Source organism: Danio aesculapii, chromosome 4, assembly GCF_903798145.1.
Source record: "Danio aesculapii chromosome 4, fDanAes4.1, whole genome shotgun sequence".
Lineage (NCBI taxonomy): Eukaryota > Metazoa > Chordata > Actinopteri > Cypriniformes > Danionidae > Danio > Danio aesculapii.
This window is the reverse complement of record NC_079438.1, coordinates 11,520,560-11,592,648: the sequence shown is the minus strand read 5'-3', so window position 1 is coordinate 11,592,648 and position 72,089 is coordinate 11,520,560. Positions and strand designations below refer to the sequence as shown.

General features: G+C 42.9%; 1 protein-coding gene and 3 non-coding genes across 4 annotated transcripts; 1 reads left to right on the top strand and 3 right to left on the bottom strand.

The window, feature by feature from the left end:
• Positions 1-27,771: 27,771 nt before the first annotated feature.
• Positions 27,772-29,158, bottom strand: LOC130222172 (uncharacterized). Its single transcript, XM_056454801.1, has 4 exons — positions 28,482-29,158; positions 28,210-28,302; positions 27,983-28,054; positions 27,772-27,868 (listed from the first exon to the last, which is right to left on the bottom strand). Exons 1-4 carry the CDS (start codon positions 29,101-29,103, stop codon positions 27,774-27,776), a joined length of 882 nt encoding a protein of 293 aa, XP_056310776.1. The 5' UTR covers positions 29,104-29,158; the 3' UTR covers positions 27,772-27,773.
• A 34,921-nt stretch (positions 29,159-64,079) lies between these two features.
• Positions 64,080-64,151, bottom strand: trnag-ucc (transfer RNA glycine (anticodon UCC)). Its single transcript has one exon. It is a non-coding gene; the product is annotated as a tRNA-Gly (tRNA).
• Positions 64,152-64,989: 838 nt separating this feature from the next.
• Positions 64,990-65,061, top strand: trnad-guc (transfer RNA aspartic acid (anticodon GUC)). Its single transcript has one exon. It is a non-coding gene; the product is annotated as a tRNA-Asp (tRNA).
• A 100-nt stretch (positions 65,062-65,161) lies between these two features.
• On the bottom strand, positions 65,162-65,233 carry trnag-ucc (transfer RNA glycine (anticodon UCC)). Its single transcript has one exon. It is a non-coding gene; the product is annotated as a tRNA-Gly (tRNA).
• Between the last annotated feature and the right edge of the window lie 6,856 nt (positions 65,234-72,089).

Here is a 72,089-nt window from a genome sequence, read left to right as displayed (position 1 = left end):
TCTCCTGCCTTCCGGCAGGCGCTTCAGGCTCCCCCGGACAAAAATCAGCAGACTGAGGAACAGCTTTTTCCCCAGAGCTGTCTTCCTTTTGAACTCTGCCCCTCACTGACTCTTTTGCCCCGCCAATACACCCCCCACACTCCTCTAACTTATACTCCTCACAATCACTGCACTATTTAACATTTGCACATTTAAAGTTTGCACATATTCATTGCACTGATTCACTTATTTGAATTGGACATACCCACTGCACATGGACATTTGTAATTATGTTTATCTGTCTGCACACTTCTGCTATTAATAGTATCCTGTACATATATTCATTTATTGTAAATCTGTTCATAGCTAATACAAGCTGTATATAATGTTCATAGTTCATCCATCTGTAAATATCACCATAGTTTTTCTATAACTGCACTTTATAACTTATACCTGTATCCTGCACTTGCTGCTATTGCACTGCTGGTTAGACCTGAACTGCATTTCGTTGCCTTGTACTTGTACATGTGTAATGACAATAAAGTTGAATCTAATCTAATCTAATCTAAAACTGGAAAAATCAAACTGTAATCACAGGACAAGAAAGCAGTGAAAACTCTGAGTAGTTTAAGCCCAAGAAATGTGGGGAAACTCTGGGTTTTCAATTTCAGAAACCCCAGAAAGCAGGATAAGTCAAGCTTTTTCACGGTTTGTCTGACAAGTGTGAGTGCTCTGAATCGTGCCCAGGTGTGGTTAGGTTGGCCGGCCCTGGCCCGGTTGGAAGAGGTGTGCCAGAGCGCGGATTGTTTGGGCTTTGGCACAGAACATTTGAAGTGTAAGTGCAAAGCATGCCTGAGCCCGAAACTGAAGAGGCGATGTCACTTTTAAATGTCACCTTTTTTTTTGTATAACCAGTAATGTGCTGAGTATGGAGAACTAGCTTATAACATGACCAGTGTTTGGGGAAAGCTATTTACAGTTTTAAGTTACTGTAAGTTACTAGTTGCATTACTCAGTTACTTGTATGCTAAGTAATGCGTTTGGTTGTATGGTTGTTAGTTCCCCATCGGGAGGAGAACTTCAATGCTATGTGGAAAACTACCACTATGGGGAATTCGTCAGATTCCAATCACCTGAAAGATTATAAAACGGGCCAATGAACTGCCAATGAGTTTGCGGCGTCAGTGTGCACAGCTGGCATCACTTACAATTAATCTTGTATAAAAACGCAGCTCGTGCCAAGGCATCCTTTTCTCTTTCAGAGCCTTTCACGAAGCTTCTGAGAGAGTCATATGAGGTTTTCTTCAACTGTGATCGACACAGAGAGAGAGAGAACGAGAGAGCAGTGGTTCTGTGATGGTATGTCTGTGGTATGGTATGTCTGTGTGGTGCCGGATCCAGAAGCGGACATGCTGGCCGTGCTTTCCCGGGCTGCTTTGACCGTGGGTTTGGAGTTGATTTTTCTGCCCGTTCTACGTGCGCCTCCCCTCTCACCACCCTTGATGGAGCAGCCAGGGGGTAATTGATTATGCACAGGGACAGGGTGCTCCGGCACCTCCACCTATTGGGGTTGAAACTGGATTTGGTCACCATGTCAGCGCGCCTCTCTGGAGAAGGTGCCTAGCTGATGCTGAACAGTCTGAGAGAGTTCGACAGGAAAATAGTGGTCCCCCTGAAATCTTTTCAGAGACTCCTGGGGCATATTGCATCTGCAGCCGCTGTCACGCCGCTTGATTGCTTCATATGAGACCACTTCAGCACTGGCTTCACGATTGAGTGCCCAGATGTTCATGGCGCGCGGGCACACACCGAATGACTGTCACTGCCCTGTGTCGCCACGCCCTCAGCCCTTAAAAGGGCCCCGTATTCCTACAGGCCGGAATGCCTCTGGGACAGGCATCCAGGTATATTGTCATCTTGACAGATGCTTCCAGCACGAGCTAGCTCACCATCTGCTCCTCTGGAGTCATACGTGGCTGAAATCGCTGCGTGCCGTTCATATTCCAGGCGAGCTCAACCGTGCGGCCAATGCGCTTTCATGGCAGCCTCTACGTCCAAGAGAATGTAGACTCCACCTTGAGTTTGTCCAGCTGCTATGAGCACGCTTCAGGGAAACCCAGGTCGACCTGTTTTGCTTCCTATGAAAATACCCAATGCCAGTGGTTCTTTTGCCTGTCTGTGGGCTCCCTCGGCACGGATGCACTGTCCCACAGCTGGCCTCGGAGCATGCTCAAATATGTGTTTCCCCCAGTGAGCCTGTTTGCACAGTTTATGTGCAAGGTCAGGGAGGACGAGGGGCAGGTCTTGTTAGTTGCGCCTCTCTGGCCAAACCGGACCTGGATATCAGAACTCTCCCTACTCGCGACGGCCCCTCCCAGGCAGATCCCTTCTCTCTCTCAGGGACAGGGCACCATGTGGCACTCTCGACCAGATCTCTAGAACCTCCACATGTGGTCCCTAGATACAGCGAGGAAGACTTAGGTAACTTACCGATGGCAGTGGTTAATGCCATCACTCAGGCTAAAGCACCCTCTACAAGGCATGTTTCCACCCTGAAGTGGAGTCTATTCACTGAGAGGTGTGCTTCGTGGCCAAGAAGACCCCCCGAACTTGCCAGATCAGTGTTGTGCTTTCTTTCCTTTGGGATTGGTTGGAGCACAGGCTGTCGCCCTCCACACTGAAAGTTTACGTGGCTGTCATCTCTCCTCATAATGACACGGTGGGTGGCAGTACCGTGGGAAGGCATAACCTCATCATCTGGTTCCTCGGAGGTACGAAGCAATTAAATCCACCCCCCACCCCCTCATACCCTCTTAGGATCTTGCTGTAGTGCTTACGAGCCTGCGCAGAGACCCATTCGATTCACTTGACTCAGTATCCTTAAGATTTCTGTCCTTGAAGACAGCTCTGCTGGTCGCGTTGGCATCGATTAAGAGGGTCGGGACCTGGAGGCATTTTCGGTCAGTGAATCGTGCCTGGAATTTGGGCCAGCCTACTCTCACGTTGTCCTGTGACCCTGGCCTGGGTATGTGCCCAAAGTTCCTACCGCACCATTTAAGGACCAGGTAGTGAGCCTGCAAGTGCTGCCCGCGGAGGAGGCAGACCCAGCCCTTTCATCGCTGTGTCCTGTTCGTGCTTTGCAAATTTATGTGGACCGCACTCAGAGTTTTAGATCCTCCAGGCAGCTTGTGTCTTCCCTTCCCGCTAACCATCTTTTCATTTGAGTACTCCCCCTTTTCAGTGCTAGACCATATGTCTTCTTACCACCAGGTCTCCCCGTTGGTGCAGCAGGTGGCCTCCGCTATCGGGACAGCACGCTTTCCCAATGTACTGTCGTATTAAAAATTCCTAGAGTTAACAATGTGCATTTTTACGACTCCCGAAAAATATGAATCTGAATCAGCAAAACTTCCTAATAAGTAGGATAAATAAAGGCCAGGGAACACATTGGAACACTGTGCCTCTGGTGATGCAGGTGTGCTCACGCTGGGAGCTTGGCATAACCTCTCACCAGAGACATGGTAAGGTTCAATCATTGTGGCGTTTTCCATAGATTTCCCCATTGTGGAAGTTTTCCACATAGCATTGAAGTTCCCCTCCAGATAGGGAATGCCACGGTTACTAAAGTAACCCTTGTTCCCCAAGGGGGGGAATGGAAATGCTATGTTCCTTTGCCACAAAGATTGCCCCTTAGCCCCTTGCCCCTTTCAGCTAGACAGCTAGCATTTTTATACAATAAAACAATAATTGTAATTGACACCAGCTGTGCATGCTGACGCCACCAACTCATTGGCATTTCATTGGCCCATTTTTATACTCCTTCAGATGAAATGAATTCTGATGAAATCCCCATAGTGGAAGTTTTCCACATAGTATTTTCATTCCCCCCTCAGTTTTTTTTTTGTTATAGTGTTTTATATATATAAAACACTATAACACTATTTTTATACGAATTTCAGCAAACAAACACCCTTAATGTGTTTATTCCTTTATTAAGATGTCCATGGTAATGTTTATATTCACTGTTTCATTTAGGGAAACTCCTGCAGTAAATAAGTGAAATATCTGAACTTTGATAATAAATCTAAATAAAATGCTGTGCTTCCCACCTCCAGTCGCAATGACTTCTGGGACTTCTAGAGCGAGTTCGGTGTTCAAGTGTGCATCGGTGCGTCCTTGATACTAAGAACATATTTGGGAAGTTTCACGCGTCCTCCGTTCTTGCGGTCTTGAGTATTGGAACTGAACTTTGGCGGTTGATGATGCCGTTACACGAGGACGCAAGACCTCTAAAGAACGCTTATTGAGAAACAGCCATATATAAAGGACACCAGGAAAAGCGGAGGAAGAGCGAATTTTTCCTTTGATCTCGTTTTTGTGTGTTTTTGCTGATGTGATTTCAATTTTCATTGTTTTTGTTTTTGTAACTAAATTAAGGAGGGTAGTGATTTATTAAGCAACAAGGAGCGGAGCTAGAAAAAGCAGTGTCCGCCAGAAAATAATTTTTAATAAGATATAACACATGATGTTTGACTCTGATGTCACTCTGATATGCAGTCAAAATGATATGATGCATTCACTGAGTGATTCTGTCACTGTGTTTAATCCTGTGCATGAATGTTTGGTATAGTTAATGCCACATGCACTTGTTACAACCTCTTTGATGTTTGTCTAAGATAAAAGGAACAACATTTAAAAGTGTGGTAATTTCACAATGTGATGGTGTAAGCAAAAGGCACTGACAACGGAACTGCCAACAAAAGTGATTAATGTACAAAAGTCTAAACCAGAATAATGCCCAAATATATATATATATATATATATCAGAATCAGAATCAGAATCAGAATCGGTTTTATTGCCAAGTGTGCTTCACACACACAAGGAATTTGTTTTGGCTACAGAAGCTTCCAGTGTACATAAAGTGACAAGTGACAACACAAAATAATCTGAAAAAATAAAATAATAATAATAAAAAATGATGAACATTAAACAGATGCGGTTAGTGAAGAAACCTGGATGTTGAGTTGTGTGTACAGATTGTTATAAATATACAGGTTATAAGATGCTGTGTACAAGTGCGAATGTAGAAAGTATTGCATTGTATATTGATATAAGGTGCTGTGTACAAGTGCGTATGAGAAAGTATTGCACATATTTATTGCACAGTAGGGGAATATTTAACTGTTCATAAGGTAGACAGCCTGAGGAAAGAAACTTTTCCTGTGTCTGGCTGTTTTTGTGCTCGGTGCTCTGAAGCGCCGACCAGACGGTAACAGTTCGAACAGGTAGTGTGCTGGGTGTGAGGCGTCCAGAGTGATTTTGCGAGCCCTTTTACTCACTCTGGAAGAGTACAGTTCTTGAAGTGTAGGAAGGGTAGTGCCAGTGATTCGTTCAGCAGTCCGGACTATTCGCTGTAGTCTACGGAGGTCAGTTTTGGCAGCTGAGCCGAACCAGATGGTGATTGAAGTGCAGAGGATGGATTGGATGACAGCTGAGTAGAACTGTACGAGCAGCTCCTGTGGCAGGTTGAACTTCCTCAGCTGACGAAGGAAGTACAGTCTCTGCTGGGCTTTCTTCACAATAGAGTCTATATGAGTGTCCCACTTCAGATCCTGAGAGATGGTGGTGCCCAGGAACCTGAATGACTCTACTGCAGCCACAGTGCTGTTCATGATGGTGAGTGGGGGGAGTGCAGGGGGGTTTCTCCTGAAGTCCACTATCATCTCCACTGTTTTGAGCGTGTTCAGCTCCAGGTTGTTGTATCTGCACCATAACGCCAGCCGCTCCACCTCCTGTCTGTATGCAGACTCGTCACCGTTCTGGATGAGGCCGATAACAGTAGTGTCGTCTGCAAACTTAATGAGTTTGATGGAGGGGTCTTTTGCAGTGCAGTCGTTGGTGTACAGGGAGAAGAGCAGTGGAGAAAGAACACATCCCTGGGGGGCACCAGTGCTGATGGTGCGGCTGTCGGATGTGATTTTGCCCATTCTGACTAGCTGCTGTCTATCTGTCAGAAAGCTGGTGATCCATTGACAGACAGAGCTAGGAACAGAGAGCTGGGCCAGTTTGTACTCAAGCAGTGATGGGACGATGGTGTTAAAGGCAGAACTGAAGTCCACAAACAGAATCCTTGCGTAGTTCCCTGGTTTGTCCAGATGTTGTAGGGTATAATGCAGTCCCATGTTGACTGCATCATCCACAGACCGGTTTGCTCTATAGGCGAACTGCAGGGGGTCCAGCAGGGGTCCAGTGATGTCCTTCAGATATGCTAGCACCAGTCTTTCGAATGACTTCATGGCCACAGATGTTAAGGCCACAGGTCTGTAGTCATTGAGTCCTGTGATCTTTGGCTTCTTCGGGATTGGGATGATGGTGGAGCGCTTAAAGCAGGATGGAACTTTGCGCTGTTCCAGTGATCTATTGAAGATATGGGAGAAAATGGGAGCCAGCTGGTCAGCGCAGGTTCTCAGACAGGCTGGTGAGACACCATCTGGCCCTGGTGCTTTCCTTCTCTTCTGTTTACTGAAGATCTGACGCACATTTTCCTCACTGATCTGAAGAGCAGGGGGGGAGAGGAAGATGGCTGGAGGTGTTGATGGCTGTGTAGGGCGATGGTCCGGGCTGTGTTGATGTGTTATTGATGGCTGTGTAGGGAGATGGTCCGGGCTGTGTTGATGTGGTATTGATGGCCGTGTAGGGCGATGGTCCGGGCTGTGTTGATGTGGTGTTGATGGCTGTGTAGGGAGATGGTCCGGGCGGGTGTGAGGTGTCTGGTCATAGGTGTCAAACCTACAGTAGAACATATTCAGCTCGTTTGCAATATGTTTATTGCTGTCGATACTGGGGGACGGTGTCTTGTAATTAGTGAAATCTTTTAAGCCTCTCCACACTGATGCAGGGTCGTTAGCTGAAAACTGGTTTTGCAGCTTTTTGGCATAGCTTTTCTTAGCCACACCAATCTCCTTTGTCAATGTGTTCCTGGCCCGATTGTACAGGATCCTGTCACCACTCCTGTAAGCATCCTCTTTGGCCTGACGAAGCTGTCTGAGTTTTGGTGTGAACCATGGTTTATCATTGTTAAATGACAAGTAGGTCCTGGTAGGGATGCATAACTCCTCACAGAAACTGATGTATGATGTTACAGTCTCTGTGAGCTCGTCCAGATCTGTGGCTGCAGCTTCAAAAACATCCCAGTCAGTGCATTCAAAACAGGCTTGTAAGACCTGCTCTGTGTCGTTGGTCCATCTCTTGACAGTCCTTAATACTGGCTTAGTAGTTTTAAGTTTTTGCCTGTAAGTTGGTATAAGATGAACCAGGCAGTGATCGGAGAGTCCTAGAGCTGCTCTGGCGACGGAGCGATATGCATCCTTTATTGTGGTGTAGCAATGGTCCAAAATTTTATTGCCTCTGGTGGGGCATGTAATGTGCTGTTTGAATTTAGGCAGCTCCTGTGTGAGTTTTGCCTGATTAAAGTCCCCAAGTATGATAAAAGCAGAGTCCGGGTGTTGTTGTTCTGTCTCTGTGATCAGATCAGCCAGCATATATATATATATATATATTTATATAAATACAAAAAGAAATATTTACAATAATAAAAAGAAGGCAATAAAGTAGCAAGTTCAAATCAAACAAAATAAAAATGTACAAAATTCTCAAAATGGGCAAAAGTAATGCAAAATAATTGTACCCAAACAAAAGTTAGAGAATTCCCTAATCAAAAAGCTTAACACCCAATTAACATATCCCAGACCCAGGATTTTCCACTTTTCTCTTCGCAGAAAAAGTAAAAACAAAACACGTTAGCAGAAACGGCCTCGGCCTCAATAGAGCAAACAGACCCAGTTCTGAATGAAATACGATCACTAAGTACCCACTTAGGGAATATAGATGGACGTTTCGACACTTTTGAAAGTTGTCTCGATGCTATGTCGAATTCATTATTTGTAGTTCACGAGACTTTATCTAATTTGTCACAAAGAGTGTCTTCGATTGACTCTCGTGTAACAGAAACCGAAAACATGATCTCTACCACAGAAGACACGCTGCAGGCCCGCGAGAATGAACTATCTACTTTGACAAAAACAGTGACTAGGCTTCAAGCTAAAGTGAACGACTTAGAAAAAAAAAGAAAGACATAAGAATCTGCGAATCGTCGGTTTACCCGAGAAAGCGGAGGGCTCGACCCTGTTTTCTCAATTCCTAATGGAAATGATACCAAAATGGCTCGACCTTTCTTTTGATCTCAGGCTTGAGATTAAGAGAGTGCACCGATCGCTTGGACCTGTTCCAGAGGCAGTGACCCACCGCAGAGTGTACTTGTCAGATTTCTACGCTACGCGGACAAAGAGCGCATTATACAAGCAGCACTGAAAAAAGTATATTTCTCACGAAGGCAAACAGGTACGCTTCTTTCAAGATCTGTCTGTTTCTATTCTGAATGACAGATGTGACTGTTAATTCATATAACAGACTAATCATTTTTCCTGTCATTTATGTTTAGGGGGATTTAGATGGCACTGTCATTTGGGGACAGAGCCTGGGGTGGGAGAGGGAGTTGTTTTTTCGTTTTTCATTGTTCTCTAAGGTTACAAACTTGCCCATCATCTACCGTTGTCGTATTATTTTCATGAAGAAAGCTACAGTCTATTTTTTGACATGGAATGTCAAAGGATTAGGACATGTAATTAAAAGGAAAAAAGTTTTCACATTCTTAAAAAAGGAAAAAGTTAAAGTTGCTATGCTTCAGGAAACTCACCTATCGGATAGTGAACATTTGAAATTGAAACGTGATTGGGTGGGTCAAGTGTATTATTCTTCATGCATAAATAACCCTAGAAAAAGAGGTGCAACTATTTTAATTAATAAACACTTGCCATTTATTTTGAAAAACCAAATTAGAGATCCTGAAGGTAGATTCATTTTGGTCACTGGCCTTATGCATGGGCAGCACATCACAATGATGAATGACTACGCACCCAATGAAGATTCTCCCAAATTCATTTTGTTATTCAATGAACACTGCACAGGATTGGGAATCTGTGCTGGAGTAATTGTGTGATAGATGAAAGAATAGTCAGATCTTCATCAGGAACTGTAGTTAATCCAAAATCCTCTTTGGTACTTTAAAAATTATGTAAAGAAATTGGCCTAATTGATAGTTGGAGAGAATTAAACAATACCACTAGAGTCTATACATTTTACTCTAACCCCATTGTTCATACTCAAGAATTGATTATATTTTTATTCCAAACACCTATTTTAATCTTGCATCTTTTAGTCAAATCCGTACAATTGCCATTTCAGATCATTCTCAAGTTCAATTAGATATTAAATTTGTTACTGGACCCCAAATTTTGTAATATTGTACGGGAATCAATACAGAATTATTGGTTAGATAATAAAAATTCACCTGTCTCTCCCACAATAATGTGGGATGCAGGCAAGGGTACAATTTGGGGATATATTATTTCTTATACATAAGAAAGCTCTCATAGCTAAACGACAAGATATGAAAAGGAGGTCAAAAGACTAGAACATCTACATAGTAGTGACCCCACTCAACTCAACTGGTCTACTTTATGTCATGCTAGGGCTAAACTTAACCTTGATCACACTAATCATATAAAAAAAAATTCTTTCCAAACAGAATTATTATGAGAATGCAAACAAACCTGCTCAATTGTTGGCATATCAGATTAAAAAGGAACAATCAGAATGAATAATTAAGTCCCTAAAGATGTCAAATGGTGCTTCTACATATGACTCTGCCATTATAAATAATACATTCTGATCCTACTATGAATCGCTCTATAGTTCACAAGGCAGTGCTTCACAACTACAAATTCAAACTTTTTTCAATAATATTTCTATTCCAATTATTTCAGATGAAGACAGAGATTATCTTAATTCGCCTATAACTCCAGAAGAGGTCCTAGCTGCGATATAATCAATGTCATCCAACAAATCGCCAGGACCTGACAGTTTCCCCTGAGAACTTTCTAACATTTTGGTTCTAGCTTTACAAGAAATCTTAGGTCAATGCACGATTCCTGAAACTTGGAAAACAGCAAATATCTGTGTAATTGTCACCAGCTCGGCCCCAATCATTCCCCTCACTGGCCAGCAGAGGTCTCTCTCACCTGACTTTTAGCACTACATCCCCCAGAAGCCCCGTAACTGTCACTGATTGAGCTACACCTGACTCTCATCACACACACACACACACACACACATATAAGCAGCACACACGCTCACTTCATTGTGAAGTCTTGTTTGCCCAGTCAACATTACCGAGCGGTTTCTACATATCTACTGCCTGATCTCCTGTTGCTGACCCAGACTGCTCTCGACCTTGTTTCCCTTGCTGCCTGCCTTGAACCTCTGCTTTCCTCTCTGTTTCTGAATTACGTCGCCAGCCCTGATTTATGCCTGTTCCAACAACCAACGAGTGTTATCCATCTACCCATCGAAGCCTTATGCGTGATCTTCATGTGAGTGTCTCTAACAGCACTTGGTGTATGTTACTGATTCAATTGTATTTAATAAACATACTGCAGATGGATCCCTCTGTGTCAGCCTCCGCGTTACAGAGGACTTCGCCAAACATGGATCCAGCAGCCATGCAAGCTTTAACCACTAAGCTCACAGCACAAGCCTGAGTGCTCGCTACACACCAACAACAAATCTCTCACCTCACTCACCTTACCGAAGAACTTGTAAAGGCTCTCCAAGGATTCAACCTTACACCAGCCGCACTAAACCCCGTCATGCCTCTCCCGACTGATCCTCTACCAGGTACTGCATTCAATGTTGCTAGTCCACGCCTGGCATTCCCGGAAAAGTTTAACGGTGATCCAACTAAATGCAAAGGCTTCCTGCTGCAATGCAAACTATTCATCACTCAATGAGCACAGTAAGATCGCTTTCATGTGCTCTTTACTTTGTGGAAAAGCCCTCGATTGGGCCGCTGTCATCTGGCCAGATTCCGTTCCCAATTTCACCACTTTAAAAGTTTTTCTTAAAGGATTTTGTGTGGTATTTGATCAACCAGAGGGAGGGAAAAACGCTGGAGAGGAACTGTTGGTTATACGACAAGGAGATCAACCCGCATCTGAGTTTGTTTTACATTTTTGCACTTTGGCTGCACAAGCTGGGTGGGTAGATGATCCGTTAAAGACCCTCTACAGAAAGGCTCTTAACTCTGAACTACAAACCGAACTGGCTTGCCGTGATGATAAAGTCTCTAGACCAACTAATTAACCTCTCTATTCGTCTGGGCAATCTACTCCGCACACGGAAACCTCTACAGGCATGTTTACACGCTCCTACACATAGCGAATCATCCCCAGTCCATGTCATGAATGAGTCCATGCAAATCGGCCGCACTCAACTGTCCACTGAAGAGCGGGAGAGACGCTTCGCACACAATCTGTGCATATACTGCGGCAAACCTGGTCATGTAAAGGCCCAATGCCCCATACGACCATCTCAAATCCTTATCGGTGAGTTCTACCATTTTTTCGATTAATAATAAAAATTTAGAAATACCCATAACCCTGCATATTGACAAGATCCCCATTTACACTTCTGCGATGGTGGATTCGGGTGCAGCTGGGAATTTCATGGATCACCAATTTGCTCTAGAAAATGCCATACCACTAATCTCATGTAATTCTCCCTTGGCAGTCACGGCGGTAGACGGACGCCCTTTAAGAGAGGGTTCTATACGTTACCTCACCACCAGACTCTCCCTCATAACAGGCTCCCTTCACAAGGAAACACTTAACTTTCACATCATCAATTCTCCCCAGCATTCAGTAATACTCGGACTACCCTGGTTACAGGATCACAACCCCCACATTTCATGGAAAAATGGTGAGAGAGTGATGGAGTGATAAATGCTTTAACAAAGTGCTTGTCTCATGTTGTCCCAATCCAGCTTAATGCCATTTCAAGTTCAGTCACTCCCCTAGCAGTCCAAGATCTCCCTTCAAGTTATTCCGATCTGTCAGAAGCATTCAACAAACAAAAAGCAACTGAACTACCTCCTCACCGTGAGTATGACTGTTCCATTGTATTATTACCTGGCACACCACCCCCTCGTGGGAGAATCTCCTCTGTCTCAAACGGAAACTGAAACTATGAAGACGTACATTCAGGAAGAATTAAGAAAAGGGTATATGTAATCGGAACCGAAGGCGTGGCTATGGATGAGAGCAAGGTGAATGCAGTAATCAATTGGCCAAAGACACTGAAAGAGTAACAGAGATTCCTGGGATTTGCCAATTTCTATAGACGCTTCATCAGAAACTTTAGTACTGTAGCAGCACCGCTTACTACCCTCGTCAAAGGAGGGCAAATAAAACTTAAGTGAAATGATGCAGCAGATTACGCTTTCACCAAACTCAAGACTCGTTTCTCCACAGCGCCCATTCTCTGTCATCCTAATCCCAATTTACCATTCATTGTAGAGATCGACGCATCCAATACAGGCATCGAGGCAATACTATCTCAGAGACCAGGAGATCCAGCGAAACTTCACCCATGTGCGTTTTTTTTTTTTTTTTTTTTTTTTTTTTTTTTTTTTTGTCACGCAAACTTAATTCGGCCGAACGCAACTACGATGTGGGGAATCGAGAGCTACTGGCTATAAAGGCCGCGATGGAGGAGTGGAGACGCTGGCAGGAGGGAGTTAAGCACAAATTCAATGTTATCACGGATCATAAAAATCTTGAGTATATTCGCTCAGCTTAGAGACTCAATCCCCGACAAGCTAGATGGGCATTATTCTTCACACGCTTTGACTTCTCCGTCACATACGTTCCGGGTTCCAGAAACATTAAAGCAGATGCGCTATTACGTTTATGTGAAGAGAATTTAATGGAGGAAATGGATCAGCCTATTCTAAAGGAATCCCTTATCCTGGCATAATATGGGATGTAGAAACTGAGATATCTCAGGCAGTAGTTAATCAACAAATTCCTCTGGATTGCCCAGTAGGGAAGACTTTTGTTCCTCCGGCAATGCGAGGAAAAACTAATCCAACAAGTACACGCCAACCCCAGTTCCAGTCATCCAGGCATCACAGGCACCCTTGATCTCATCCAGAATCGTTACTGGTGGCCCACTATGCAGACCGACACCATAACATTTATAAATAAATGCACTCTTTGTAATATGCACAAGCACTCACGCCATCAGCCAGCAGGATTATTACAACCATTACCCATTCCACACAGACCCTGGTCTCACATAGCAATCGACTTCATTACGGATCTTCCTCCCTCAAGGTAAAACCACCATTCTAACTGTAATCGACAGATTCTCAAAAGCCTGCAGACTCATACCCATCACCAAACTACCCACTGCTCTGGGGACAGCGGAGCTACTATGTAACCATGTATTTCGTTTCTATGGGATGCCAGAAGATATTGTTTCTGATCAGGGACCACAATTCACATCCAGGGTATGGTCAGCTTTTTTTCAAAAGTCTTAATATTAATGTCAGCCTAACCTCCGGTTATCACCCACAGTCCAATGGCCAAACGGAACATTTGAACCAGGAAATATCTCGCTTTCTTCGCACATTGTCATCAGAATCAGGAGGAGTGAAGCAGATTTCTTATGTGGGCAGAATATGCTCAACTCACTAAGAAAAGCAGCTACATGTAAAACACAATTTCAATGTATATTAGGATTTCAACCACCACTATTTCCCTGGTCAGGAGAACCCACCGAACTCCCAGCAGTTAATGACTAGCTTTAGCGCAGTAAAATCACATGGAATTCTGCCCATACTCATTTATCACGAGCCATACGATGCTTCAAGGAACAAGCTGATCGCCTTCGTCGTCGCAACCCAGAATACTCACCAGGGCAGTGGGTCTGGTTATCCACCCGTGATCTTCGCCTCAGACTCCCGTACAGAAAACTCAGTCCCAGGTACGTGGGTCCATTCAGAATTGAAAGTCAAATAACCCCTGTATCTTAGCGTCTGAACCTGCCTAACCATTATCGTATTTCTCCCACTTTCCATGTATCCATGTTAAAACTGGCTGCTGGTCCAACTGAGGTGGAGAGGGAGTTGGCAGCCCAGCACCAATAATCATTAATGGCGAGGAGGCGTATCAAGTCCACGACATACTGAATTCCAGACGCCGGGGTGGAAATCTACAATATCTGGTCGACTGGGAGGGGTACAGTCCGGAGAAATGATCCTGGATCAACAGAACAGACATCCTTGATCCCAACTTACTAAGAGAATTTCATCAACGACACCCGGAAATGCCGGCCCCTCGCCCACGTGGAAGACCCTGGCGCCGGTTGCCTCCTCGCGTCAGGAGCCGCTTGCAGGAAAGGGGCTCTGTCACCAGCTTGGTCCCAGTCATTCCCCTCACTGGCCAGTAGAGGTCTCTCTCACTGGACTTTTAGCACTACATCCCCCAGAAGCCCTGTATCTGTCACTGATTGAGCTACACCTGACTCTTATCATATATATATATATATATATATATATATATATATATATATATATATATATATATATATATATATATATATATATATATATGCAGCACAAACGCTCACTTCATTGCGAAGTCTTGTTTGCCCAGTCAACATTACAGAGCGTTTTCTTCATATCTACTGCCTGATCTCCTGTTGCTGACCCGGACTGCTCTCGACCTTCTTTCCCTTTCTGCCTGCCTTGAACCTCTGCTTTCCTCTCCGTTTCTGAGTTACGTCGCCAGCCCTGATTTATGCCTGTTCCAACGACCAACGAGTGTTATCCATCTACCTATCGAAGCCTTGTGCTTGATCTTCATGTGAGTGTCTCTAACAGCACTTGGTGTATGTTACTGATTCAATTGTATTTAATAAACATACTGCAGATGGATCCCTCTGTGTCAGCCTCTGCGTTACAGTAATACTCAAGAAAGATAAAGATCCCCAAGACTGTGCATCATACAGACCAATAAGTCTACTTAATACAGATTCTAAAATACTGGCAAAGATTTTGGCATGTAGATTAGAGAGTATGCTCCCCAAGTTAATTAAGCCAGACCAAACAGGCTTCATAAACTCATGTTATGGAACAGACAATATACGCAGACTTTTAAATGTTATTAATTTTGTCCAAAGTGAAGGACACCCAGCACTTGTTCTCTCCCTTGACGCCGAAAAAGCTTTTGCCAGAGTGGAGTGGGACTTCTACGTAGACCTGGAAGGGACGTGGTGGTGGGGAAAAAAAATGGTCGAAGGAAAAAAAAACTGGGTGATAGGAAAACATATTTTTAAGGTTTTTGCGTTCCCTCGCAAAGATGTTTTGCGTTCTCGCAAAACTGTTTCTCCACAAACACTTCCTGTTCACTTAATTCATGTAAACCCTCCAGTTTTTGACAATTCTCCCGTATTTTAGCATTCTATCCCACTTTCTTTACATTAAAGCTGTGCGTCGATCGTCACCTTTTATATGCAACCTCTGAACCAGTGAATGCATGTATAGCGCTGACTGACAGACGCGCTCTGTAAAATAAACTGATCCCAGATCAGCTTCTGTACACGCCATTTAATGTGACACATCTGTTATCAAACAGATGAGCAGCAAATTAATCTCTCGTTTTGTTTAGTTTGACAACAGGTGTCTCTGTAAAAATGCACAGATCTATAATGAAAGCCTTCCATTACTTTAGAAACTGTTTGTGATATAAGAGAAAATTTGCTGTTTAAAATAAAACATGCAGGACGGAGATATTTACATATTATTCAGTGTATTTGTCTGTTTAAACATACACCCTAATCCAAAAGTGTCCCGCACTTTTGAGAAGCAGTTTTAACATAAAGTGACATAACATCTGACGCACAGATGCCACTGGCATGTGTAGTGACCTGTGTCACTCAGAGTGTTGCGCTGCATGTCACTGCTGTGACATTGACACCCGCCAAAGCTTAATAACACTAATCAACACGCACAATACCATGTTTCATCATTACGCAACTTTTAACATGATTTAAAATAAATGGCACTAATGTCAATACATGCCACTAATATCAGTAGGCCTAAATGCCACTAATGTCAGTGAGTGACACATGCCACTAATGTCAGTAGGCCTACCTGCCACTAATGTCAGTGAGTGACACATGCCACTATTGTCAGTAGGGCTAAATGCCACTAATGTCAGTACATGCCACTAATATCAGTAGGCTTAAATGCCACCCAGGTCAGTGATCTTGAGACACGTGCCAGTAGGTGTCAGTATAAGCATGTTATAAGCACATTAATGTTATAAGTTTCTCTTTGCTTTAATATTTTAAAATGATTAGACAAATGACACCTATTATCTGCATATATGTTAAGTATTTACAACATGCACTTTATGAACTTTATAAAGCAAAGTATTTAAAATACCTTAAAATGAAAATAAATAAATTAAATAATAAAAAAAATTAATGAATTAACAAACAGAGAGAAGTCCATAATGTAGCCAACAAAGGAACCGCCACGATGCAATAATATACGGCACAACAGATAAGCATGTCACAATAAGTTTGATATTCACTGACTAAATATTACGTATAGTAGCAATAAATACCGGAAGTATAACTATGAATACGTAAAATAAATGCTTTTAATTGCATGATTTATTGCGACGCAATAAATCATGTTGAAAGTTGCGTAATGATGAAATATGGTTTTGCGCGTGTTGATTAGTGTCATTAAGCTTCGCCGGGTGTCGATGTCACAGCAGTGACATGCAGTGCGACAGTCTGAGTGACACAGGTCACTACACATGCCACTATCGAGTAACACATGACAGTGAATACCGGACATGCCACCTGAAGTGTCACTACACTCAGTGGCATGTGCCAATGGCATCTGTACGTCAGATGTCATGTCACTTCATGTTAAAACTGCTGCTGGCACTTTTGCTCCTCTGTAAATGGCGTGTACTGAAGCTGATCTGGGATCAGTTTATTGTAAGGAGCGCATCTGTCAGTGAGCGCTATACATGCATTCAATGGTTAAGAGGTTGCATATGAAAGGCGACGATCGACGCACAGCTTTAGTGTAAAGAATGTGGGATAGAATGGTAAAATACGGAAGAAATTTGGCAAAACGGGAGGGTTTACATGAATTAAGTAAACAGGAAGTGTTTGTGGAGATAACGCAAAACATCTTTGCAAGATAACGCAAAAAATCTTTGTGAGGGAACGTAAAACATCTTTGCGAGATAACAAAAATCTTTGCAAGGGAAAGCAAAAACCTTAAAAATATGTTCAGTTTTTTTTTTCTCCCACCAATTTTTTTCCCCACCACCACATTTCTTCAGGGTCTCCGTAGACTTCTTATTTGCGACTCTTGAGAAATTTAATCTAGGAAATAATTTCATTAGGTGGATCCAGTTGCTTTATTTGGATCCTAAGGCAACAGTAATTATAAATGGTCTCACTTCGACTCCATTTCGCATAGGAAGAGGAACAAGGCAGGGCTGTCCTCTCTCACCTTTGCTTTTCGCTTTAGTTATCGAACCCCTAGCAGAAAGCAGAACAGAAATTTCCACTGTATTTTAATGGTAGGGGAAGATTGTCATACCTCACTTTATGCAGATGATGTACTTATTTTTATGTCCAAACCAGAGAGATCTATCTCAACATTACTGGAATGCTGTAACACGTGGATGACAGACAACGTTAGGATACAAGTGCAGGTTTATTCGGTAGTCAGGCAAGCAAGGGTCAACACAGGTGCAAACAGATGAATAAAGGCAAATCCAGAATCGTAGTCACTATAACAGGCGAGAGGTCGGAAGGCAGGCAGCGAACATGGACAAACAGACAAACTTGGCAATGGTCAAAACTAGGGATGGCTGACGTGAAACTGACGTTTCGACACTGTGTCGAGATCCCGAAGCGCAAGTGTTTCGAAACACTGTACCGAAGCATGATCCGAAACACCGAGGTCACGTGACTAAAGTGTTTCGAAACACCTCGTCACGTGACTAAAGCGATTCAAAGCATTAATCAGTTTAGAAGCGTTTCGAGACTTGGAAAATCTGCATTTGACTGATAGGGTCCAATTTCCGCTATTGACACGTATGGCCTAGTGGGCTGTGCGTGTGCATGTTGTTGCAGACTTTATTTGACTTTTGGGTTCGAATCCCGACTTGTACAAATACTCCAAAATCGTGATTTTATGTATTTTAATCATGTTACTGTTTATAGTGTAGTCTATATAGGATACAGCTGCGGATACGCCATTAATATAGCATCATTTTTGTAACTGTAAAACAATAATTAATATTGTACAGTACTGTAATGGTTGGGTTTAGAGTTGTGGTAGACGTTAATAAAATACATGAATGGGAAATTTAATGAATAATATAAATAATTCTTGTTAACTTCTGTCCACAACTGTATCTGATCTATCAACAGCCCTGTTTTATGACCGAAACAAGCTATATTTATTCACAAAGTGTTTATTCGGATGTCAGACCAATGTTGAAACAAAACGATAAACAAACAAAGCATCTCAAACTGATTTTAAAGCATTTCAAAATAACTGTATCAGCCTGGATTCGAACCAACAATCCCCGCATGGAAGTCTGGAACCCTAACCACTCCGCTATTTCACTTGAGTATTTGATCTCACAAAATGGGGTTTAATACCTCAATTTGCTCAACTGTTTTTGCTGAAACTGTTCCAGTGCAATTCATAAAAAATAACCACTAGGCGTCACTGTAGAGCGGGGTTTCGAAACGTTTCGAAGCTTCGACACATTTGCTTCAACTGTTTCAGTGTTTCACGAAGCCTCGCTTTGCCCACCACTAGTCAAAACACTGAGAAACAAGACTAAGGGAACCGCATTGAATTGTCACTTTACAGGTGAACAAGACTCGGCCATGGAAGTGAGAGTGTGTGTGGTTTAAATGGTGTTTGCAATCAGTCCAGAAGCTGCAACAGCTGTGGGAGTCCAATCAGTGGAAATGAGGAAGCATGGGTGTGTGTGAACGGCATGACTGAATTTGTAGTACATAAGATGTAGTCCATGTGAATGTGAGTGTTTACCAGCGACCTCTGGTGGTTAGATCACTGGTAATCATGACAAATGCATCTCACACTACAGCAGTTTTTCTGGTTACAGAATAAATCTTACCAAGTCCATAGCTTTACCCTTAAGTATCCCTTCTTTAGAATATCTAAAATTAATCTCCCCTTTCAAATTATCAGAATCTGGCTTTAGATATTTAGGAATTCATGTCACATCTTCACTTAAAGACCTTATTAAACATAATTATACACCTCTTGTAGAAAAACTTAAACTTGATCTGAAAACATGGTGCTCACTCCCAATCTCATTTCTAGGAAGAATAAATGTAATAAAAATTAATGTACTTTCTAAATTCTTATATTTACCATACCTAACTACTTAGCAAATTCGTTTTTTAAAGATCTTATTAAGCACATCTCAAAGTTTATCTGGAACAATAAAAGGCCATGTATCAAATTTCTAAATTAATGAAGCCTAAAGATAGGGGTGGAATAGGCTTGCCAAATCTTTAGTTTTATTGTTGGGCAGCCCAAATAAAAAACATGATTAGCTGGTGTAGAATTGGGCATCTCTCAAATATCTTCTTTATTTTCAGAGGGCACCATAAAGTCTTTCCAACAGATTATAGATCAATATAAAGTTCCAAAATCCAATTTTTATAAATATCTACAATTGTGACATTTTTTTAAAACCAAAGTTGGACAAATGAGAGCTGAGAACCAAAACAACAGAGATTGAATACCTTTTACTAATTCCATCTTGTTTAAAAGGATTGATAACCAGATATATGACATTTTGTCTAACAATTGCACTTCTGCCTGGCTAGGACTTAAGGATGTTTGGGAGAAGGATATTGGTCTATTGAACTATTGAAGAAAATGACTGGGAAATTGTGTGCGATAATATATACCGGAATTGTACCTCTCATGGGATCCATGAGCTTAATTTAAATTTTTTTAATAGGATATATCTTACACCAATACATATTAAGAAAATGTTTGCCAATGCCACAGACTTGTGTTTCAGATGTAAAAAAGATAAAGGTACATTCATTCATTGTTTTTGGGACTGTGACAAAATTTGGAAGAAAGGAAAATTTTGGAAGAAAATACATAAGGTAGTGGAAAATATTCTTAAGCAAAATTTTGATATGACCCCAGCTTTGTATATATTGAATCTTAATGTGAACAATCTGAAAAAGATGTATTACAGTTATTTATTGTCTTGGTACATTTAGCTAAAAAATGTATTTTGCTACTTTGGTCTGCATCACAGGCTCCATCTTTCAAAATGTGGATATCACAAATTGGTACATGGTTACCACTAGAAAAACTTACCTATGACAAACATAAAAAAAACTGACAGATTTTGGTCAATTTGGTCTCCCCTTTGGGAATACATAAAAGAGCTCTCTTAAATAACACATGGATCCTTGTCATTCATATACAATTTTTGTTATTAACCTACGCTTAAAGACTGCTCTAAAATGGTGTGATTGTACTTTATTTTTTACCTATTGATGATTTTTTATATTAATTCCTTTGTTACTTTCCATTTTCAAGACTGTACACTCTCTGTAACACATTTATACGTTTTGACGTTAATATTTTGTGAATGTGGGCATACAATAAAAAAATAAAAAAATAAATAAAAAATGTAAAAAAAAATATTTTCTAATATGGTAGTGAAATACCAAAAAAATGAAAATTATCATAATTTACTCAGCCTTTACTTGTTCCAAAACGGTTTGTCTTTTTTTAATCTGTTGATGTCATGATTACCAGCGATCTCTAACCACCAGAGGTCGCTGGTAAGCACTCGCCTTCACAATAACCTATGCACTACAAATCCGCCATTCATGGACTACATTTTCTTACATGCACTCCGTTCACAAACACACATGCTTCCTCATTTTGACTGATTACACTTGCACCAGCTGAGGATTGTCACAGACTGATTACAGACTGAAACAGCACACACTCTGATTTCCATTGCCGAGTCTTGTTATCTGTAAAGTGACATTACAATGCGTTTCCCTTAGTCTTGCTCCTCCGTGTTTTTGATCTTTGCCTGGTTTCCCTTTCTCCTTGTCTGCCGCCTGTCTACCGACCTCACGCCTTTGTACATCTATTGTACAAGTGGCAGTGTACAGCAGGACCAGAGGACAACAGGGCTTGCTGCTTGCTGTACACCCCACTGAGACATTAAGGCTGGCATCACCATCTCTGCAGTCTACAGTACATCCTCCAGCTCACAAGATGGCCGCTTCCAGTCCTCCAGCTCACAAAATGGCCGCTTCCAGTTCTCCGGCTCACAAGATGGCTTCCTGTTGCGAGTCTGTTCCTGCCTTTGTTCCTGCTATAGTTCCAGTCCAAGTTCCTTAAAGACCATCGCCAGAGCCACTACTGCCAGTGCCACTGCTGCCAGAGCTGCCAGAACTGCTGCCAGAGCCACTGCCGCCAGAGCTGCCAGATCCTACTGAGCTGCCAGATCCTCAGTGACCTCCAAAGCTGCCAGATCCTCCAGAGCTGCCAGATCCTCAGTCACCTCCGGCTCACAAGATGGCTTCCTGTTGCGAGTCTGTTCCTGCCTATGTCCCTGCCATAGTTCCAGTCCAAGTTCCTGAAAGACCATCGCCAGAGCCACTACTGCCAGTGCCACTGCCGCCAGAGCCACTGCTGCCAGAGCCTCCAGAACTGCCAGATCCTCAGTCACCTCCAGAGCTGCCAGATCCTCCAGAGCTGCCAGATCCTCCAGAGCTGCCAGATCCTCAGTCACCTCCAGAGCTGCCAGATCCTCCAAAGCTGCCAGATCCTCCAGAGCTGCCAGATTCAGTCACTGCCAATGCTGCCAAATCCTCCAGAGCTGCCCGATTCAGTCACTGCCAGAGCTGCCAAGTCCTCCAGAGCTGCCAGATCCAGTCACTGCCACAGCTGCCAAATCCTCCAGAGCTGCCAGATCCTCGGTCACCTCCAGGGCTGCCAGAGCCACTGCCGCCTGAATGGCGGCCGCCGCCGCCTGAGCTTCCTGAATGGCCGCCGTCTGAAAGCCACTCCTTATGGCTCGTTTCCACTGACTGGTACGGTACGGTATGGTTCGGTTTGGTACGGGTCACCTTTATCAAGCTTGCGTCTCCACTAACAAGGGTACCCTTTTGGTGGGCGTAGAGTATAACAAAGTTTCAGTCGACGTCATTCTCACTCGAGGAAATGTCTACAGTAAAGCTGTACAGGTCACTCACATATCATATGAAAAGCACTTCTCACAAAACAGATGCTTCATACACATAAATACTTGTGTAGAAATGTTTATTATTAACTTTTCAATGAACATGAGTTGATTATAACTGCAAATCAATGACAATGTGAAACAGCCTACTGTAACGTCTGTAATTATATTAAATAACTAAATAAATGAACATGTATATAAACACATACAGCCCCTTACAGCCTCCGATATGTTACCAACTACAGAAGAACACACACAGCAGACATTTCATCTGTATTTAGGTTCAAAACAACACAAAAAATACCCTACAGTCAGTGAAAACCTCTCATCTGTGTCTGTAATCTTCGGCAGCACATGTAGCCTCTTTTAGAGAGTAATTCCGTCATTCCCGGTTCATATTAATCCAAAATGTGAAGATAATAAGTTAGTTAATCATGGCATTTTGTTCATGTTTGCTGATAAATAATGTGCTCCTTTTTCCAGGCTTCTCCTTTGTTTCTTTACGCTTCACTCTCGCGTTTGTCAGTGTCTGACAGGATCAGGTTTCAAAAGCACGTCAATAATCAAGCGCAGGTTATTATCATCAGCTCAAGAAGTTTGTTATTTCAGACATAATGTTAGACGTGCGCGAGCGCTAGCAAGAAAGCGAAACCGCTCGCGCCTCAGACTGGCTCGTAAAAAACTACGGGGCACAGGGTAAATCTGCTCTTTTTCTTTGCTTTGTGGCTGTTCATCCAGATGACGACAAGGTTTGTTTGAGCCCAGATCGACCATGGCTCGTTATTATATGTATATATAATTCCGCTGTAATGTCTCGGCTGTGTGTATATTTCAAACATGGCGGGTTTTTTGTTTTCATTCTGGCTTGTTGCATAAGCGAATGACGTATCTCTGTAAACCAATAGCGTTCAGCTGCGCGTGTGGCTCCGCCTTTTGGTACCCTTTCGAAAGGGTGCTGAAAAAGTGGTACGGTACGGTTCGATGCGCTTTTTGACAGTGGAAACGGCCATAAAAGCGTACAAAACCGAACCGTACCACTCAGTGGAAACGGGCCTTTAGAGGGGGGGGCTCTGTCATGATTACCAGCGATCTCTAACCACCAGAGGTCGCTGGTAAGCACTCACCTTCACAATAACCTATGGACTACAAATCCGCCATTCATGGACTACATTTTCATACATGCACTCCGTTCACAAACACACATGCTTCCTCATTTTGACTGATTACACTTGCACCAGCTGAGGATTGTCACAGACTGATTACAGACACTACTTGAACCGCACACACTCATTTCCGTTGCCGAGTCTTGTTATTTGTAAAGTGACATTACAACGCGTTTCCCTTAGTCTTGCTCCTCCGTGTTTTTGATCTTTCCCTGGTTTCCCTTTCTCCTTGTCTGCCGCCTGTCTACCGACCTCACGCCTTTTTATATGTGACGGGTGTTAATAAGAGTATTAATTTAATGTATTTCTCTAATAGTCCCTCCTTTTAATTTTTGTGCATTTGTTTCACATCAGTTTGTTTAGAAATATGTTCGAATTTAGTTTTTACTTTATTTGTGTTGTTTAATGATAGAAGTTTTATATTTGTTTGGCGCGCTATGTCACTTCCGGTTACCGCGCTACGCCACTTCCGGTTGCCGCGCTGTGTCCTCAGTCCGCATTGAGCGCGCTGAGGAGAGGTGAGCGGTTAATGGTGCTCCTAGGAAAATCGTTCTAAAAGTTGTTGGATGTTTTAAATAAGCTTTTAATATGCAATGGTATTGTATGTAAGAGTGTTCTTTATTAACTAGGAAGTATGTTTCTTCATGTGGATGGATGAAATTAATAGTTTTTACTGAGCACAGTTGATTGAGTGTGTGTGTGTGTGTGTGTGTGTGTATATAAGTATGTATGCAAAACACAGTGATTTCGACTGATCATCTAACTGCAATTTATTTGTTAGGTGGGGAAATTTACGAGCGAAATCATATCTCATTGTGCTGTTTTCTGATCCATCCAGGTATTTTTGATGCACATTTGTTATTATTTGTGTTTGCATTTGTTTCCCAATTGCATTAATTAGTAATATGAAGTTAGATAGAGAAAGATTAATTAACATCACAATGTATGGAACTGTAATCATTTGTTATTTATATTAATTTACTTTTTTGTACACTTTCGTGATGTGTTTACCTAGATTTAATTGGGTATGATGTTACTGTTATGTTTGCTGAGTCCGCATTGAGCGCGCTGAGGAGAGGTGGGGAAATTTACAAGCGAAATCATATCTCATTGTGCTGTTTTCTGATCCATCCAGTCTGCTCTGGCCTGACGTTTGAGTGTCAATAAACCCACCATCAGCAACAGTACCAGTGGCCTGTTTCTTTATCGTACACAACGCAGAGAGTCAAACACCGGTTACATATACATCTGTTTGCACCTGTGTTGACCATTGCCTTCCTGACTTTGAATAAACCTGCACGTGGATCCTAAACCTCAGTTGTCTCTGTCACTCCCCGTGTTAGTTGAACACAAGAGAAGATATTTTGAACAAAGCTGGAAACCTGTAATTATTTACTTCTGTAGCATTTGTTTTTCCTTCTGTCAAAGTAAATAGTTACAGGTAACTGATGTTAAATAAATATAGCTAATGAGTCAAGGAAAAATCGACTTTTGTCGTTTCCCTACTTGTAAAATTTGGGTTGGGTGGTTAATAGTACACCACCTTTTTTTTTTTTTTAGGACCGCACGCACGCACGCACACACACACGCGTTTTTGTGAAAAACTGGTACATATGAAAAATACATCACAAATGGGGACATGCCTTTCTGAAGCTGCTAGAGCAAAGCTAAAAACAGGTTTAGGTTGCCAATGGCCTTGTTATGACAGTCATCTGTTAAGATTTGCATTAAGCTCATTTTGCACAACCTGATTTTTTACCTACATATGAGGACAAACATTAATTTCATCACTTTTCAGGACAAATAAACACAAATAAACTGATGTCTAAATAATACCTACATATTGGGACCATGGTAAAAAGTGAGACCTGAACTACACTGACATACAGTGATGTCCAAATCATACCTAGATAATGTATTGGCCACATACTGTAGTGAAGGGCGAGTTAAGATAAACATACCGATTAAAAAAATGTTTTGCTGTGAAGTATAACTGGAGACCAACTGAAATAAATCAACTACTAATGCTGCTCCAGAAAATAACTAAAATTGGATAATTATGACAGAAGCAAAGAGCAACCCATTATATAAAATATAGATTCAATACTGAATTCACAAGAACGATTTTATTGCTGTAGCAACACTGATTACAAAACAGCATCCTATCTGCAGTAACAAAAAAATGTGCAAACATTTAGTGTTTATATGCAGCTGAATACATGGGGACCAAAACAGATTGGTGTCCTGGAACTAATGCCCAAACAAAATTCTGATAAGATCAAAAAACACATATAAACTCAAACATAAAACAGCTAGTGTTGTCACGGTACTAAAATTTTAAAAACGTTCATTTCCTGCGAACATTTTGAGCGCGTTCTTAAAAACCGCTGATTTGCCGTTGTGTTCACATGCTCAACAGAAATGACTGTGATTGGCCGTGAAAGTCATCAGTTCACTGAAATCAAGGCTGTTGACTGAGTGTAACCACAGATACAGGGACACTGGAGCCTTTTAAAACCACGAAGATCAGTCGATTCATCATCGGATGTCAGCTCAGACAGACCAGCCGATCTTCACAGCTTTACAACGCTCCAGTGTCCCTGTATCTGTGGTTACACTTAGTAAACAGCGGTGAGTTCGATGAACTGATGACCTTCACGGCCAATCACAGTCATTTCTGTTGAGCATGGAAATGGACGTTTTTAAAATTTCAGTACCAATTGGTATCAAACTCCAGTATCGTGACAACACTAAAAACAGCATATATGTGTAAAGAAAAATCTCTCCTACCGACTCTGTTGTCTTTTCAAAGCAGCAATTCTGTTATTTACATAAAACTTAACAGCAGACCAATCTCTGTTTCTTAGTGCATGAGGTTCGGCCAACAGACACGAGACACAGTCTGCTTTCCCAGGAACTCTACAGCTGTGTATGAAATGCAGCATATGTTTTTCAACTGCATTGACCTCCTCTTCTGACCACTTCCTTTTCACAATGACTTTTGGACCTAAAAAAATTAAAATACAAAGCAAATCAATCAAAGCCAGTAAATGTCATTACTTACTACTGCTATACAATCCATACATATTATTCAATATATAAGTCCTGAACTACACACACACACACACACACACACTGATGTCAAAATCACACCTACATATTAGGACCATGGTGAATAATAGGCCTGAACTACACACACACACACTGATGTCTAAATCACACCTACATATTGGGACCATAGTGAATAATAGGTCTGAACTACACACACACACACACACACACACACACACACTGATGTCTAAATCACACCTACATATTGGGACCATGGTGAATAATAGGCCTGAACTACACACACACACACTGATGTCTAAAATCACACCTACATATTGGGACCATGGTGAATTATAAGTCCTGAACTACACACACACACTGATGTATAAATCACACCTACATATTGGGACCATGGTGAATAATAAGTCCTGAACTACACACACACACTGATGTATAAATCACACCTACATATTAGGACCATGGTGAATTATAAGTCCTGAACTACACACACACACACACACACACTGATGTCTAGATCACACCTACATATTGGGACCATGGTGAGTTATAAGTCCTGAACTACACACACACACACTGATGTCAATCACACCTACATATTGGGACCATGGTGAATTATAAGTCCTGAACTACACACACACACTGATGTATAAATCACACCTACATATTGGGACCATGGTGAATAATAAGTCCTGAACTACACACACACACACACACACACTGATGTCTAGATCACACCTACATATTGGGACCATGGTGAATAATAGGCCTGAACTACACGCACACACACACACTGATGTCTTAATCACACCTACATATTGGGACCATGGTGAATAATAAGTCCTGAACTACACACACATACACACACTGATGTCTAAATCACACCTACATATTGGGACCATGGTGAATTATAAGTCCTGAACTACACACACACACACACACACACTGATGTCTAAATCACACCTACATATTGGGACCATGGTGAATAATAAGTCCTGAACTACACACACACACACACTGATGTCTAAATCACACCTACATATTGGGACCATGGTGAATAATAAGTCCTGAACTACACACACACACACACAGATGTCTAAATCACACCTACATATTGGGACCATGGTGAATAATAAGTCCTGAACTACACACACATACACACTGATGTCTAGATCACACCTACATATTGAGACCATAGTGAATAATAGGCCTGAACTACACACACACACACACTGATGTCTTAATCCCACCTACATATTGGGACTATGGTAAAGATTAAGTCTAATCTCATAATCTCAAACAGTTACCTGGTTTGAGATGGGCAACATCCAAGTCTACAATGGAGGGGGATTTAGGTCTACCCACATGTGCTTTCTGGGAGCCTATGATGAAGCATTTCAATAATAAATGATTAAAGAATTTATTAATATTGTACTTTAGTATCTTTACAATAAACATGTTATTCTTCTGACTTGACAAGTGATGTTTTCTCATACCCATTTTTGCCTTTTTCTTTGAAGACACCTCGAGTCCCTCATCTTGAGGTCCCTCGTCTTGCAGGTTGCCTGCTGATAGTAGAGCATGCAAGCAACAATCTGAAGTATAGTAAACTGACTTATGTACATGACGAAATGTACAGTTCTAGCTAGTGTAATTATCCAGAGTAAGCGAGTAAAGGCAGAGCTGGAGGAAGAAAAATGTAGAAGTAGAATATACCATATACCATTCATATGATCCTCATTCTCTTGACTTCTGCAACTTGAAGTTTGCAGTTCTGCCTCATCACTGGAACTGTTGCTGGAGACATCCATTTCATCTGTTTAAAACAAAAACACATGAATTGCATCTGATTAAGACAAATCAGCTGCCTATGTTTGAAATTTTAGGAAATACTGACAATAATCCTAATATTTCACAGAATATACACCATTGTGAAATAAAATTGATCATGGATTACAGATTGTGTTAAAATACATATTACACAGTTATATTTACCTTGAGGATCTATTGTTATGCCATCTAATCCTTTGCCCTGGAGTTCGGGCAGTCTCCCTTTTTCCATAGCAATTAAGACCTTGCTAATCTTTGCAAGCTGTAAAGTGCTTTCAGGGAGGCGGTAGAACTCCCGATGAACTCTAATATCATGGCCAAGGAAGTTGGCTAATTGATCCATCTCATTGTCTTTAAGGTTTAATACTGTGGACAACGTGGCAACTTGCTTACGTAGCTTTGTTGAGCAAAGGGCTTCTGGATGCTTTGCTCCACTTTCTTTGGCATACAGGCGAATGCAGTCTGCACCCCGATAGTGAGACAGAGCACCTGGACGAGCAAATAAATGCTTGTTTTCAACAGGAACTTGACACCTTTCTCTCATTCTTATAAGGAAATCCACAGCCACAACCATATCAGGGGTCAGCAACACTGGTACTTTTCTCCCTCTCTTACCACGTATTTCCACTCTTTGAAAATAACCACAAAGCTTTTTCTCAAAGTCACTGAGCCCAGCTGCGATATCTTTGTGCATTGGTGTTTGGTCTCTAGACGTGTAAGACTGGATTTCCATCTTGGACACTTCACCCTCTCTTCTTCTGTTAAAAATGACGATCTGTGTCAGCATTACTTTGCAAAGATTGGCAAAGTTTTTGCTAGTAGGTTTTTCTTGTAGGGCGTTCACAAACTCTTGCTGTTTTGAGTAAATGTGTGCAGTGTTCTGACATCCTCTGTAAATGGCAGGACTTGTGGCTTATTCCATTTAGCTTCACCCAGAGTAGTCAGTGCAGCTGCAGACACTACATCATTCCACTTGCTTTCATACAAACGTCTGAAATTTCGTGCACACTCTGCAACGGCTTCGCGTCCTGACATCAGTGCATTGCATTCCACCGAGTTGGCAATCTTCACCAAGCTGTGTCCAAGCTTCAGTGCCAGTGATGGTATCTTGTAGGTGTTTCTCTCCTCACTGAATCCAGCGACTGCTCTTACTGCTTTTATAACATGAGAAAAATTGCAGGGTTGGATGAAGTCCTCTATATTATGAATGGGTGTCAGTGATCTGGCAGTGATGAGAAACCTTGCTACTTCCCTCATTTTTTGTTTAACATAGTTATTTCTTCCTGAATGTGACTTCAGCCTGTTGTACATCTGCTCCCCTAAAAGAAGAATGTATCTATTTTTTTTACAACATCTGAAACTTCATTCACCATCTCACAAGCAATGGTCCATACGCTTTTGCTAACATCCGCTGGTGGAGGAAGGCTCAAGCTGATGAGTGACTGAACTCTCCTCTGTCCAACTGTGTGTTTTTCATTTGTGGGGTTCTGGGGGCATGTTCGCATGTGTCTCCATAGGGTCTTTCTGTTGTACAGACCTTGACAGTGGATACAGTGACTGAAGTCAGAGGTAGATTTTTCTTCTTTGGGCCGCCGGCAAGCAACCATTTCCCCAATTCCAGCTTTTGAAACTGCAGCATTATGGGCAAAATTCCCTCTGCTTTTCAAAAGGTGTAATCTCGCTCTTCTTTCCTTTGACTTTTTGTCAAAGCTGAATGCCTTAGCTACCTCCAGTTCATTGTGATGAACAAACTCCAAGTGTCGTGCGATTTTAGAGAATGGCTTCTGACAATAAACACAATATTGTTTCTTCTTGTATCTGTTTATTTGCAGGTCAGTAGGCATCGGGGTCACAGATGTGGAGCGGTTATTTAATGCGCTTGCACTCCTGTCTGCTGCACTCCTGTCTGTTGTACTCTGAAACCCCACAACACCTCCCTTCAGTGGCTTAGCATGCAAGTTATAAAGCTCTTCACTTCTACAACTGCTGTCTGATGAGCTACTGTCTGAATCAGGGACATAATCCTTGTCACTGTAGTCAGAACAGGATTCCTCACAAGATATCTGTGGGATCAGTCAATACTGTATTAAAAGCCCCTATGAGAAACATTACGCTGAAATATGAAAGACATTTTGACCCCCCCTCCAAAAAACAAACAAAAAAAAACTAGCATATACCTCAGATTCATCATTCGCTGAGCTATCAGGCACCCGTCCTTCAATTACAAGTGCTTCAGACAGCTTTTCAAAGCGTTCAGCATGTCTGTTATGATGTTCTCTCAGTCGGTTTATCCGGGCAGCAAACCTGTGTAGCTGTGGTTTATAAATAAACAGTTCAGAACCTGTATGTTAAAATTCCAACAATGTTAACTTTTTTTAATAGCTTTTTTTTTTAATTATTAAATTTAAGACAGATCAGGGTCTCCAAAAATCTCCAGTAACAGCAAAAAAAAAAAAAAAAGGTTGCTAGATTTGGCGCTAGTCGCTTTTTTGAAAATTTGTCACTAAGGAGTCTGAAAATACACTAAAAATAAGTTGACACCACTGGGTATAATTGGATCATTATGTTCCTTGTGTCTCATAAGACGATCAAGAACTTGACTCAAACTGAAAATATCTACCTGTTCAGTTGACTTCTTGTTGATTTTGGTAGGAAAGCATGCGGCCTCTTCTGATGGCGTGTTCTCATCACTGCAAGAGTCTGCTCGGTTGATCTGTAAAGAGAGAACCTGGTCTAAACAAATCTTTTTTTTTTTTTTTTTGCAGTGTTCAATGCTGTCAATACTGCATCGTTATTATTAATAATACTGCATCGTTATTATTAATAGAAATTGTTCAGTTTATCAGGTAATATAACACATTAAGTACAATAACTCAACGCCAACTCAAGGTAAATAGAGACCTAATTACCAGAGTACGCCATGGCCATTTTGAATCTCCATAGTTGTATGTTATTTCTTCACCAGAAGCTATGTCCTTAATTGAAAACAAACACAGATGTGGTTTGCCTCCAACACCTATTTTTTTAATTTTACAGTTAGGAGACTTGTAATCGTCATTCACTAATCTCCCAAGTGAACCATCTTCTTTTGAGGCATCAATGCTAAAATGAGAAAACAAAACATGAGACTGGTTTCCAATAGGTCAAAAATAGTACAAATGGTTCCCAAAACCTACCACCATTGTTTTCCGTCCCAATCAAAGTCAAATAAGAAGGTATTTTCTGTTTCACTGTATTTATTCTGTCTTATTTGGCTCTCCTCTTGGGAAATTAACTTTCCACGGTATTCAAGAATGAAGCATCCTTTGTCAATGGACATGCTAGCAAACACACCTCTACCTAAAATAGAGAAATGACAGCGTTGAAAATTATGCGTTTCAGTGACAATTAGGTGGTCCTTTATTTAATTGACATTGTCACGAGGTGGAGAGTCACAAAACACAAAAATCCAAGTGCAGCAATTTATTTTGACAAAAACAAGGGTTCCTAATCCAGCACAGGAACTACAAACAAGATACGAAAATCTAGAACTGAGACCAGACAAAAGAGCTAACAAAAAAAATCCCAAAATAGGCGACTACAAAAACAGGGTAGGAATGTTAACAAAAAAACAACAAGAATCCAAGATTAAGCAAATACAAAACTAGATAACCAAACAAACATACCAGGCATGAGGTGCTAACAAAATCCTAAGGCAACTAAAACACAAGACAAAAGGGTTTATGAAGACAGGGCTAAATTAACAAACAAGAAACAGCTGAAACAGAATACAATCAGAAGTGCAAAGGATTGTAGGAAATGAAGTTAAACTACAAAACAAGCTAGTGCCCTCAAGTGTCCAAAAGAGGGCACTGCAACATGTGACATTACCCCCGCTCTAAGGGAGTGGATTCCAGACACTCCCACTTGATCACCTATCTAGGAGGGAGGCGGAACAGGGGGAGGGATGGTGGGCCAGACCTGCATTAAATCTACAAAATAAATGGAAACAAAGTGAAGCCATACGAGCCAAGATAGAGTCCATGAAACGGGTAAGCAAATGAGCCTAGCAGATTCGATGCACAAACTAGAGGCCACCCTAGTGGTACAAATGGAGGAAAAGTACCTTTAAGCCAGTCATAAGTCCACCATGGTAAAACTGCTGGCCACATACATGGGATAGACGGCCACCATGGCAGTGTCGATGAATTAACCATAGGTTTATTTGGAACAAAAGTTTGTTTTGGTGGCAAAGGCATTCCCATCTTAGGAAAAGGCTTACGCATAGATCTGGGTTGTGAAATGAAAGGCTCACTGGCGCTTGAGGACGAGGGCTCACTGGCGCTTGAGGGCTCGCTTGAGAACGAGGGCTCACTGGCGCTTGAGAACGAGGGCTCGCTTGAGAACGAGGGCTCGCTTGAGGGCTCGCTTGAGAACGAGGGCTCACTGGCGCTTGAGAACGAGGGCTCGCTTGAGAACGAGGGCTCGCTTGAGGGCTCGCTTGAGAACGAGGGCTCACTGGCGCTTGAGAACGAGGGCTCGCTTGAGAACGAGGGTTCACTGGCGCTTGAGAATGAGGGCTCGCTTGAGGGCTTGCTTGAGAACGAGGGTTCACTGGCGCTTGAGAATGAGGGCTCGCTTGAGAACGAGGGCTCACTGGCGCTTGAGAACGAGGGCTCGCTTGAGGGCTCGCTTGAGAACGAGGGCTCACTGGCGCTTGAGAACGAGGGCTCGCTTGAGGACGAGGGCTCACTGGCGCTTGAGAACGAGGGCTCGCTTGAGGACGAGGGCTCACTGGCGCTTGAGAACGAGGGCTCGCTTGAGGACGAGGGCTCACTGGCGCTTGAGAACGAGGGCTCGCTTGAGGGCTCACTGGCGCTTGAGAACGAGGGCTCGCTTGAGGGCTCACTGGCGCTTGAGAACGAGGGCTCGCTTGAGGGCTCACTGGCGCTTGAGTACGAGGGCTCGCTTGAGGGCTCACTGGCGCTTGAGAACGAGGGCTCGCTTGAGGGCTCACTGGCGCTTGAGAACGAGGGCTCGCTTGAGGGCTCACTGGCGCTTGAGAACGAGGGCTCGCTTGAGGGCTCACTGGCGCTTGAGAACGAGGGCTCGCTTGAGGGCTCACTGGCGCTTGAGAACGAGGGCTCGCTTGAGGGCTCACTGAGGGCGAAGGCTCACTGGCGCTTGAGGGCGAAGGCTCACTGGCGCTTGAGGGCGAAGGCTCACTGGCGCTTAACTCAAAGAAACTTAAAAATGAAGACTCAACAATATTAGAAAAGTAAGGTTCAATGAGTCTTGAAAAAGAGTCAGAAAAAATAGAAAACAGTTCAACAACAATTGAGGACGAGGACTCAAAGGCGATTTCTGGAGCAGATACTAAACTGGCAGTCATCTCAGGCTGAACTTTTATATGAGCAGGAACATGGACCAAAACCTCTGAACTGCTGATCACCTTGGGCAAAGGCTGCAAGGTGGTGAGAATCCTGGGCAAAAAATCTGGAGTAATGGCCATCTTACTGAATGGTTCATGAATAGCAAATCTTTTAAGGAGAGCCTCCATATCATTAGCCATCATCGAAAGAGGTCCTGGAGAAATGGTAAACTCAGTCTCTGGACTAGTGATCACTTTAGGCTGAAATTCTAAATGATCAATCAATTTAGGCGGAGACTTAACACTGGCAAGAATATTAGAAAGAGTGTCAAAACATTCAACAGCCTCCGTGACACACTCTGGAATAATGGTTGTTTGGGGAGGAGATTCGGAGGTGATGACCATTTTGGAAAAAGAATCAAACTCTAAACTATTACACTTAAGGTGTATAACAAAATCCCAAAATTGAAAAATCTTCAGATCCTCCATCTCTTTCAAAGATAAAGGATGATTCAGACATTGATTAAAGATCCTGATAAGTTCATAGTCAGACAGTCTCAGTCCCATTGACAAAGTCCAAAATGACTGGGCAAAGGCTCCTACCTCCAAACCCTGTTGGCGTTCTGCCACCAATGCCTGGAGACGAAGCAATCGCTCCTTCTCAGTTGCAGGCGAAAGAATCTGGAAACTCATCCTCCAAAATAAAAAATAAATTCTGCTGCTGGATCTGAATGGCCTTAGGATTATGTCACGAGGTGGAGAGTCACAAAACACAAAAATCCAAGTGCAGCAATTTATTTTGACAAAAACAAGGGTTCCTAATCCAGCACAGGAACTACAAACAAGATACGAAAATCTAGAACTGAGACCAGACAAAAAATCCCAAAATAGGCGACTACAAAAACAGGGTAGGAATGTTAACAAAAAAACAAACAAGAATCCAAGATTAAGCAAATACAAAACTAGATAACCAAACAAACATACCAGGCATGAGGTGCTAACAAAATCCTAAGGCAACTAAAACACAAGACAAAAGGGTTTATGAAGACAGGGCTAAATTAACAAACAAGAAACAGCTGAAACAGAATACAATCAGAAGTGCAAAGGATTGTAGGAAATGAAGTTAAACTACAAAACAAGCTAGTGCCCTCAAGTGTCCAAAAGAGGGCACTGCAACATGTGACAGACATGGCCTTTAATGGGCATGCACTAATTAATTACAGGCCATAAAAACTTCTTCCAACATCTGGTTAGTTTCAACCTTTGTGAAAAACTGTTCAATCAGTTGCACAATTCACAACAGCAACTGTTTCATCAAAAAAAATAATTATCTTAATAATACCAGTAAAAAAAACTACTGAAATTAGATTTTTCAACATAGCACAGCTTTACATATGCATTTAATGCTATTATCGTATGTATATCAGTCTAATGTTTGATATATGATTTAATAATCTACAGTATGTTCTTGTGGTGTGAGATGACTAAAGCATTGAAATACAGATACTAACTAACCTTTATGAGAGTTAATGAATCTCTCCTCAAAGCATGGCTTGTCTTTGCCAGACAGAATGTGTGTAGTGGCATCCTCCACAGGACTAATTCTCTTCCGTTTAGACATTGCATCCAGTTATGTATTTACATTCTGAAAAGTAGAGTTAAAAAGCAAATAATCAAAAGCTCAGTGAATATTACTTAAATCTTGATTGTATGACACTACACATTTACTGTGTCCAATCAGCTTAAAACATACTACCAACTTATACCATGCTTACTAGTTACACAAAAAACATGTATTTATCAAAAATAAAAAAGCAAAAAAAAATAAAAAGTAGATGAAAGACTGCAAGTTAAACTTGAAATGAAATATGCATTTTCCATTTCACAGATCCATTTTTACAAATTTACTTTGTACAATGTACAACAAGTACTTCGGAATTCTCAATATATATTGACTTATCGAACAATACATGTACATCATCACTTCAATAATTTACATGATTACGTGATGCAGATCGTGGTGTTCTTATCCTTCTCCGAGGCGAAAGCAGGGCCTGGGCAGTTTCTCCAGTTTATATTTTTTTAATATACTTGTATTTTGGGGCATTGTGTTCAAATGACGATAATATTGTTTAACGCAATTATTTCGGGAACAATATATCATCAATCAAAAAAATTGTTGTCGTGCCAGGCCTAACGACCATTGGCAAGCAACGACAGTAATTGGCTCATCTGTAATGTTAGCTGTCTATAATTGGTTTAATTGGTCTGCGTTTCACAAATTGACAAATATGAGTTTACAAAACGCTACGGTTACTAAAGTAACCCTTCGTTCCCCGAGGGGGGGAACGGAAATGCTATGTGGAAACTTCCACTATGGGGATTTCGTCAGAATCCAATCATCTGAAAGAGTATAAAAACGGGCCAATGAAATGCCAATGAGTTGGCAGCGTCAGCGTGCACAGCTGGCGTCAATGACAATCAGTCATGCTATAAAGACGCAGCCAGTGCCATGCTCGACATCCTTTTCTAGCTGAAGAGACTTTCACGCTCAACAGCTAAGGGACAATCGTTGTGGCGAAGGAACATAGCATTTCCGTTCCCCCCCTCGGGGAACGAAGGGTTACTTTAGTAACCGTAGCGTTCCCCTTCGGATGGGGAACTCCAATGCTATGTGGAAACTTCCACTATGGGGAAATCTATGGAAAACGCCACAACGAAAGAACCTTACTGCGTCCCTGGCGAAGGGTGTGCCACGCAGTAGAGCGAGCGCACCTACAACGCCCCGAGACACAGTCTTCCAACGTGTCCCCTGGCCCTCACTTACCTGTTTAGAACAGTTATGTTTTTCGGGGAGTCGCAATAACCCAGTAAAATAGGTTTTGATACGACAGTACGTTGGGAAAGCGTTCAGTCCCGATAGGGAGGACGCTGCGGAGCTCACCTGTTACCCAGAGGGGAGACCTGGTGACAACCTATGGACTAGCCCAGAGATGGGGAGTCCTTGCATAAGGATGGTTAGCGGGGAGGGAAGACACGAGCCTGCCCTAGAAGGGGGGACTATACCGTGGCTGAGTGAACGTATGGGATCGCCAGCGGGGATCACACATAGCAGGCACCTATACCCAGAACGCGGGCTGACCAGCGGGCATGCCGACAACGTAACGGGCCAACACCTGACTCCTCCGCTGAGTCAGGTGCTGGGGGCCTCGGAGGAACTCTGCAGGGTTCGCCAAAGAAATGGGGAACTAAACTGACAAAGCTGAAAAAGCGCACGTATCTCCGGGTTAGGGAGATTGGCGCAGCAAGCGTGTTTCGACACCTCAACCGAATCGTTTCCTCAATCACCAAGGGTTGCCTAATACCCTTGAGGAAACCGGCTCCACTCGCAGATTGTAACCTTGCAAATGTATTGGGTGTCACCCAACCCGTAGCTCTACAAATGTCTGTCAGAGAGGCGCCGCGTGCTAACGCCCAAGAGGATGCGATGCTCCGTAGTGGAGTGCGCTCTCACCCCCGGGGGACACGGCTCACCCTGGCCCAAAGGCGAGGGAGATGGCATCCACTATCCAGTGGGCCAACCTCTGTTTAGATACGGCACTTCCCATCTGCCGACCACTGTAATGGACAAAGAGCTGGTCAGAGGATCTAAGGCTCTGAGTGTGGTCCACATATATTCGCAAAGCGCGAACAGGACACAACAATGAAAGGGCTGGGTCTGCCTCCTCCGCGGGCAGCGCTTGCAGGCTCACTACCTGATTTTTAAACGGCGTGGTAGGAACCTTGGGCACATAGCCGGGCCGGGGTCTCAGGACAACATGAGAGTAGGCCGGCCCGAATTCTAGGCACGAGTCACTGACCGAAAATGCCTCCAGGTACCTAACCCTCTTAACCGATGCCAACACGACCAGCAGAGCTGTCTTCAAGGACAGAAATCTCAAGGATACTGAGTCGAGTGGTTCGAAGGGATCCCCACGTAGGCTCGTAGCACTACCGCGAGATCTCAAGAGGGTATGAGAGGGGGGCGAGGGAAAACATCCGCCCCGCACCTCTGAGGAACTGGATGATGAGGTTATGCCTCCCCACGGTGCCGCCATCCACACATCATGATGAGCGGAGATGGTGGCCACGTAAACCCTCAGTGTGGAGCGCGACAGCCTTCGCTCCACCTGTCCTGAAGGAAAGAAAGCACAACACTGATCTGGCAAGATCGGGGGTCTTCTCGGCGAGAAGCGCACCACTCAGTGAATAGACTCCACTCCAGGGCGTAGGCATGCCTCGTAGAGGGTGCACTAGCCTGAGTGATGGTATTAACCACCGACACCGGTAGGTTACCTAAGTCTTCCTCGTCGCGTCTTATGGACCCCACGTGGAGGTTCCACAGAACTAAGCGAGGGTGCCAGATGGTGCCCCGTCCCTGAGAGAGTAGCTCCTCTCTCAAAGGGACTCGCCAGGGGGGGCGTCGCGAGGAGGGAGAGTTCTGATATCCAGGTCCGGTTGGGCCAGGGGCGCAACTAGCAAGACCTGCCCCTCGTCCTCCCTGACCTTGCACAGAAACTGCGCGAGTAGGCTCACTGGGGGGAGTGCATACTTACGCATGACTCGGGGTGGAGTCGCCATTCTCCCGGGGAAGGAGCTGCCGTGAGAGCCCGTTGGCCGCACGGTAGAGCCCATCCGCGGTGTGAATAGCAAGCAGCGACTTCAGCCGCGTATGACTCCAGAGGAGCAGACGGCGAGCGAGCTGAGACATGCAGCGGGAGCGTATACCCCCCATCCGGATGGAATACGCTACCGCGGCCGTGCTGTCCGTCCTGACCAGCACGTGTTGCCCCCTCAGCACCGGTAAAAAGCGGCGCAGAGCGAGAAACACTGCCAACAGCTCTAGGCAGTTGATATGCCAATGCAGCTGGGTTCCCCTCCACAGGTCCACAGCAGCATGCCCGCTATACACGGCCCTCCCACCCCATACTGGAGGCATCTGCCGAAACGACAGCCTGCCTGGACGCCTGACCTAGGGGCACACTGGCCCGTAGGAAGGAGGGGTCCTTTCCAGGGGGTGCGGGTGCGGTGACACAGCGCAGTGACAGTCACTCTGTGTGTGCCCGCGTGCCATGCGCGTCTGGGGACCCGATCGTGAAGCCAATGCTGTAGTGGTCTCATATGGAGCAATCAGAGCGGCGTGGCCGCGGCTACGGATGCCATATGCCCCAGGAGCCTCTGAAATAATTTCAGGGGGACCACTTTTTTTCCTGTCGAACTCTCTCAGACAGTTCAGCATTACCTCGGCGCACTCTCGTGAGAGGCGCGCCTCCATAGTGATCGAGTCCAGCTCCAACCAGAGAAAGGAGATGCTCTGCACGGGGGCGAGCTTGCTCTTTTCTCGGTTGACCTGAAACCCCAACGGGCGGAGGTGCCGGAGCACCTTGTCTCTGTGCATAATCAATTGCTCCCGAGAGTGGGCTAAAAATCAGCCAGTCATCGAAATAATTGAGCGTGCGGATGCCGGCGAGCCGAAGTTTTCACCAAGCTCGCGGAGACAGAGAGAGCCCGAAGGGGAGGACCTTGTATTGCCTTGCTCGACCTTCAAACGCAAACCGCAGAAACTGCCGGTGGCGTGGAAGTGTGGAGATATGAAAATACGCGTCCTTCAGATCTATTGCTGCAAACCAATCCTGAGGACGAACGCATCGCGTGATGCGCATCTGCGTAAGCATTGGCAGCGGTTCAAAATGTGCAGATATAGGATTGGCCATAGCCCATCGCTCTTTTTTGGGCACGATGAAGTGCGGGCTGTAAAACCCGCGCTCCATCTCGGCTGGAGGGCCGGCTCGATTGCGTCCTTCGCCAGGAGGACAGCAATCTCCTCTCGCAAGACAGGGGCGGACGCAGGACTGACCCTGGTCGCCCGTGAACCTGGGACGCCGTTTCGCGAACTGAATCGCATAGCCGAGTCTGGTCGTATGGATGAGCCATTGCGATGGGCTGGCCCGCGCTAACCAGGCAGGCAGAGCCCCCGCAAATGGTCCCACCCGCACGAACGCTGACGTGCCAGCGGCGGGGCAGCGTGGAGTGAGTGGGCTCATCCGGGGAGCGCTGGGGTCCCACAGGAGAGCAGGAGAGGAGATGTTCTCGTCTCGCACTCAAACTCCAGGAGAGGGGCTGGGAGTGGAGAGAAAGGAGACCGTTCTCTCGTGCTCCATGAGCCATTGGCGAAATGCACCGATCCTGCGAGCTGGAAGGCATAGCGTCCCAGACTGGCAGTGTTCGGGCTGTCACATCCGGAGGAGGGGAAAAGTGCTCTTTCACTGAGGATTTTGATGGCGTTTTTTTTTTTTTTTTTTTTTACGCCTTTAAATAACGTGCCCCGCCCTCCAGCGGGGAAAGAGCAAATTCCCTCCTCCCCAGATGGCCCGCCTCAGGGACGCTTCGCGGTCCGTTTTACCGAACTTAGCGGCGCCCTGGGCGGGGGACGCTGGTTGCCTGCGCGATGCTCGGCGCAGCCGCGTGGCCGGAGGCGCAGGCGGGGGCGGCGAAGCAAAGCTGCGGGCGGGCGTCCTCGGCGAAAAAGCAGTGGATGTGGATGGCTCGGCGGGGGGGAGCGGTCATACAATCCTGCCGATAGAGACCTCGCCCATCGCCTCCGACTGCTTTATCACCGGCGTGAATTCCTGGGCGAATTCACCGCCAGTGTCGCCGAACAGACCAGCCTGGGATATGGGTGAGTTAAGAAAGCGAACTTTGCCAACGTCACGCACATCACCAGGTTTAGCCTGAGGTGGCATTCCTGGATCACGGATGTGATCATCGTCCTTCCCAGGGCACACACAGCCGACTTTTTTTTTTTTTTTTTTTTGTAAGAGCATAGTCGGTTGCGGTGCGGAGCGCATGCTCAGTCCTGGGTCAGAACCATCCTCGCGCAGCCGGGCCAGCGCCTGCGCTTGGTAGCGCTGGTAGGTGGCCATAGCGTGCACGGTGAGGGGGAAGGCGCACGCAGCACACTGCGTGAGCCTACTGTGCCCATCCAGGAAGAAGGGGATGGGGAGGCTTAGAAGGTCTCGCCTTCATCCTCCACATCCACCCCTCTAATCGGTCCGGCCGCGGGGCTGGGGGATAAACCATCTCCAGAGCCACGGCCGAAGCAGCCTGGGGAAGCACAGCCGCAAAGTCTGCTTCTGGATTCGACGCCGCGCTCAAAGTCCCGGAGGGAGCGAGCGGGTTCGAATCCTCGTCAGACCTTGACAGCCCAACCTCCAAGGATGGTGAGGATGGAAGCGCACGCAGATCGGGCAGAAAAAAGTGCCCTCAGGACTGCGTGAGTTCACTGTGCACTTCCGGGAAGAAGGGGACGGGAGGCTTTGAAGGTCTTGCCTCCTTATATCCTCCACATCACACCCATCTAGTCGGTCCGGCCGCGGGGCTGGGGGATAAACCATCACCAGACCCACGGCCGAAGCAGCCCGAGAAAGCACGGCCATCACGTCTGCTTTTTAGATGCTAACGCCGCGCTCTCCACCCCGGAGGGAGGGAGCGAGCGGGCTCGCATCCTCATCAGACAATGACAGCCCATCCTCCGATGCAGCGATGGACATCTGACCCCCGGTGTCATCAGGTGAGAGCGACCATCCAAGGACGGAGCGCTTCTCTTCACCTGAAGCTTGGATGGAGCGCGTGGAGGAGCGAGAGGTCCACGGCCCGGGGGCGGCGGATTTACTCTCACTGAAACCCTCAGATCTGCCCGAGTGCCAACCGCAGTGCGGGGGACAACTGGGGTGGGTGGCTCTTTTGCAAGAGCGAGCCGCGATCTTAACTGCGCAACAGACATGACATCAGTGATGGCATGCACTGCCCGCGAGCACCGCATTAACATGCTGGACCCCCAGACATGAAACGCTGTGCTCGTGCCCATCATCCGGGGATAGGAAACCACCGCATCCAGAAACGCACGGTCGGAGTGACGTCTTGAAAAAGACGCGCTGCACGACCGTGTTGCTCTTTTAGGAAAGCTTTTTTCCTATATACAAACCGCTCTTGGAGGACCGGACCCAAAGGACGCCAGACAAGGGAGAAATACCCAGCTCGACCATCTGCCACTGCGTATACGCGCTCTGGACTGGGAGAAGCTGCTTCTCGATCTCTCTCTGTAGACACAGGTTGGAGATACCCTCAAAGACTCTCTCAGAAGCTTCGTGAAAGGCTCTGAAAGCGAAAGGATGTCGAGCATGGCACTGGCTGCGTCTTTATAGCATGACTGATTGTCATTGACGCCAGCTGTGCACGCTGACGCTGCCAACTCATTGGCATTTCATTGGCCCGTTTTTATACTCTTTCAGATGATTGGATTCTGACGAAATCCCCATAGTGGAAGTTTCCACATAGCATTGGAGTTCCCCATCCGAAGGGGAACAAGCTAGTAAACTTACCTCTCTCTCTTGACGCTCTATCCTGATAAATGCACTCCTCGTGTGGTCCTGTTCACGGGTTTTGCGCCAGAAATGATTTCCCGGGTAAAAAGGGCGTGACGTCAGAAGCCACGCCTGTGTCGAATATAGCATGTTTTTATTATTATTATTAAATTGATTTTGGCGTACCCACAACATTAACTCACCGAAACATGAGGAAACGCGGTGGCAACTATTTTGTTGAGGACTACTGATATACTTGCAATTGGCCTCTATTGATCGTGTGTTAAAGGGACAGTTCACCCGAAATGCACAATTACCTCATCATTTACTCTTCTTGTGTAATTTTAAACCTTTATGATTTTCTTTCTTCTGTTGAACACAAAAGAACATATTTTGAAGAATTTTGGTTGCTAGCACCCACCGACTTATAAAAAAAAGAAAGTCATTATAATTTAGCATTAGTATACAGTTATATGACTTCACAGCATCTGAAATACACAACTGAGTTAAATGTTGTAATAATACTTAAGGAAAAAATACTAATATTGATCCTAAATTCAATATCTCTAAATTCTACTTTATTAGGCTACTGATATTTATTCTGTGGAGAAGGGGTTGTGTTCTGATAAACTAAAAACAGAAACAAAATAAAGATGGTAGCAAACAAGATACATATTGAAATATAAATTGTACAGATATTTCAGAATAAAAGGGTTCTTTAGAACAATAAGGTTGTGTTTACTGTCTAGTGCACTGAAAAAAATAATGTCTGCAAAACTGTTGCAAACAATTAATATGGGTTGAATTTAAACAAACAAATTAAATTGAGTAATGTTCGTCTTAATTTGTTTGTTTAAATTCAGTCCAAATAAATTGTTTACAACCACTTTAAAAAAAAAATTGTAAATCCAAGGAATCATCTTTGAATCATTTTTTTCAGTGTGCTGGGGTGTCCTGCACAGTTTTGCTCCAACACTTATCAAACCCTCCTGAACATGCTAATCAATGTCTTCAAGATCACTAGAAATCTATAAGCAGGTGTGTTTGATTAGTGTTGGAGCTAAACTGTGCAGGACACCTGCCCTGCAGGATCGAGTTTGCCCATGGGTCTAGTGGCTACTAGTGTCTAATAGTCTTGAAGACCTTGATTAGTTGGATCAGCTTGTTTAATTAGGGTTGGAGCAAAACTGTCTGAAGCCGCACAAGCCACCATTAAATATACAATATGTAATCAAATATATTTCTGTTTAATTAGATCACTGAGACTACTGTAAATTGCTTGCATTTCCAAACTGAATTGAGATTGGGTGTCAGGTGATGTATTCTGGACATAGGTGTGGATTCTGACATCAGCTTCAAACTCCTCGTTCCACTTCAGAAAGCCGTCATTAAACCATGAACCATAACTGTTGGTTGCAGGTCATTGCCATTATAAAGCTCAGAACTGTCAGTGTTTAAACTCATTGTATTCATCTAAAAGAAAAAGTAAATACATTTTCATAAATAAAATTGTCATGAGTAAATAAATTATAAAAACATTCAACTTAAAGACCATGGAGTGATGTTTTAGAAGGAAGAACACCTTGCTGACTCGCTTATTTTCATGGGGTTAATGCTGAAGTAGTTCAATCGACATGCACATTAAATTGCATATGGACAACATATTGGATAGATAGAAAGCACCAAGGCCTTAAACAAAAACAAATAAAATCTACTTTCAGAGGAAGCTTAGTTGTACAGAAAGTGTAGAATGATGCTGAGTAGTCAAGAAAGAGCTGAAGCCAAGTGAGCAGAATAAACTGCGTGCACCGAATTGAGGGCTCAAGACTATTGCTCTCATGGACAAAGCCCTTCATGTACTGTATGTCAGACAACAGAAGTGCCAGCCACTTGTGCTTTTACTTCAATTAATTTTTTTTCCCCTCTCAGTCCTGGTAGTCATGCGTTAAGTTTGTTACATTTTGCTTGTGGTAGCGTTTTGTTTAGTTTTATCTGTGAGGACAAAAGTAAGACGGCAGGAGAATGCTATAACAGTTCCAGTTCAGGTGAACTCTGACGTGTGTCTGCTCAGACTTCGGGAGGACATTTAGTCAACCAATCACTCTGAAGAGTAAAAAACAGGCCAATGAATGCCAAATGAATTGGTAGCGCTCGGCTCCACAGATGCCAGCGATCAAGTCAATTAGGCGAGTATATAGCTAGCGCATGCGGAGCGAGCAGTTATCTTTTTCATTTAGACCCTCACTACTGAGCTTGAAGAGTTCCTATGCATCAGTGCAAGCTGTATTCCTCCGGTGTGGGTGACGACACAGACAGCGGCGGTTGAGCTGGGTTCTTCCCATCCCTGGGCGTTTCATCGGTAGTGATCACAAAAGAGCTGTCTAAAAGAGCAGAGTCCCCTAAGAGAGCAACACGGTCTTGCAAACGCGTCTTTTTAAAGATGTCGTACCTACCGTGCATTTCTGGATGTGGTGGTTTCCTCTCCCCGGATGATGGGCACAGGGACTGATATGTTTGGGGCTCCAGCATATCAACGCAGTTCTCGCGGGCAGCTCATGTCTTCACTGTGAGGGCATGACTGTTGCGCAACTGAGGTCGCGGCGCTCTCTGGCTGCAGACGGCGCCACCCCTGCTGCTACCTGCCAGTTGGTTAGCACTCGGGCAGACCTGAGGGCTAAAGTGGGGACTCATCCGCCACGTCCGGGCCAACGAATCCCCCACTCCTCCACAGTGCGCTCCATCCATGATTCCAGCTAGGGTGATGGCGCATCCCCCGGGATGGGTCTGCTCTCGCTGGATGAAATCGGCGACCAGATGTCCATCGCTGCATCGGAGGGTGGGTTAACATGCTCCGATGAGGGTTCGGAGCCACGCCCCCCCTCTGGGGTGGTTAGCGTGGCTCCGGATCTCGAATCGAACATGTGCTTCCCCGGGCTGCTTCGGAGGTGGGGCTGGAGACCACGCCGCTTTCCCATCCCGAGCTGCCCTACTGCTGGCATGTCAATGATTATTCCAATGGTGCCATTAGCACGAGTTCTGTCAGCCTGGTTAGCGATCCCCAGCCCGTCACGGTGGCTCATACGGACAATCAGATTAGGTAATGCGATTCAGTTCACGGGCGTGTATTTCATGGATGTAAATCCGGTGTCCGCCCCTGTCTTGTGCGAGGAGATTGCTGTCCTCCTGGTGAAGGATGCAATCGAGCTGGTCCCTCCAGCTGAAATGGAGAGCGGGTTTTACAGCCCGTACTTCATTGTGCCCAAAAAGAGGGTTGAGGCCAATTCCAGATCTGCACAGACTGAATCGGTGTTTGTACAAAATGCCATTCTAGATGCTCACGCAGAAGCGCATTTTACAATCCGTCCCTCCTTGGGATAGGTTCGCAGCTAAAGACCTGAAGGATGCATACTTCCATGTCTCCATTCTTCCACGCCACCGTCGATTTTTCCGGTTCGCGTTTGAAGGTCGAGCCTGGCAGTACAAAGTCCTCCCCTTCGGGTTCTCTCTGTCTCTGCGGGTTTTCTCGAAACCCGCGGAGGGTGCCCTAGCGCTTCTGCGCATCGAGGGCATTCGCATTCTCAATTATCTCGACGACTGGTTGATTCTAGTCGTGTCCCGGGATCAATTGATTATGCACAGGGACAGGGTTCAGCACCTCGACCAGTTAGGGCTTCAGGTCAACCGAGAAAAGAGCATGCTCGCCCTGGGGCAGAGCATCTCTTATCTCGGGATGGAGCTGACCTTCAGAGAGCACGCCAGGCTAGTGCTGTCCTGTCTGAGTATTCTCGACAAGAAAACAGTGGTTCCACTGAAATATTTTCAGAGGCTCCTGGGGCATATGGCATCCGCTGCCACGATCATGCAGCTCGGTTTGCTTCATATGAGACCACTCCAGCTCTGGCTTCGCGATCGAGTCCCCAGACGGGCATGGCGCGGGGGCGCGCACCGGGTGACCATCACCTCGCTGTGTCGCCGCAACCTCAGCCCCTGGCGGATCTTGATTTTCTACGGGCCGGGTGCCCTTAGGACAAGTATCCACGCATGTTGTCGTATAGACAGATGCTTCCAGCGTGGGCTGGGGAGCCGTGTACAACGAGCATGTAGCAGCCGGCCCGTTGAAGGGCCCCCAGTTGCATTGGCATATGAAATGCCTAGAGCTGCTGGCAGTGTTTCTCGCTCTCCGCCGTTTTTTTACCGGCCCTGGAGCAGAAACACGTGCTGGTCAGGACGGACAGCATGGCAGCGGTAGCATATATCAACCATATGGGCGGTATGCGTTCCCGCCGCATGTCTCAGCTCGCTCGCCGTCAGCTCCTTTGGAGTCATGCGCTGCTGAAATCGCTGCGCGCCGTTCACATCCCGGGTGAGCTCAACCATGCATCGGATGCGCTCTCACGGCAGCCTGCGCCCCGCGGAGAATGCCGGCTCCACCCCGAGGCTGTTGAGTTGATATGGGAGCGCTTCGGGGAAGCCCAGGTCGACCTGTTTGGTCGACTGGTCTTCGGGGAACGAGGGTTACTTTAGTAACCTAGACGTTACTCAGTATTCTACCAATGGGTCATTGTATTTTGACTTGACTAGCTCATCACTAAATCCTGAAGAATATCTGATTCCATATGTTTCTGAAAGGGTTCAGATAAACTCAATCAAATGCAAATAACATTTACATAATGATGTAGCCCACATCAGTGAGGCTTGCTAGCCTTGCTAGTGAATGTAAACTAAAAACAAAATTTGTCCCAGACCTTGTATTTTTTGAACCAGTAAGCGAATGAGGTCGTCATAGATTTACATGTGATTTAACATTCAGTGGAATGTTTGTGGAATATATTATATATGGATTTGTTCAGATGTATTAACAAAAAAAATTTTCACATCCATAAATGTGTGGTGAAAAAAAAGAATTGTGATAACTGTTTCAACATTGATCATAAATTAAACTTACAGCATAACACATACATACATCTAAATTCTGACATAACATTGTTTTGTTGAACATGATTTGATTAATACCTGCATGTATTCTAGCTCTGAAGCTAACTAGTGCAGCTATCTAATAATACATAATGCTCTTACATTTTAAAGCCAACCATTCTAGATACAAATATATAATTTATATCATGCATATTGACAATTCGCTTTTAATGTTTACAAATGCATAATATTATGTACTTGTATAACTCAAGCTTATGCACTTATCTATTTGCACAACATTAAACACCACTTCACATAAGACATTTTAATTCTGTCCTCAACGTAGACTAATATATTTAGAATTTTCAAACAATCTCCTATTTGTAAAAAATGTGTGTGTGTGTGTATATATATATATATATATATATATATATATATATATATATATATATATATATATATATATATATATATATATATATATATAAATGTAAAATTATGAATATGACTCACGGAACCTTAATATATAAGCATATAATGTTACACGGACTGTCTGTCATGCACAGTATGCAGGTTGATGCAGGATACCAGTGTGCACTTCAGAATATCTGACTTATGGATTCGATTAAATCTGCAAGGTTTGTGAAATTAAAAGTTTATTAAATATCCAAAGATTTGTCAAAATTATATAAATCTATATTTGCTGATAAACACAGAGAATGAGCACCGCATGTTCCGGCTTTCACGGCACCACCAAAATAAAGGTCCCCCGTGGACGTCTTCAAGATAAAAATCACTAGATCACCGCTGGTTCAGTGGATGTGGTTAGCCACACATTTAACATTTTAGACAGCTTGTGTATTAACAAGAACCTGTCACTTTTAGCCAGAGAGCTAGAACGAGTCTGCTAACTTGAGCTAGCTTGTAACAGCATTCGTCCTAATATTAAGTTGTAGATAATTGTAAGTTATAATGTTTAAATTCCAATCCTTAGAACCGTTTTAGTTGCCAACGCGCTGTTTATTTGGTAAATCATTGGCTAGATAGCTAGGCATTCCGACTTCATAACTGTGAATTTCATAACGAAAAGTTAGAAAGACTCTTATTTTGACTTTCTGTGTGTAAATGTTTAGCGCAGTACCTCACACTTCCAATAGTTGGCGTATCAGTGAGTGAGCAAAAAATATGATACACTCTTACACAGATGATTTCAAAAAATTGTGAAAATTAAAGCCTAAGGAGATTTTTGCACCAAGTATATATTTAAGGCTGGAGAACACTGTGGCATGCTCAGAAAAAATGAGGACATTGGTTTTGGTCCTGACTTCTACACATGTCCTGACTTTGTTGGTGTGTATTCATAGATTTGTCCTGATATGTCACAAAAACAAACGCACACACACACACACACACACACACACACACACACACAGCTGTGGTTATAAATGTGTCTCTTCTTGTGTTCAGATGCCTGTTTTCTCACTCTGGATCCAAACACAGCACACACTCGTCTCAGTCTGTTTGAGGAGAACAGAGAGGTGAAGTGTGTGGAGTGGAGGTTATGTGGATATATCAGTGTCATATAAGAGCATCAGGAGATTCGTGATTGTGTGTTTGGATTTAATACTCAGTCCTGGAGTTTGTGCTGTTCTTCCTCCAATTGCTCATTCAGACACAATAACACACACACACTCGTCTCTCAGTAAAGCAGCTAGCAGGAGAATAGGAGTGTTTGTGGATCACAGTGTAGGAACTCTGATCTTCTACAACATCTATAGAGACACAATAAGCCTCATCCACTCAGTCCAAACCACATTCACTGAGCCGCTCTATCCTGGGGTTAGGATTGATTCTCCTGGATCATCAGTGCAACTGAGCTGAAGACTGGTTAAGATTTTCCCATAATCCACGGCAGTCAACAGCAGCAGTGTGTGTGTGTGAGAGAGAGTGTGTATGTGTATGTGAGAGAGTGTGTTTATGTGTGTGTGAGCACATGTCTTCACTACTGTGTGTGTGTGTGTGCGCATGTGTTCACTTCTGCTGTGTGTGTGTGTGTGTGCATGCGTGCATATTCACTGCTGTGTACATGTGTGTATGAGAGATAGAGAGAGACTTTGACTTTTAACACTCTTTATTTACAACCACTTTTTTAACACATTAATGAAAAAAATCACAAAAAGTTAGAAAAAAAAGGAAAATAAATATATATGAGCTGGTTAACTAACAATCATACACCAATCAAACAAGTATTTCCAAACAACCATTTTGACCAACTTCACAAAGACATTGATTAATACACCATTTAGATCTAAAAGTGTCCAAATCATCAATCAACTCATAATGCACATATTCTATTTTAATACAGGATTTAATAAGTTCCCTAAAAACCATCAGTCAAACCCAGACCTGTCAGTTTCCTTTTCCGTGACAACCAAATAGCCAACTTTGCTTTTCCAAAAATAAAATGTAATAAAACATGGACTTGCATCTTGTTCCTGTTGTATGTAGGCCCATAAATAAAAAGACTGAGCGTAAAAACCTCTCCCAACATTTGACAGTATTCATTCAGTTGATAAAAGAACATTTGTAATCTAGAGCCATTTAAAAATAAGTGAAACACTGTATCATCCACATTGCAAAAAGGACACCCCTCCCTCACCTGTGGATCAATGTGTGCTCTGTGTCTGTTTGTGGCTATTATCCTCCAGCAACCTTTGGATCTGATTCAAATCCAGAAGAATCTGATCCAAAAAAGAGTCTGCCACTTAGATTCTTTCATACCTTCAAGCATGTGGAAATGCACTACTTTTACACAAAGAATATACAGAGTTTTTTTCCTGCTTCTTCAAAAATACTTGGCTGAGGTGTTCTAAAAGAGAGAAGTCCTCCTTCTGTCTCCTGACATCCTCCTGTATCCGCTGAAAGAATCGACTCTGAAAATACAGAAGGGTCCTCTTCCGAAGTCAATCTAATGTTCACTGGCAAATTCTCCCGTATTTCAATCAACAGCCACCCGAACTGATCTCATGCCCAATCTTAAGGCTAAGGCCTCAGCATTTATCCATTGTCCTTCAGAAACCAAATGTCCAATTTTAGTGATCGTTGCAGACCACAAAGCTTTTCTGAAAGAATCAGATTTAAAAATGTCCAGGTCTATAGCAGAGTTAAAAAGGAGTGGTTCTTGTCTCGAGCAGAGGCCCCGTACATTCCGAGTTCTCTTGAAACCTTAAAGCTCAAACCTTAAATGACCATGTTCTCAGCAGTGATCTGTAAAAAGCTGTTAGACCAGTTAAATTCAGCTTGTTAGAGTCCTTTAAAAATAAGGAACGATCCAGACCCATGTTACCAGCTTTCTTCAAGAGTGCACTCCTTCTTCAAGAGTGCAAGAGGCAACTCCTGCCCAAAGAGAGAGAGAGAGAGAGTTTGTGTGTTTATGTGTGTGTATTTGTGTGTGTGTGTGTTGAAGAGCCACTGAGCTAACAGCTGACAGGCCCGGGAAACACACACACCCTGTATATCTGACGGCAGACACGTGAATTAGGAAAACATTTTTCTCTCGCGCTTGAACCGCATCTGACAGATTATTACGGCTTTAACATACACCTTTCCAAGTTGTGTGTCACATAAACACTCCGTAATCCATTAAAACGCTATTGAAACCCATTTTCAGAGCACAAATTACCTATTGTAAACTCTGTAAACAGAAGTTCTAACCATTCTTCAGGAAGACGCTGGTCGCTATGGCGCCCTCCATGCAGCAGCCAAGAAAAAGGTCTATACCCTGCTCTGTCCTCCTCCACCAACTCCTTATCAGCTGGCCTCCTTCTTTACACAAAAACACTCAAATTAGCAGTCTATTTCCCACCAAATCCAACACAAATCTCCATCAAACAACACCCTCTGAAGAAAAATTCACTCTCCCTTCACTTCACACTGGCACATTCCCAACCACTTTTAAGCAGGTGTAACGGAGGCCAGCTAGTGAAGTGCTGTGCAGGTAAACCTCACTCCTCTGCCCTCTAAAAGTGCTCTGGTGACAGACGTTAGGAGCCATGGTCTTTAGCCCATTTGTTAGAGCAACTGCCATGCGGAAGGTTGCTGGTTCAAATCGCAGCTCGGAGCGGGTTAGAAGGTGTAGGGCCAGCGGGGTTACACAGGCTTGGGTAAACTCACTGTTCAAAAAAACATCACGCAAGACCTCATTGGATGAAAAATACAGACCAGTCTCTCTCCTTCTATTTATTGCCAAAACACTACAAAGGGCTGTTTTCAACTAAATTTCCACATTTTTAACTTACATCAAACTGCCTGAAGAATATCGGCTTACATCACCTTCCCTGCAACTCCACACATTCAACACAATTTCTCAATCCAGCTGGGATCATCCACCATTACCCCATGTAGTTCGGTAAGAAATCTTAAAATCTGATTCTGGATGATCAGTTGTCCTTCAAAGAGGACGTTGCTAACACAGCTCCATCATGCAGATCTGCACTTTTCAACTTCAGAAAAATCAGACTCTTCTAAACAGATCATGTTGCACAACTTTTAATGCAAACTCTTGTCATTTCAATGCTGGACTCCGACAGTGCTCTTCTAGCTGGATTCTCATCCTGCACCCCTAATCCTCTACAGATGCTCCAGAACGCTGCAGCTCACCTGGTCTTCAATGAGAGCCCATGTAACTCCTCTCTTTACCCCTCTGCATTGGTTACCGCTCGAGGCTCATATTAAGTTCAAATCACTGGCACTGCACCCTCTTACCTTCACCTACTGCTGAAGGCCTACATCTCCTCCAGAAGCCTCAAATCTGGGAGTGATTGCAGGCTATAAATCACTTTCCAAAACATTTTATTGACTGTTCCATGCTGGAGGAATGTCTTCCCATTCCCAACTAAATGTAAAGGTAAGATTCTCAAATGTAAGATTCTCAGTCTCAAAAATAATTAAATAACATTAATCCATACACAGCACTAATCATTTGCAAAATCCAATTCATAAATTCAAAGACAATTAATTTGTGAATTTAGGAATTGTGTGCTACTTTAAAAAATTCCAGAGATTTAAGGAGATTGCAAAATTTGTCCCATCTGGGGCAGTGGCTTTCTTTGAATACTACATGTGTTTATTGCAACCAAGTTAATCAATCGTGTGGAATGTATATGGTCTGGTACTAAACAAAGGGTAGTGATATTAGCATAACTGTAACTGAAGAACTAGTATCAGAAACAGTATTTGTCTTGTAACATAGCAACTGCTCAGTGGAAGACAGTGCCATTGGGATGGGTCAAACCAGATCACTTAAAAACCTACTGCAACGGTAAAACTTTGCTTTTTTCATTAGCTCGCTCATGCTCTCAATGCAATCGGGTCGCAAAGAACTTTCCATGCAACCTCTTAAATTTTAGGAACTGCCAAAACCACAATAAACTTCTGCAAATCGACTGTCTGTCACCCCGGTAACTTATGACAACTTCCATTCACAAGTAAGTGAATCCCAAGGACGTCACTGAAGCTGAGTCACCAACCAATCAGGAACGCTGTGTTGCGTCGAGGCCAGTCGGCGAAGGAAACTCAAACAAATGTTGTCTTTTGCTGATCTGGTGCAAATTGATCTTAAGCAGTTAAAGATAAGCCAAACTTCTGCTTTTGTGGTTTCTTATGTGTGATTCTAAGATCTAGTAATAAGAGCTCAAATTAATTTGGGACGGTTGTCAACTCATTTTGCACAAGCACCAGAATTGATAACCACTGCTCTGAGGAACTCAAAATAACAAACTATCATACTCTAAATGAATTGCCTTCCTAAAGTTACATCTCTACTTCAGTATATCCCTGTAAATATTTCTTTACAATATTTAAAACAGTTTGATAATTTAGACAATTAATTTCACTGGAAAAATTAGCACACTTGGTTGCATAGGAGTACATCGCAACAGCCAGTTGATAAAAAAAGGGTTGGGGCTTCCTGAGCATTAACTTCATTATTACGCCTTTAGTCTGAGACATCTCGCGCACTGGTCCATCCATCCTGAGAGAGCTTCATCTTGGTTTATGGTTGAACAAGCCATCCTTCCTCTTCCACCACTAAAATATTTATTTATTTATTTTATTTTGTAAATATGTTATTTTTGAGGCTGATTTAAAAAAAAATTATAATTGTTACTGATATAATTTTAGGTGCAGGCTAGGACTGTTTCTGCCATTTGCAGATAATGTTGTCCTTTTGGCTTCATAGGACATGGACCTTCAGCATGGATGGTTTGCTGCTGAGTGTGACATAACATGAAAAGAAACAGTACCTCTAAGTCAGAAACCATGGTGCTTGACTGGAAAAAGGTGGCCATCTCCAGTTTGAAGGAGAGTCCTTACCCTAAATGGAGTTCAAATATCTGGGGGGTTTTTATTCCCGAGGAATGAAATGTGAGATTTAAAGATGGATCAGTGCAGTGGCAGCAGTAATGCAGTTGATGTGATTGTCTGTTGTGGTGAAGGAGCTGAGGCGAAAGGCAATGTTCTCAATTTACCGCTCAATCTAGGTTCCTACTCTCACCTATCATGACTGAAAGGACAAGATCTCGGATACAACCGGACACATTTTACAAAGTGTTATGACCCGCTTGTTTGAGTCGCAACATAAAAGAGATATAAACCAAGAAAATAGCCTGAATGGAAATTATTTATTATAAAATGTTACTCATAGAACAATCAAAGCAACCAACAAAAGTCTTGGGATAATAATGAAGATAAAGAACTTAGGATATAATCAAAGCAACACTTTAACTGCATGATACAAGTAATGCAAAACAAAACCTTAAGGTTAAAGAGTCAATGAGATGGCAGATCTTGACATGAGGACTCCTGAGTATCCTCTTTTGTGTTTTCAGATGTGTTAACTGATTAAATCTCTTGTCGAAAAGGGTCGGGATTTAACAAGATGATTACACATTAAAAAGAGAGCGATTGGTCCATATTTTAAATTTCTGTCTCGAGAGGTCATGTTTTGATCTTTGATTGGTCTCACAGAGTCAAGTGATGGGATTTCGCAAGTCAGAGTTCACCAAGCTTGAACTTTGCAAGGTGAGCTCCAAAACTTGATGCACGAACTTGCATTTCCGGTCTGACGTACTTGCGTGCGTATTGAAGAATTTTTTGATGATTTTAACTTCATCCTAATCCAACCTAGACTAATCCTTGCATTAATAGTTTAACTCTGTTTTTAACTAATTACATGAGCTTATGCTGATGTGTTTATCTTCATATAACCTCATGTGCTTAACCTCATCTAACCTTGCTCCATAACAGCTGTGTCTTCGTGTGACTGATAACCGAGTTAAGTTAACTCCTCTGTACTTGTTATCAACAAAATGTTACAATTCCACTTTCAGAGTGTGCTCATTTACAGGAACAATAACGGACGGGAGGGGCGAAGGCTCACTCTCTTTCAGGCTCTGTTATGTGTATGTGTGACTTTTTCTGTGCAGATTTGCTGTTCTGCATAACAACTGATGATCAAACTGATCTGGATGAAGGATCTTTCTTACTGAAGTGCCCCTGGGTGGGGCTGAAGAGAGACAACAATAAATATGGGGGGACAAGGGTGTGGGTGTGTGTGCCCAGCTGACACAGACTGCCTGTGTTGCTATTCTCTAACACTCTGAGCTCTGTACTGCTTTATTCATCTAATTAATTAAATTGTTTAAACATATTTAAAGCCTCTAAATGATGTTTTAACCTGGGAGTACTAGGGGTAGTCTAACAGTATGAATGGAAGTCTATGGAGAGAAAAATCCAGTGTGACTGTGGCTTAAGAGCAAGTGAATGGTTTCTCTCCACTGTGGATCCTTGTGTGTAGATTGAGGGATGATGATTGGCTGAAACTCTTCCCACACTGAGTGCAAGTGAATGGTTTCTCTCCAGTGTGGATCCTCATGTGTTGATAAAGGTTTGATGAGCAGTTAAAACTCTTCCTACACTGAGTGCATGTGAATGGTTTCTCTCCAGTGTGTATCCTCATGTGTTTATAAAGGTTTGATGATTGGCTGAAACTCTTCCCACACGGAGTGCATGTGAAAGGTTTCTTTCCAGTGTGGGTCCTCATGTGAGTCTTAAGATTGTCTTTTCTACCAAAACTCTTTCCACACTGAGTGCAGGTGAAATGATTCTTCAAAATACCATCAGTCTGTAAATGAGTTTTTCCCTGAATTTTGACATGATGTTGCTCCTCTTTACTCCCCTCTTCAATTTGGTCTGAAATAAAAAAATAATAAAGTAAATAAAATAAAAAAAAATATTAGTTTTCATTAAGTCCTAAAAACTCTCATCAAAATCTAAAAAAGTGAAGACACTGGAAACATTGGCTACACACTGTAATTTTGATGCACACATATTTTAAAATAAATCAGATCATATTTTGTTTGGTCCATTAACGTGTACACATTTAAGCAGATTCAATTCATCTTTATTTATCTAGTGCTTTTACAATGTAAAGTGTGTCAAAGCCGCTTAACATAGAAGTTATAGTAAATGGACTCTATGCATGAACTCTGCTGACGTGTTTCCGGTAGAATATCAGTCAGGCTCTTTACTTCCGCATAGCACGTTCTACAGCGAAATCTAATAGCGGCGAAACATAAACACATCATAGCATGGCAAAGAAGGGAGATTTACACTTAAATTGTTGAGGATCTAGTGCCAGTGGATGTCCAGCATCTGGAACATCATTATTGTTCAGTTCTAGAACCCACGGTAGTTGATTAATCCACCAGATCAGGCTGACAATCTCCATGAAGAGGTGGAGTGACTGAATGAAGATTGCTTCGATGCTGTATTTGGTGATGTTATTAAATTCTAACGGTACAGTTAAAAAATGATGGACTAGAATTTAACCCAGATGAAAGTAGTAACAAGTTGTAATTGTATTTTATATTAAATAATATTACGTTTTTATCCATACTTTCAAAAGTTCAAATCTGTAGTCATCTTGACGAGTAAAAGTAAAAAAACAAAAGAAAAAATGATCAGCTTCCTCTGAAACATTGTGATGTTATTTTAGATGAGCTGGATCATCATGTCATTCTGAGTATAAATAAACTTTCACTCAAACTATGCAGCTTCTCTTGACTTCATCATTGACCTGAAACGCTGATCTCTCCTGTCACTCCATCCGTATAATTAGTAACGTTCATACTTATGGATATTGTTTATTTATTCATTTATTTATGTTTTAATGCCGTATCAGCATCACTGGCTATATTCATGGCAAAAAACATATAATAAAAATACAATATATAATCATAAAATCAAATCAGTTTCTTAACAAACATACACTGTAAAAAAAAACAAGTAGCAGCAACACTAAAATCAAGTTTGATTAAAGATAAATATTCTAAAAGTGCTCCAGAAGGCACCTTTTCAAACATTTGACTTCAAATATTTCCCGAATAAAAACGTTAAACGTCTAACTTCATTTAAAAATACACATTCTATTAAAATATGTTTTATCATCAAAATATTCTTACACAAGTCACAACTAGGTTTTTCTTCCCCTTTCAATAAATATGCGTGTGTAACTCTTGAGTGTCCGATTCTACATCTTGTATGTACAATCTGGTCATGTCTATTTTCAAAACGGTAATTATTTCATTTACAAATGAATTCACTTCATACAATTTGTTATTCCTACATTCATCCCATTCCATTTGCCATTTCAGCTGCTTTATCTGCACATTCATTTCCAATAAATCCCATATGACCAGGTATCAAGCAGAAAATAATATCAAAGTCTTTAGTCTTTTTTTAGTCTCCACTTTTTCTATAATGCTAAAAATCATAGGATGATCAGTTTTCAGAGATTCAAGTGCTTGTAAGCAGAACATAGAATCTGTGCAAAAGAACTGCCATTGTTGTTCTTTTTCTATTTGTTCCAGAGCTAAAAACAGTGCACAAGATCAGCTGTGAATATCGAGCTTTGTCTGGGAATACTCTTTCTGAAACACTCTGAACCAATCCCTGCTGCAGCAGATACTCATCCATCTGATTTTGAACCATCTGTATACACTGGTACATATGTTGGTGGATTGCATCCGATATTCATAAATTCTTCCTGATAAACATTTGGGTGGATTTCCCTTTTTTAAACTGAGACAGGTGCATTATAATAGATGGCTTTTTAATATGCCATGGTGGTTTAGGGCATGCATGCATTGTTATTATTATATCCAAATTAATATCCAACTTCTCCAAGTGAGTTTTCATTCGAATTCCAAAATGTCTGATGTATCTGGGTCTGGCTTCATATAGGTGCTGATATTGAGGGTGGAAAATTGTAGAATATGCTGGATTGTCTTTATTAGCTTTCAGCTTGACTGCATATTTGAGAGCCTGTTTCAATCTTCTGTTGTAAAGTGACAATTCTCCTGCTGTTGTATATAAACTTTGAATTGGAGAAGTCCTGTATGCTCCAGGAGCAAGTCTCAGTCCTGTATGATGTACTGTATCAAGCATCTTTATGTATGATATCCTTGCAGATCCGTAAACTATGCTCCCATAGTCCATTTTTGATCTAGTAAGTGTCCTATAAAGCCTTAAGAGTATCGCCCAATCTGCAGCCCATTTGATCTTTGCTAAAACCTTTATAACATTCTTTGCTTTAAAACATCTATTTCGTAATACTTTAATATGAGGAATAAAAGACAACTTATTGTCAAAACTTATTCCTAAGAATGAGATGAGACATAAGAACTTTACCTCTTTCACAACTTGTATAGTTTCTCTATCTAAAAAAGCTCTGGATCTAAATGCATAGATCTTCAAAGACAAAAATGCATGCATACAGGTTTTGATTTAGAAAATTGAAAACCATTTAAAACAGACCAGTCATACATTTTATTTATACATATCTGAATTTGTCTCTCGATTGTATTCATATTTTTCCCTTTATAACAAATACATATATCATCGACATATAAACTACAAAATATATTATTCCCAATAACATTTACAACATTATTAATGTTAATACTAAATAGTGTTACTGATAGTATACTTCCTTGGGGCACTCCTGATTCTTGTATATGCAATTCAGATAATATATTTTTAATACGCACACGAAAAACTCTATTGGATAAAAAAATTTGAAATAAAATTAGGCAAATTTCCTCTAAAACCCATCTCCTGTAAATCTTTTAAAATACCATAACTCCAGGTAGTATCATAGATCTTTTCCAGATAAAAAAACCTGCTAATATGTGTTCTCTTTTAATAAAACCATCTCGCACAAAAGATTCTAATCGTCTAAGATGGCCAAGAGTACTTTTCCCTCTTCTAAACCCACACTGATATTTATTAATCTTCTGTTCTTTTTGTAAAATCCACACCAACCAATCATTAATCATTTGGTCCATTGTTTTGCAAAGGCAACTGGTAAGTGCTGTTAGACGATAATTATTTGAGTGATCTTTTCCTGGTTTAGGTATCGGTATAATAATAGCTTCTTTCCAAAAGGCTGATATTTCTCCTGATTTCCAGATATTGTTAAATGGTGACTTGCTGTTTGTCCAATCAGGGACATTGACAACATAAATATACAAATAATAATGTTAACCTGGGGTTTGCCAATGTGAAACCTCTGTTAATGAACACCAGGTATAGCATGAGCAGTGTGGAACGAGATTACAGATAACACAGGATTCTTTTTATCGAGGGTTAGAATGGCCCAGGGTTAACAATATCAAGAGTCAAAAGCTCTAAGAATACTCAGCATCAGCTCTCAGAATAAACAGAGCACAATGAGAAACAGTTACGTACATCAATTGTCAATGATGTCATAGCAGTGACCTGGTCTCATATGCTATTGTTTGAGAACTTCCAATTATATTGCCTATTGGAGAAATGATCAGGAATAATAAATGACAGAAAACTGTAAAACTCAGCTATAGGGAGCACCGGGACATTTCCCGGTGGCCTGACAGTCATCTGGCCTGCCACAGTGATTCTGGCCTGCTCTGCCCCCACTTATCATAAAGATTGCGCTTTTCTCCCCAAACTTAATTTAGTAAGTTTGCCCCCATTTGCCACCAGCAAAATGCCACCCTGGGCCCATATAGCCCATGCCTAAATCCGCCACTGGCAATGCTAAATGTTACTGTTCCACTATAATTTGTTCGTTTTGTCTCACGTCGTCCCACAACACCAATATAGTTTAGAATACTGTACAATGTTTTATAATAATTAATTACTTTACTGTCCATTTCATTCAGCAAATTTAAAATTAGGGGCATCCATGTTTTTTGACATACTTTAAACTAGGGTTTCTGCAGGTTTCACCAAGTTAAATGTAAGACTTTTATGACCATTATGAATGAAATTTTAGACTCATAAAGGGCTAAAGGCTAAGGGATTTTTCAAATGGCCCAGATTATGTATTTCTCCCATCAAAAAATATTATAATTTAATACATTTAATTATTCAATACATTCATTCATTATCTTTTCGGCTTAGTCCCTTTATTAATTTGGGGTCGCCACAACGGAATAAACTGACAACTTATCCAGCATTAGTTTTTTACGCAGTGGATGCTCTTCTAGCTGCAACCCATCACTGGGGAACACCCATACACACTCATTCACATACATACACCACGGACAATTTAGGTTAGCCAAATCACCTGTACCATATGTCTTTGGACTTGTGGGGGAAACCGGAGCACCCAGAGGAAACCCACGCGAACACGGGAAGAACATACAAAGTTCTTCCACACAGAAATGCCATGACTCAGCCGAGGCTCGAACCAGCGACCTTCTTGCTGTGAGCCGACAGCACTACCTACTGCGCCACCACATCACCAATAATACAATAATAAATAAATATAAAAAAAATTATATTTTAGATATTTCTTAGCAATAGATTATAAATGTTGTATAAAAAAGCAGGCTTTACTTGTATCCATGCACTTTTTTCCCCAAAATAAACTTTCTATAAAATAAAAAAAATGAACAAATGGAGCACGTTTAAACAAATGTTATTGTAAGGAAAATAATTAAACCGTTATGATAAATAGAGTTAAAATGACCTTTTTGAATGAAAAGTTTAAAGATTTATTGAGATGGATTGTTGGTGATTGTACGGGTTTTGGCCAGATTGAGTAGCAGAACATGAACAAAGGAAAATGAAGACTTGTTTAAAAAAAGATTTAAGACCTACAACACAATATTTCAGAAAATTTAAGACTTTTTAAGGCCTAAAATTTTGATTTTGGAATTTAAGACATTTTAAGACCCCACAGAAACCCTGTTTAAACACAAGAGCCCTGGTAATTAGTTATTATAATAATGATGTAATTCTAACTCAGATACTATCTGTGAGAACTAGTAACAATTACTAAAACAACTTTAAACTCATAAAGAAGTTGATGAAAAAAAAAAATTGTGATCAACGTGACATATGCAAATGGAAAGTACTAAGCCAACACTGTCACTGTAATAGCAGATATCTTCTATGAGAATACTGTAGGTCAAATATCCTCAGCTCAGGTAAACTTTTTTTAAATGTATTGTTTTTATTTATTTTACATAGCACCAGTGCTTAAGGATGCTTTACAAACAGTAGGAGAACAAGAAAAGCAATAACCTTAAGAAGGTAGTGAAAATGGGAGACTAATCATACATAAACGAATGACAAAAGACACGAGAACAAGTAAGAAGAAATAAACTCATTCCTGTCTTCAATGAGTGCTTATGTGCATTTAGGAGAACTAGGCAGCACACTCAGGGCTGCAAGATGGATTTAATTTACTATTCTTATTATTAACATATATCTGAATGAGGATCAAATGACTGAGTTGGTCTTTGAGAATGAAAATCAACCTGTTTGTTCCTGCAGATCTTCCTGTTTGACTCTGAATGTTTCTTCAATCTTCACATCTTCACTCTCCTCTTTAATAAACGCCATCTTTATAACAGTGTGGAGATCAGTCGCTTCAGCAGGAGTTTTTCTCTGTGTTTGGACACTTTATCCTGTTTAAAATAAATAAAACAATGAACAGAAACAAAATAACTTCTCTTCAACACTTGCTGCAACAGTTTCTTTATAGGGGAGTAACTAAAAAAAAAGAAATCAGGTAAAACGTTTCTTTAAAACACATATTACACAGATTTCTGTTACTTTATTCAAACAATAGCCCACGGTTACTGAGAATAAAATAGTACTACGATGTATAAAGGGTTTAAATATTATCTCCAACAGCAGGAACATAATTTAGCATCGTATCTAAAACCTAAAACTTTAGCACTTTAACTTTAAATCGGTTTATATCTGTAAATGTTTTAAATCACAAACCTTTCTCCAGTTGAATCCATAGACTGTAAAATATATGGACGGAGTATCCGTGACGTCACCCATAGGTTTCTGAAGAGCGCAAAAGAAGCCACAAGTAGGCGCGGCCAACCGTCGCCATTTTGTTCGCGCGTCATCGCACCCACGGCGGGATACCAAACAAGGGCAAAGAGGCGGAGAGTGGGCGGAGCTACAGACACCTGCTGGCACTTTGCTTAGACCCTATGCTTAGACCTGGCAGACAGACTTTACTTTGGGAGAAACGCTTGATACTTTATTACCTGCGACTCGTTTGTGTTCTGACCACATGTGCTTGGCTGTACACTATGTCAATAAAGTGTTTAGACTTTCAAAAACACTGTAGTAATACATTGAGCCACTAAACATTGCTCTTATGACGTTTTTCTACAGGAGGAAAACGCGAATTACTTCCAAACACTTCAGATATGTGTGTGTGTTAGTAAATGCAAGACTATTGATAAAATCCAGCACAACACAGTATGATAACGCTTCAGATGACTGTTCTAGAGCCTACAGCTAATCAATCTGTCACATTCTGGAGTGCTTTACGGGTCTAAAGAAAAATATTAATGATAAATGATCTTAAATAAAACAAATACATTTATAGAGATGGTATACAAGTATATAACTTTACTCACATGGGAAACGGAGGCCACGTAAACGGTTTGTGAGCACAATTAAGTGCACACAGCATCCCATATCATCTGATAATTGTAAGAAATATGTCCAAAAGGCAGCTGACTGTGTAAAGCCACATAAAACAAAACAAAAATACGATGAATATGCCGAGATCAGTGGCTAATCTGCCGGATTCAGCTGAGGTGAAGTGACGGCGACCAGCGAGACCTAGCTGTCACTCAAGTGGCCACGCCCTTAATTATGCAAACTTAATATAACCTAATATAAAGGAAATGGATGAGTTATAAAAAAATTCACCCCCCTCACAGTTGTCATGGAGGGTAATAATAGCTATATGAACCAAAATCGTTCTTTGTACCAGGCTGTAAACACCTTTTTTCTGCTGTAAAGTTGACCATTCTAACAGTGGGCTCAATTACAACTTGCTCTATTATGGAGCCAGGACTAGCGGAATTTTGATGAATTGCAGTTTCTGTTACTTCCGTATTGGCCTCCCGAGGGAGAGCGGGAGGTTGCCGCTTGGTTGAATCTCAGCGCTGAAGCGGCGCCGCCTGATGACGTCACACGCCACGCCAAAATAAAAGTCTTTTTTGTTTAGCTTTTTTGCCACTTACTGTTGCAGTCATGACTTATTGATACATTTCTCCCATGTTTTTCACTTTACACTTTATCTGCTCTCTCTCTCTCTCTCTCTCTCTCTCTCTCTCTCTCTCAAACCTTTAATCTAAACATTTTAAGACAATTTTGAGAAACTTTTTTAATCCAGTTCATGACTTGCATGTCTACAACACATTACTTCCTATTAATATCTGAGTCCAAATCTCATCCTTATAATTATGACCTCTTCTTGTCTATTTCTACAACTTCACAGGCCCATATAGGGTTTCTTTTTTTCACATGTTGTCTCTTATTATCTGTGTTCCACGTTTCCTGCCATTCTTTAGCAATATCTTCAGTAATATTTAATTTACCTTCACTTACAGAAGCATTAAAGGGGTAGTTCACATAAAAATTACAATTCTGTTATTTACTCATCCTCTACTTGTTCCAAACCTGTTTGAGTTTCTTCTGCTGATCAACTCCTAAAATACCTAAGGTATTTCAGTTCCTGCATATTTTGAGGTTACTTTCATTGAGTTTATTCTTTCCATGTTCTTTTTTTTCAGTTTCAGTTTATTAGATTGTGCTGTATATTTCTTTTTATATGTAACATATAACATTTATCTGTATTCACTTTACTCATAATGAATGTATTATTGAGTCTTATGTGTCCTTAAGTTATAATATTATTAATCTGACTTCTGTCCTGTTTTTACTGGTCATTGATTTAACTTTAAATAAATATTCAATATTTATAAGAGTTTCAGATGTTTTTGCCAGTGATTATCAATGCCTCATGTGATTAGTGCTCTTCTTTCATTTTTCAGATAAATCTCTATTTAATCATAAGTTTAGATCTTCTTTCAGTAAATGATCAGCTGTTGACAATGCTGTTAGGACTGGATTACATTGCTGATCTATGTGGGGGGAGGAAAGATTTTTTGCTCCGCAGATCCTCGTTAGTATAGTGGACAGTAAGACAGGAAGAAGCAAGGATTATTAATGAAGAAAAACTATCCAAGCCCAGTTTTCTACCCTCCTCTTGCTGTCAGCCAAGGTCTTTAGTGCCAGCACTGCAGACAATGCTGTTAGGACAGGATTACATTGCTGATCTGTGTGGGGGGAGGAAAGGTTTTTTGCTCCGCAGATCCTCGTTAGTATAGTGGACAGTAAGACTGATGAAGAAGCAAGGATTATTAATGAAGAAAAACTGTCCAAGCCCAGTTTTCTACCCTCCTCTTGCTGTCAGCCAAGGTCTTTAGTGCCAGCACTGCAGACAATGCTGTTCGGACTGGATTACATTGCTGATCTGTGTGGGGAGAACAGATTTTTTTAACTCCGCAGATCCTAGTTAGTATAGTGGACAGTATCTCCGCCTGTCATGCGGAAGACCGGGGTTCGATTCCCTGACGGGGAGGCCGTCTTTTGTCTTTTACTTTTTGGCTGTTGCCTTTTACAAGTTTGGCAACGGACTAAGTGATATAAACAGCAGCCAAAAGGAAATGCGTTGGCCGGGAATCAAACCCGGGTCAACTGCTTGGAAGGCAGCTATGCTCACCACTATACCACCAACACTTGCAGACATCTCTTGCCAGATGAGCTCAAAAAGAATGCTTTCAACCAAGGCTCTCTTTGTCTTGGTTCGGCACTGAAAAACATGTCCAGCATATGGATCCCAACCATCTCAAAATGCACTGATCTACCCACATGTCATGGGACATCTTCATAAGAGTGGCGCCTGGCCATGTAATGTTACGGCAGCCAAAAGGAATACATTTGCTGGGAATATACATAGAAGCCAGCTATGCTCACCACTATAATACCAACGCTTGTAGACATCCTCTCACAGAAGTGTAGAAAATGAAAGCTTTCGAACGAGGAGTTCTTTGTGTGGGCGAAAAAAAATGTCGAGTATGGATCCCATCTCTTTCTGACGTTGATGTTGGATAAAGCGTTCGAAGGTACAACCTCACCCAAAAAAAGGGAGGTCAATAATTTCACTCTGAAGTGGTGGAGTTGTCATCTTCTGTCACCCAGTATTCACTGTAATGAGCTCCCCCGGTTTGAATGTCATTGCAAGGGTTGACTGGATGCAGCTCATGAAAGGGCAAGCTGACATTTTGTGGAGTAAAAGCTGGGCAATGTGTAAGAATGAATGGCGTGCTTTGTTTGCTGCAAAACATGCTAATAACGTTCTCCTGTGTGATGCACTGTTCAAGTTACTGCTGATGACCAGTCGAAGACTACTGAAGAAGCAAGGATTATTAATGAAGAAAAACTGTCCAAGCCCAGTTTTCTACCCTCCTCTTGATGTCAGCCAAGGTCTTTAGTGCCAGCACTGCAGACAATGCTGTTAGGACTGGATTACATTGCTGATCTGTGTGGGGAGAACGGGTTTTTTTTACTCCGCAGATCCTCGTTAGTATAGTGGACAGTATCTCCGCCTGTCACGCGGAAGACCGGGGTTCGATTCCCCGACGGGGAGACCCTCCTTTGTCTTTTACTTTTTGTCTTTTACTTTTTGGCTGTTGCCTTTCACAAGGTTGGCAACGGACTAAGTGATATAAACAGCAGCCAAAAGGAAATGCGTTGGCCGGGAATCGAACCCGGGTCAACTGCTTGGAAGGCAGCTATGCTCACCACTATACCACCAACGCTTGCAAACATCTTTTGCCAGATGAGCTCAAAAAGAATGCTTTCAACCAAGGCTCTCTTTGTCTTGGTTCGGCACTGAAAAACATGTCCAGCATATGGATCCCAACCATCTCAAAATGCACTGATCTACCCACATGTCATGGGACATCTTCACAAGAGTGGAATATACGTAGAAGCCAGCTATGCTCACCACTATATTACCAACGCTTTCAGACATCCTCTCACAGAAGTGTAGAAAATGAAAGCTTTCGAACAAGGAGTTCTTTGTGTGGGCGAAAAAAAAATGTCGAGTATGGATCCCATCTCTTTCTGACGTTGAGGTTGGATAAAGCGTTCGAAGGTACAACCTCACCCAAAAAAAGGGAGGTCGATAATTTCACTCTGCAGTGGTGGAGTTGTCATATTCTGTCACCCAGTATTCACTGTGATGAGCTCCCCCCGGTTTGAATGTCATTGCAAGGGTTGACTGGATGCAGCTCATGAAAGGGCAAGCTGTTGTGGAGTAAAAGCTGGGCAATGTGTAAGAATGAATGGCGTGCTTTGTTTGCTGTAAAACATGCTAATAACGTTCTCCTGTGTGATGCACTGTTCAAGTTACTGATGACCAGTCGAAGACTGATGAAGAAGCAAGGATTATTAATGAAGAAAAACTGTCCAAGCCCAGTTTTCTACCCTCCTCTTGCTGTCAGCCAAGGTCTTTAGTGCCAGCACTGCAGACAATGCTGTTAGGACTGGATTACATTGCTGATCTGTGTGGGGGGAGAACGGGATTATTTACTCTGCAGATCCTCGTTAGTATAGTGGACAGTATCTCCGCCTGTCACGCGGAAGACCGTGGTTCGATTCCCCGACGGGGAGGCCCTCCTTTGTCTTTTACTTTTTGGCTGTTGCCTTTCACAAGGTTGGCAACGGACTAAGTGATATAAACAGCAGCCAAAAGGAAATGCGTTGGCCGGGAATCAAACCGGGTCAACTGCTTGGAAGGCAGCTATGCTCACCACTATACCACCAACGCTTGCAGACATATCTTGCCAGATGAGCTCAAAAAGAATGCTTTCAACCAAGGCTCTCTTTGTCTTGGTTCGGCACTGAAAAACATGTCCAGCATATGGATCCCAACCATCTCAAAATGCACTGATCTACCCACATGTCATGGGACATCTTCACAAGAGTGGCGCCTGGCCATGTAATGTTACGGCAGCCAAAAGGAATACATTTGCTGGGAATATACGTAGAAGCCAGCTATGCTCACCACTATATTACCAATGCTTGTAGACATCCTCTTACAGAAGTGTAGAAAATGAAAGCTTTCGAACGAAGAGTTCTGTGTGGGGGTGAAAAAAAAAATGTATAGTGTGGATCCCATCTCTTTCTGACGTTGAGGTTGGATAAAGCGTTCGAAGGTACAACCTCACCCAAAAAAAGGGAGGTCGATAATTTCACTCTGCAGTGGTGGAGTTCTCATCTTCTGTCACTCAGTATTCACTGTAATGAGCTCCTCCGGTTTGAATGTCATTGCAAGGGTTGACTGGATGCAGCTCATGAAAGGGCAAGCTGACATTTTGTGGAGTAAAAGCTGGGCAATGTGTAAGAATGAATGGCGTGCTTTGTTTGCTGCAAAACATGCTAATAACGTTCTCCTGTGTGATGCACTGTTCAAGTTACTGCTGATGACCAGTCGAAGACTATTGAAGAAGCAAGGATTATTAATGAAGAAAAACTGTCCAAGCCCAGTTTTCTACCCTCCTCTTGCTGTCAGCCAAGGTCTTTAGTGCCAGCACTGCAGACAATGCTGTTAGGACTGGATTACATTGCTGATCTGTGTGGGGGGAGGAAAGGTTTTTTGCTCTGCAGATCCTCGTTAGTATAGTGGACAGTAAGACTGATGAAGAAGCAAGGATTATTAATGAAGAAAAACTGTCCAAGCCCAGTTTTCTACCCCCCTCTTGCTGTCAGCCAAGGTCTTTAGTGCCAGCACTGCAGACAATGCTGTTAGGACTGGATTACATTGCTGATCTGTGTGGGGTCAGAACGAATGCTATAACCGTACAGCTCCTCGTTAGTATAGTGGATAGATTCTCTGCCTGTTTTGCGGAAGACCAAGGTTCGGTTCCCTGATGGGGAGGCCCTTGTTTGTCTTTTACTTTTTGGCTGTTGCCTTTCACAAGAGTTGCAACGGACTAAGTGATATATACAGCAGCCAAAAGAAAATGCATTGGCCGGGAATCGAACTCAGGTCAATTACTTGGAAGGCAACTATGCTCACCGCTATACCACAAACGTTTGCAGACAGCTCTTGCCAGAAGAGCTCAAAAAGAATGCTTTCAACCAATGCCCTCTTTGTCTTGGTTCGGCACTGAAAAACATGTCCAGCATATTGATCCCAACCGTCTCAAAATGCACTGATCTACCCACATGTCATGGGACATCTTCACAAGAGTGGCGCCTGGCCATGTAATGTTACGGCAGCCAAAAGGAATACATTTGCTGGGAATATACGTAGAAGCCAGCTATGCTCACCACTATAATACCAATGCTTGTAGACATCCTCTCACAGAAGTGTAGAAAATGAAAGCTTTCAACCAAGGAGTTCTTTGTGTGGGCGAAAAAAAATGTCGAGTATGGATCTGATCTCTTTCTGATGCTGAGGTTGGGTAAAGCGTTCGAAGGTACAACCTCACCAAAAAAAAAAAAAAAAAACAGAGGTCGATAATTTCACTCTGCAGTGGTGGAGTTCTCATCTTTTGTCACCCAGTATTCACTGTAATGAGCTCCCCCGGTTTGAATGTCATTGCAAGGGTTGAATGGATGCAGCTCATGAAAGTGCAAGCTGACATTTTGTGGAGTAAAAGCTGGGTCTAAGAATGAATGGCGTGCTTTGTTTGCTGCAAAACATGCTAATAATGTTCTGTGTGGTGCAGTGTTCATGTTACTGGTGATGACCATTTGAAGGCTATTAAGAATTAAGGAATATTAATGACGAAAAAGCTGTCTAAGCCCAGTTTTCAACCCTCCTCTTGCCTCCTCGACGTGAAGGTGCCTATTTTTAAATAGCCAACTCTTGACAGCTGCTCTCGCTTACGGCCATACCACCCTGGAATGCTCGAGGGCAATAGTGCACTTGGAGCAAAGGAAGTACTAGGCAGAGAGTGAGAAAGGCTCACTCATTTTTTGTTTTTTTTGTTTTTTCAGAAAAAGTTTGAGTTTTTCTTTTTTTTGATAATTTTGTCGTTTTCCCAGGAGCACTTTTCTGTCTAAGAAGTTTGTGTTCTGTTTCAAGAGTTCACACTTAGTTGATAATCAATAAAGCGTATTTGGCATGCTGTCCCAGGAGAGAGCCCTGAGCTCGTAATATCCTCGAGCCCGGGGCTCCCTCCCGTTAGAAGGGCGAGAGGGGAGTTCGAGCTCAGGTAGGTCTCGAGACTCCCCTGCTTGTCGCCGCGTGAGAAGTGTAAACTAGGGTTGTTTTGGGTGATAATTTGGTTTAATCTATTGCTATGGTATATGTTTTTGGACGGTGGGAGGAAACTGGGGGACCCGGGGGAAACCCACGCGAACACGGGGAGAACATGTAAACTCCGCACAGAAACACCAACCAGCCTGATAGGAGGTTGGACCAGCGGTGTTCTTGCTGTGAGGCAACAGTGCTAGCCACTGGGCCACCGTGTCGCCCTATCGGAAAAAAGAGGGAGGAAGTAGGGGTGGAAGGAGGGGGAAGCTTCAAGACGAAGATAACTGGAGTGAAAAACTCTGGTCATTTATAATGCTTCCGTAATTATCTGATGGGTCACATTACGGAGCTAATGAGGAGCCAGCCGTGTTGATCATAAGCACGTGATCCTCTCGAAACTAGTTCATAAAAGTATCGTCTGAGACTTAGAGCTCTGGGGATGACTCCGTGGGAGTTAGAGCTGTAGGATTGAACTACTACAGGAGTCTGGGGAGGGTTGGGAGTGGTGGTGGGCTGAGCGGGACTCCGGGGGTGTCCGAGCATGGGGAGACTCCTTGGGAGTCAGGGTTGATGAGTGATGCTATTGTGAATATAGAAAGAGTAGCAGAGAAACTCAATGTTGAAAAGAGTAAAAGTAGCGGAGAAACTCGACGCTGAAGAAAGAAAGTAGCGGAGGAACTCGACGCTGGAAGGGGGGTTTGGGAGTTAGAGGTGGGTAGAGGAGAGGAGTTGTAGTAAGGGGGGAGGGGTTTGAGGAAAGAGCGGAAGCATTCAACGCTAGAAGGAAGGGAAGAAGATGCGGAGGAACTCAACGCTAGGGAATATAGAACAGGAGATGCGGAGGAACTCAACACTAGAAAGGTAGGAAAGGTGTGGATTGTCCTGGCGAGAGAGCGGGGGGGGGGGGGGGTGTGGGGGGTGGCTCCGTGGGAGTCGTAGCTCTGGGGTTAACTCCGTGGGAGTTAGAGCTGAAGGGTTAGACTCCTACAGGAGTCTAAATAGGGAGGGGGTGGTGAAGACTCCTGTGGGAGGTGGGCAGGGACAAGACTCCGGGGGAGTCGTAAGTTGGGGGGTGGTGCTTAGGCTGGAAAGGTGAGAGTAGCGGAAGAACTTACTGCTAGAAGGAAGGGATAGTGGCGGAGCAACTCGACGCTGAAAAAGAAAAGAAGCGGAGAGACTCGACGCTGGAAATTGGGTTGGGGAGTAAAAGATGTTGGGGGGGGGGGTGGAAGAGGGAGGGGATGGAGGAAAGAGCGGAAGCATTCGACGCTTGAAGGAAGAGAAGGAGGTGCGGAGAAACTCAACGCTATAGAAAATATAACAGGAGGTGCGGAGGAACTCAACGCTAGAAAACCAGAATGATGTCAATTGAAGTGGGTGGGGTAATTGATTGGCTCCGGGGGAGTCAGGCCTTGGATGGTGTTACTTAGGCTGAAGAGATGGGAGTAGCGGAAGAACTCAACGCTAGAAGGGAAAGATAGTAGCGGAGCAACTCGACGCTGAAAAAGAAAAAGGTAGCGGAGAAACTCGACGCTGGAAAGGGGGTAGGGAGTAAAGATGTTGGGGGGGGTGGTTTAAGAGGGAGGGGGTGGAGGAAAGAGCGGAAGCATTCAACGCTGGAAGGAAGGGAAGGTGGTGCGGAGAAACTCAACGCTAGAGAATTTAGAACAGGAGATGCGGAGGAACTCAATGCTAGAAAGCAAGAGTTAAATTTCTGTCCTTGTATTCAAGATGGCGGGTGTCGTCTGGCTTCTTTAAAATAGAATTGGCTGAATCGGATGTAGGTATTAAAACATCCAAGGACCAGTGCCGAGCCATAATGGCTGGAGAATGAATCAGGGTGCAGCATGTCGATAGTAAATGGCTAAATGGAAGTGTGTATGTGAGCTAAGGCAGAGTGTCACTGCTGTGGCATTGGTGCAGAGGGAGAATAAGGCTCAGCTGAGCGTCTCTGCTGATGCAGAGGTGCGGTGGTAGTCAGTATTACAGCGTTATGAGTGCTCCCGCAGAATATTAATACTTCCAGTCGTGATGTGGAGATGAAAGGAATAGGGGCTCAGGTAGAGTGTCACCACAGTTGTAGTGGTGCTATGGTGAGTGTAGCTCAGCGGAGCACCTCTGCTGTTGCAAGGTGCAGTAGTAGTCGGTATTGGAGAGTTGTGAGTGCGCCCACAGGAATGTTAAACGCTGTCAGTAGTGATATGTAGAGATGAAAGTGAATAAGGGTTTAGCTAGAGTGTCACTCAGTTTCGGTGGTACTGTGGGTGAGTGTAGCTCAGCGGAGCATCTCTGCTGCTGCGGAGGGTCTGTATGGATGCAATGTGTGGAAGCATTTACTGCTGTAATAATGCGGGGCAGTGTGATGCTAGTGGTATTGGACATGTAAGTGTATATGAGCTTGTATTAGGGCGTCACTGCTGCGGCAATTGAAAATTGGGACGACTCCCAAATGTGTCTGGGCTGTGGTGAACGAGAATGATTGGCTGTATGGGATAGTTCAAGTTGTGCTTGTACCTAAAAACGCATCTGAAATGTTTGAGATGTGTGAGTGGGGTAGGGGATGTCAAAATGTATATAGAATGTGCTTTGCGGAATTGATCGGTTTTGCTTAATAGAGAAAGATGGAGTTCCTTCTGTCAGATCAGATATGGTGAGGTGGATTGTGGGATTGAGATTGATGTTAATTTGGAGTCACTCAAAACCCAAAAAAGGCTAGTGTAAAAATGGCATCGTGGATGTGGGCTGTATGAGTGGAAATGTATCCTTTGTGTAGAGTGTGATTGTATTTGGAATGGATGTGGAATATAATGAGTTGGATGAAGGTCAGCTTCTGGGGCCGGCTGTCATGATGTCTAGAATGAGAGAGAAAATCAGAAATTAAATCTTAGAACATGGTACATGTAGAGCAGACATAATAAACAGTTTTAGCTGAAATCCATGCGAGGCATCTTAATAAGGGTATGGGCAACTGTGAGCTTCGTTGTCGCTGTGTGCGAGGATGGTAGGTGTGGGCATTCGTCTCCCACAGGATGGCAGATGGAAGCAGAGCTGAGGATTTGAGGTGTGCTTGTCTGGTGGTCCTGGAAGTACCTCTTGAAGACTGAGTGGTGGAGTGGAGTTTAACCCCTTAGTGATATATAATGTTTAAAATGCGAATGTATCTAATGCCGAGTTAATAGATCTAGCATTACTCCGTTTATCGGAAATGTCTGCCTCCTTTTCATAGCAGTCAAGCGGGAAGTTTGTTTCTTTGCCATTTTACCTCCGACCGATGTGCCAATATAAGGGTAAAAGTGACACTTGTGTATGGACATATGAGTCACTGGCGTATTATAATTGGACTTCTGTACTTGATGTGGTGAATGCATCTCGCTAATTGGGTAATAATCTTCTCAGTAATTAAATGG

Excerpts from the sequence above, each read along its gene's own strand:
- LOC130222172 (XM_056454801.1), bottom strand. The coding sequence starts at position 29,103 with ATGCTGACACAGATCGTCATTTTTAACAGAAGAAGAGAGGGTGAAGTG. Across the intron at positions 28,055-28,209 it reads GAATGAGGATCATATGAATG|CAGGCAACCTGCAAGACGAG; the intron begins GTATATGGTATA and ends CTCTACTATCAG. Across the intron at positions 27,869-27,982 it reads AAAGAAAAAGGCAAAAATGG|GCTCCCAGAAAGCACATGTG; the intron begins GTATGAGAAAAC and ends GCTTCATCATAG.